General features: G+C 34.2%; 4 protein-coding genes across 9 annotated transcripts; 3 read left to right on the top strand and 1 right to left on the bottom strand.

Moving 5' to 3' along the window:
• Nucleotides 1-4,127: 4,127 nt before the first annotated feature.
• On the top strand, nt 4,128-5,515 carry LOC103490008 (dof zinc finger protein DOF1.7-like). The gene has a single exon (XM_008449371.3). It carries the CDS (start codon nt 4,503-4,505, stop codon nt 5,109-5,111), a length of 609 nt encoding a protein of 202 aa, XP_008447593.2. The 5' UTR covers nt 4,128-4,502; the 3' UTR covers nt 5,112-5,515.
• Nucleotides 5,516-16,284: 10,769 nt separating this feature from the next.
• Nucleotides 16,285-19,212, top strand: LOC127148941 (uncharacterized). The gene has a single exon (XM_051083376.1). It carries the CDS (start codon nt 16,285-16,287, stop codon nt 19,210-19,212), a length of 2,928 nt encoding a protein of 975 aa, XP_050939333.1.
• Nucleotides 19,213-28,254: 9,042 nt separating this feature from the next.
• On the bottom strand, nt 28,255-32,760 carry LOC103490007 (glutamate receptor 2.7-like). Its single transcript, XM_008449370.3, has 5 exons — nt 32,220-32,760; nt 30,790-32,120; nt 29,646-29,958; nt 29,154-29,548; nt 28,255-28,956 (listed from the first exon to the last, which is right to left on the bottom strand). Exons 1-5 carry the CDS (start codon nt 32,470-32,472, stop codon nt 28,441-28,443), a joined length of 2,808 nt encoding a protein of 935 aa, XP_008447592.2. The 5' UTR covers nt 32,473-32,760; the 3' UTR covers nt 28,255-28,440.
• Nucleotides 32,761-49,831: 17,071 nt separating this feature from the next.
• LOC103490006 (uncharacterized) lies at nt 49,832-68,355 on the top strand. 6 transcript variants are annotated; one of them, XM_008449368.3, is made up of 12 exons: nt 49,832-50,324; nt 59,473-59,699; nt 62,135-62,202; nt 62,456-62,527; nt 62,721-63,070; nt 63,314-63,382; nt 63,816-63,904; nt 64,545-66,698; nt 66,786-66,863; nt 67,021-67,132; nt 67,699-67,749; nt 67,845-68,355. In XM_008449368.3, the coding sequence occupies exons 1-12, from the start codon at nt 49,959-49,961 to the stop codon at nt 67,893-67,895; spliced, it is 3,687 nt and encodes a 1,228-aa protein (XP_008447590.2). In that variant the 5' UTR covers nt 49,832-49,958; the 3' UTR covers nt 67,896-68,355. The 6 variants fall into 6 exon arrangements, with proteins under 6 accessions (XP_008447590.2, XP_050939806.1, XP_050939805.1 ...); XM_051083849.1 differs by lacking the exon at nt 67,845-68,355 and having other exon boundaries at nt 62,721-62,750; nt 62,880-63,070; nt 67,598-67,749; XM_051083848.1 differs by lacking the exon at nt 67,845-68,355 and having other exon boundaries at nt 67,598-67,749.
• The last annotated feature ends 3,734 nt before the right edge of the window (nt 68,356-72,089 follow it).

Below are 72,089 nucleotides of genomic sequence, written 5' to 3'. Positions count from 1 at the left end.
TTTTTTTTGACAAAGGGCTTTACAATTTGAAAAAAATGTAAAAACTGGAACTTAAGCATGGATATAAAAAGGGCTAGATGACAGTTTTGCTACTAGGTGATAACTTGTAGAAACATAAGTTATTATAGCCTTTTATATAAAATAATGAAATCTAATCGTATAAGAATAGAAGAAAACAAGGGAAAAAGTAGGCGATTTGATTAACCTATGAATAACATTGTGTAAAATAACCTCATCCTTATTTTATTGTGTATTAGTGCTTTTATCGCAGGATTTTAGGCAAAAGAAGTGAACCTCAGCGATATAGCGTTTGCCCGAGGAGACGCATCCAGTCAACATGGTGACAAGCAAGGAAGCTAGGTGATCTAAGGCACTAGTAGACAAATTTGGTTGGCGCAAAAGTCAGAAGAAGAAAAAAAAGACAAAAGTACATTTGCACAGCGCTGATGTAGCTTTTCAAAAGCATTAATGATACGTGGGATGTCCCGTCAACATCAGTCCTCGCTCTATAAATAGAGCCCCTCACTTTAGAACAAGGTGTGCACATTTTGGCCGGAAAGTAAACTCAAACATTGTCCATCTTCTCCCTTCCCTTGAGTTTTAGGTGAGAGCTTAGAACAAAGAGAGAGAGAGTGAGTTCATCACCTCCATCTTCCACCTCACAAAAATCAGAGCAAAAAAGTATAAGAAATCAAATTCTGCGGCATAACATCTTCTTTTGTATTACTTTTTTTTTTATTGTTTTGTAAGATGTACACCATGGCCGAGAGGCTTAAAGTTATTTTTTCTTCTTTCATTCTCCCATCTTACTTTTACTTTTCATGATCAAGCTATTTGGTTAACTTGCGAATAATGAAATGTGTTTTAATAACTAGAGAATCATAGTATATGCGTTATGAGTTTTGTTAAGTTAAACACGTATGTCAAAACATAGTATATTCAAGAGAAGAACAATGATGTTAATGGTAGACAAGTGAGAACACGCATTTAGCTAAGCAAGTGACAAGAAGATTGTAGCGATACAATCTTGTCGCTGAGTTCATCCTTCGCATATGTTGCCGATAGGCTAATATGTGTGGCAAAAACACCGAGTGGTTGCTTGTCTTAATTAAAAATAAACTAGTAATAATGCATCCAAGATGACTAGATATAAATCATAGCTTAACTTTGTGTATTTGGATCTCAAGAAGCTGATGGAAAAACCACTAGAGGCATGCTGTAGCGAAAGATATAGATCATGTTTTACTCTATATGCATCTAAACGATTTAGAAGCAAACATGCACATGCTATGCGATGGTCCTAAGCGAGAAGTCAAAAGGGTAAACGAAGAACTTACCTTTTATAGTTTTGGGCTTCTTCTTTGAATTATTTTCCTTCCCTGCCTGAAAATCACGAACAAGAACAACCACCAAGCTGACCTACTATGCTCAAGACAAGAACGGAGTTGTGGGACTCAGTTTTGTGAAGTGAAATATAGAAAAAGATGGGGAGCGTATCGTTTAGGTGTTCTTTTCCAGAGAAAACATCATCTTTTTCTCATTTGGTAATGAGAAGTTCTATATGAAATTTACATGCAAATTACATGCAATTTATTTCATATATGTTCAACACCTAATCGTTTCATTAAGTCTTTAATGAAATTAGTGGCTTTTAATTCACAATAGGCTACCACATCGCCTACTAACATTTAGTAATAGAATAATTAGTCGAAGGACATTTTGGTTAATTGACCAATTAAATCAAAGTCAACCTTTGACTTTTCTTAGTCAAAAGTCAACTTTTTGACTTTTTACTAATTTTTTCGTCTTGACTAATTCTAACCTCCCGATTATGAATCCGTATTCATTTTTTAAAAAATTCAAATCATATTTGAATATAAACTCGGTCAAAGTTTTGTTCCTCAAAGTTAAAAGTCAACAAGTTGACTTTCACAACTTTGACCGTTTCAAAACTTTTCAAGCTTGTAAATATGAATCTATATTCATATTTATTTAAATCATATTTAAACAAAAAACTTAAAGTTTATTTCTACCGACTTATATCTTATATATTTGTCGGTTTTTCTCTTTTATCTTAATTCAAACAATTCGAGTTATTTCAACATTCTTGTTCTTAGTTGAATCCATATGAGCTAGTAGGGGAACCTAATGGACCTATAGATCATGGGCTCCAACGATCCGAGATTAACTTGCTAAACTCTTTTAGACCAAGCTTAATCAACATTTGTTAACTAAAAAGTCATTCCACTCAAGACTCTAAGTTGCACTCCCCTCACTATAGATATATTTGTGTCCACCTGATATAACCATAAAGGGTAAATCGATCCTTCACAAGTTGTTCATAATCTTGGCTGGGTCAAAATATCGTTTTACCCCCAAGATTACATGTTGCTCCTTAAGACCCACTGATCCACTATTGAACAATTGGTTTAAGGTCCAACCTATAAACCAGAATCCTTCTTGGGCCAATGAGAAGGTGGGACCCCTTGTTCAAGACTTGGATTCAGTCTTTAAGGAAACAACCTATCTACTATCTCAGAAGTTGGTATAAGTGAATTTCATCTTGCACCCTATGTCCCTAGCTATCCACTCAGTCTTACCCTTGAAATGGGAGACTTATTGGGCCAGCGATGTTGAGCTGCCCTCACCTATGCAGATCTAAGGATACTACCGAATGAACGGAAGTTCATAGTTAGTTCAGGATTAAGATCGAGTAACCTAGGTCATCATAATTGAAATAATCAACTTATAGTTTACGGTATTATAACTAAAAGTGACTACTTCGTGGTTCCAGTCTTATGTAAACCATTTACATAGGACGCCCCCACTCTCATGTCTCTACATGAATGATTCAGGATTACATCGTTTGTACTAACTACGGAGCGGGCCGCATTCATAATGTTTTTCCAGAATAAGGCGCCCAACCTTATTCATACACTATAGACTATTTGGGCTATTAACTTGAACTTAATCCATGTTTATGTCTCTACATAAAGTTCAAGTGTATTTGACAAATTCATTAAAATAGCCTCGGAATCTTAATTTATTGGTTTTAAGATTATAGCATTCAATAATAAATTTTATTGAATCAAATAACAAAGTATAATTTTTAGGACACAAATTCCAACAGAGGCAAGCAAGTATGGCAAAGGCGCCAAGAGGTCGCCCGCCCTAATTCGAAGTCAATATATGATTTTGTATCACCTTGAACTATTAAAGCACAAATCAATGCGAACAGATAATTAAACTTTTCCTTCATTGAGGACACTTGAGCCACCTTCAAACGCATACTAAATCTGTTGATGGTATCAATTTAAACAACTTTTGCAAGCATATTAATTTACATGTTTCATTTGGAAAAATCTTAAGGAAACTAATAATTATATAAATTAAACCCATAAACTTTGGTAAAGTAATGAATTTAAATTCTTAGTCAAAATTATATCTATAATCTTTCAGGTGAAGAAGTCTATATATTAGTGGTGAGCATGATAGACCGAAAAACAGAGCGGACTGAACAAACCGAGTCGATCGATTGGAAAACGAAAAGGGTCGATTTTGGAAAGTTTCAAATCGAGAATTTTGAAAAAGTATTTTTAAGTGTTAGGCCGACCCGAAAAAAATCGATCTATCGACCTTTACTCATCGATGTTGAGATCGGTTTGACACTTTACTAGACCGACTATAGTTGGTTCGGGATCTGTTTTGTCAAATAAGTCAATCTAATCGACCAATAACCACTCCTACTAATCTTCAAATGTAGTCCTTCCTGAGTATTAAATGTTAAAACTGTTTGGTTAAAAAAATTTAGGGTTTAAATGGACTGAGTGAAATTTAATTCCCTAAAATCATAGATAACATTTTTTATACATAAAAGGAAAGAAACACTTGTTGGATTACTTTTAAATAAACAATTATGGCAGTCAGTTGGAGTGTCAAGAAGACAACAAAGTAAGCTTATAGAGAGAAAGAGATTCCAATTTAATAAAAATAGAAAATAAATAAAAAGATCTTCAAATTCTTCATTTCTTTATATATGTCGACTAGTCGTCTCTTTCACGCGGATATCTCAACAAATTTCCTCCTCCCCGGAATATCTCCCGTCGCCGTCGTCTTCCCCGGTAAATCTCCCTTTTTTCCACATCCAAAATCACAGACACGAAGAACTCCACAAAGAAAGAAAAGTGGCAGTTGAGATTTTTGTGCTTTTCTTCTGTAAAATTGCATGCTTTTCCCTTGATTTGCTTTTTAGAAGCCATGAAAGCTACAGCTTGAAGCTTTTCCTTTAACTTTTGTCGTTTGTTTTCTTTTTCTTTTTACTCTATTTGGTCTCTGTTTTTTCTTACATAAAAAACCCTTTTTTGTCTTCAAAATCTCCAAACCCTTTTTCAGTTCCCCATCTCAGATCACCGAAACTTCTTATCGAAAATCCAACCCAATTTTCTCAGAAAAACATAAAACAGAGAGAAATTTTTTGAATTTGTGCTCTGTTTTTTCAAACAATGCAAGACTCATCAACGTTTCAGCCAATTAAACCACAATTTCCGGAACAAGAACAACTTAAATGTCCTCGTTGTGATTCTACAAACACCAAATTTTGCTATTACAATAACTATAATCTTTCTCAGCCTCGTCATTTCTGTAAGAATTGCCGACGCTATTGGACTAAAGGCGGCGCTCTTCGCAACATCCCCGTTGGCGGTGGCACCCGGAAGAACTCCAAGCGTGCAGTGGCCGCCACCGTCAAACGCCCGCCGTCTTCCTCATCTTCGACCCATCCGAACCCGATCGCGGTGCCGGATCATAACCCGATCCGGGGTTACGGCGGTGGGCTGGATATTCCTGGGAGCTTCAGTTCGTTGCTGGCTTCAAATGGGCAATTCGGGAATCTTTTGGAAGGTGTTGATCCGAATCAATCGGAGGTGAAAATGGTGGAATTGGGGGAATTTTCTGGGTCTGGGAGGAAATCTGCAGTGGAGGAACAGAGCGCCACCGTGCCGGAGAATTATTTGGGTGTTTTACAAAATGGTGATTCTAATTGTTGGAGTGGCGGGGGGAGTAATGGGTGGCCTGATCTTGCGATATTCACACCAGGGTCAAGTTATCAATAAGCAGAGAAGAGAATCCGCCATTGTTGATGGAATTTAAGCTTTTCAATGTGATGATGATGGAAAATTAGAAAGATGAGATTAGAGAAGGAAGAAGAATAAGATGGTGGCACAGACACATTACAAGACCAACCTCAACCATTAGACAATTCCATAGGTAAAAAAAAAAAAAAAAGAAAGAAATTTTCTTGTTCTTGTGTGTTCTTGTTTTTTTTTTATTTATTTATTTATTATTATTATAATTATTTTAATTTGATGTGTTTGGAACTTGTATGAATGAGAAAATAGATAAAAGAAAAAGAGAGAGACCCATAAACTAGAATTTGTTAATATTTTTAATTGCCACCATTATCAGATAGAACCAAAGCTTTGGCAGTGTGGAAATGTTGGGATTTTAGATTTGATAATATTATTTTAAATCCGTAACTTCTTTTCTTTCTAAACTCAAAATGTGTACTTTTTTCTATATTCAAATTTTATAGAACCAACATTTAAAAAAAGAAAACAAAAGACAAAGTATGTTTTATGTTTTCATTATTCTAAAGTTTCTTCTTTAAGTCTTATCCTTGTATGTGTGTGTGTGTTCTTTTTTCTTTTTCTTTTTTTTTTTTCTTTGTTTTTGGTAGGTGGTCTATTTTAGAAATTCTAGCTATTTCAAGAATAGTTTAAAAAGTACCCTTATATATTAATATTATAGTTTACCTAATGTAGTAAAAGAAAAACATAGATAAGTATATATAGTGAATGTTTGTAAATCATATACATTATTTTCAATTTTTTTTGTTGTGTTAAGTTATAGTAAATAGTGTGGTTATTGTGATAAAAGATTAGGAAGAGTGAGAATGTAGTGAATATTAGAGATGTGAAAAAGAGAATGAAAACAAGAATGAAAGATGGATAAGAGTTTTTAAAATTAATGAAATGGTCCCAAAAATAAAATCATTAATGAGAAGAGTTTTTAATGGATAAATAGTAGTACAAAATGAGGTGGCAATGGGTGACCAATGAGAGTGGGACAGATAAGGTGATAAGTGGTATTGGCATTCTTTTCTTTCTTTTTCTTTTTTTTATTTGATGGAGAAGGGTTGTAAAAGCTACAAATGCAATGTTTCTTTGTTTTATTTTAAATAAGAGTAAGAAAGAAATTAAGGTTGGTTGCTTTTCTTTTTGGTTGATTTATCCATTTTGTTCCTACAATTTAATTGAGTTTTAGATTTTTTTTTTTTTTTTTTTTTTTTTTTTTTTTTTGGCTTTGCTTGATAATGGTTTTTATTTTTATAATTTAGGTTTATTTTCTTCCAATTTCTCGATTATGATTTTCATGTTGAAGATGCATATGTCTTTGGTACAAAGAATTGAGAAGTAGAGTTTGAGAACTTAAAGCTCTTGTTAGGTCAAAAGAATTGACCTACTTGCTTTACCATAAAATTATGGGTCACAAATTGTACCCTAAGCTTCATAATTCTCACTTATCACTATTTCACTTCTTACCTGTGTTTGGATTTCAACTTCAGGTGGATGGAGGGGTGTACTTGAAAATAGTTTGTATTTCAAACATAACTATGATAATTTAATATTTTCATCTATCTTGGGTAACAAATTTAATTCTTAACCTAAATGTCAACAACAAACAATTTTTTAAAAACTACTTTTGTTTTAGTTATCAAGGCTAAAGCAAAAATCAAAAAGTAAAATGGTGGTCAAATTAGCTATAAATAATTTTCAAAAACTCACTTTTTGCAACCAAAGATTCTATGTTTATTAGGTGAAAACTATAATTGAGACACTGGACAGCTTAAACTTCGAAAATTATTACGAACGAGGTCTTAGTTTTAAAAGCTTGAAAAAAATATATCGTTTTGGTTTTTGAGTTTTCTAGGTTTAAAAAGATCTTCAACGAATAAAGATATTAAAATATAAACGCAAGATAGAGTCGAGATAGATATTATTGTATAAAATGAAAAGAATGGAGAATAATGGGTTAGAATTCAATCAATGTGTTTAAGAGTTTGATGTGATATCGTTGAGCCGGAAGAGTTGAATCATAGACTTACTCTTGTTTTTGGTCCACAAATTCCCATCTTCATTATGTTCTTTCTCTCTTTCCTTTGGTCCACCAACCTTATCATTTTCATCCATTTTTCTTTTTCCTTTTTTTTTTCTCTCTTAAAAATCTTCTTCCATATCATATACTTTTATATGAATTCAATTTCTAGTTTCCTTTCTATAATGTCTTCAAATGTTATTACGTGTCTTGTTTCTAATAGAGAATAATTCCCTACTTTCTTATGATATATTTAACTACAATTTCAAAGAAAATTTCTTTAATAATTCAAAATTAATTATGTTTAATCGTATGAAAAATGCTAAAAAGTTATGTTTGGAAACCAAATTCTAATAATTTTGTCATTAATTAGAAGTTGATTTCAAACATACACATGCTTAAAGATGTTGATCCATTTATTGTACACATTCGCATAAATTCCTTTCTATGTCGGTATGATGTTTACTCTATCAAAGTATTTAAATTATTAGTTGGATTTTATTTTAGTTTTTGAGAAAATGAAATTTCATAATTAAAGAGAATAAGAAGTTAGAAGTGATATTTAATATTTAATATTTAAGTTCATTTCATTACAACCATAAATTCATTTATCTAATAGGATAAAAATATAACATAAATCTAGATTTATGTTTAACTTTTATTTTTTTTTCTATAAATTTATTAAAAAAAATATGTATTTTTAAATTTGATTTTGATTTTAGAACGTTATAATTTTACCTTTTAAGTTTGAATTTTATTTTAATCTCATCAATAGATGGCAAGTTTTTTTGTTAACTAATTGTTTACTTTCACAAATTTTAGTATTAATGTTTATTAATTTATTTGAATTAACTACTAAGTATAATTTAAGAAAAGTAATAGTTAGATATATGTATTTTTATGCGTCTCATCACACAAAGAAAAAATAATTAAAATTTTCTTTAAAAAAATGTAAGAAGAATCTGATATATGACAAATTTTGATTGAATAATTTGGTGGATAAAAAAAGAAATGTATTTTTTTAAGATGAATCTAAGTATTTTTATTTTAAAAAAATGAAAATAGTTAAACTTGATTAATTATAATTCATTTAAATTAGTTAATAGAAGTTGACACTAACAACTAAATATATAAATTTTAAGAATAAAGTTCGAATTTAAAAAGTAAAATGGTAATCTTTTGAAAATTAAGGCCAAGCAGGATAAAAATATAACACTTTTAAGTACCAAATGAAAACTAAAGCAGAAAAATATATGAAATAAAATGTATAATTATCCTCTTCTTTTTCTTTATAATTTAGATGATATTTTAACCCAAATTTTTATATACTATATTCTTGTTTGGGAGTAGTTGGTATTAAAGTGGTTTAACCTTTATTAATATTAAATACACTAAAGTGAGGTTTGACTTTGCGTTTACTATTTGGAACACTTAACCCTAAATTTGGCTTACAAGTTGTTCAAGTTTTAGCTAGCAATCTACTATTTATAGGTGTTGACTTTTTGCATTCCCAATCAAATGTGTGGTGTATGTGGCTTTTGACTTTGAATATGTTAACATCATATCTTTTAATTATTTCATGTGATTAATTAAATTCCTTGCTTAAGAGATAGCATCTTCTCGAACTCTCTTATTTGAAATATTTGTAAAGTTTTCATACAATCAAATGTGATCATAACTCATAAATTCACTGATAGTGAAATAATGTGAACGATGAACAGTGAAAAGAAGACTATATTTAATTTTGAAACTATTCTATAAAATGTTGAACAATATGTGTGAGAACCGTCAAAAGTGAGGAACTTTGAGGCTTTTGTTAATGATGAAGGAATTGTATTATAGTATGAAAATTTTACACATACTTTGCACATATCTTGTATATCAACAACTTCTACTTTATTGCCTATGTTTTTTTTTTCACTAGGGTTGTTTAGTTTATAGTTTTATAGACTAATCGAAGATAAAAGGTGTTTCAAAGGTTGTTGGGTAGAGATGTCCAAGGTAGCGCAAGGTTGGGGATGGCTTTTCCGTCTCCATTCCCTCACTATGTTTTTTTGTCCTCATTTCATTCCTTATTCCTACAAAACTTTCTATAGGATATTAAGGTACAGATTTTTCAAATGAAAACTTTGCTTGTTTGGTTTGCTTAATAAAACAATCAATATTGACTTTTTTTAGAGAAAAATAAGTAATATAAAGAAACTAACAAATATCTAATGCACAAGCCTCCTCACCAACAACAAAGGAGAACTAGAAAGGCAACCCAAAAGAATATTTACCAACATCTTTGGACAAGGAAAAAAAGGGATTAACAAAATGAATCCAAAGTTACAAGAAGACATTGTTGCACCGGCAAAACAGTATGTCGCACCATTCATCCTTCTTGCACACCAAACGAAAGAAACAACAAAGATGGCCTTGGACAAGGAGAAAATCTCCTTCACTAGACTACTCAACTCAGAAAGGTTGCTTCGTACCCACCTGATTAACATTTTAACGACAAAAGAATCAACTTAAAGCATCACTATAGAAAAATTTAAAGTTAAATTTCTTACTAAACTTTTTATATCATTAGTTCTATACAGACAATCGTTGGATTTTATATCCTAAAACTTGTAGTTTGTAATATAAATCATATTCTATTCAATCAATTGATTATTGATAAAATTATTTTATAATCTTGAATTCAATAAACTAAGATCTCAAGGTTATTATTGAGAAAACATGAACTTTATATACAGACATATAAATGTGGATCAAGTTCGAGTATATAGCCTAAACAGTCTATAGTATATGAATAAGGCACCTTATTCTAAAAAAACTATGGATGCAACCCGCTTTGCTTTGTAGTTGGTACAAATGAGGTGATCTTGAATTGTTCATATAAAGACATGAAAGTGGGGTCATCAAATGTAAAGATTTTACATAAGACTGAACCATGATATGGTCACATGTATGTTTTAAAATTGTTTTCCGTTTAAATTTGATTATTTCATTTATTGATGACCTAGGTAACTTAATCTTAATCCTAAGCTAACTATGAACTCCTATTCACACGAGATTATCCTTTTATCTGCATAGGTGAGGACAACTCTTTAGCGCTAGCCCAATAAACCTCTCAATATTTCAAGGGTAAAACCATATGGATAGCTAGGGTGCAAGATAGAATTAAGTACTTTTACCCATTATGGGGTTAGTAGATAGGTTGTTTCCTTAAGCCTTAAATCCAAGTTTTGAACAAGAGGCATCACCCTCTCGTTGGCCCAAGAGAGATTCGGTTTATAAGATAGACCTTAAACCAATTGTTTATTAAAGGATCCGTAGGACTTAAGAAACGAGATGTAATCTCAAGGGTGAAACGGTTATTTTGACCCAATTGGGATTATGAAAAATCTGTGAAGGCTTAACTTACTGATTATGGTCATATCAGACGGACACAAAAATATCTATAGTGAGAGGACTGCAACTACGAGACTTTAGTGGAATGACCTGTTAGTTAATGAATGTTGATTAGCTCGGTCTAGAAAGAGTTTAGCCAGTTAATCTTAGATTATTGGAGCTTATGATCTATAGGTTCATTAGGACTACTAGCTCATGTACTAGAATAAACTTAGACCAGTATGATGGAATGAGTCGAATTGTTTGAATTAAGTAAGGAGAGAGAAACTGACAAGTATATGTGATATAGTCGTCAATTATCATATTAGAGATAAAGCTTTATGTTTAAACTGGATTTAAATATTAAATATATGAATACGGATTTATACTTGGAAGCTAAAAAATTATGGAAATAGTCTATAAAAAGTAAGATGTTGACTTTTAACTTTGAAAAGTCAAATTCTGACCATCGACATATTCAAATGCATGTGATTTGAATCTTGAGAAAATGAATATGGATTCATGCTTTGGAGGTCGAAGTTAGTAAAGGCGAACAAAATTGTAAAAATTCAAAATGAAACTTTTGGTTTGAAAAGTCTTTGACCAAAGGACCATTTTGTCCTTTAACCAAAGTTAGAAAATCCAACATTTTGTTGGATAACCCCACTAACTCTAGTGGACTATATATTGCCACACTATAAAGACATTAAGCCCACTAATTGTTATTAGGTTATGTGTTGTTAGCCTATGAGCTTGCATGTACATGCAACTCTGCATGTAAAATCATTATAAATATGGGTTCTTGGGTCTTTGAATGGGTTGGCTTCTTAAAAAAAAGAAAAGTTGTGCGGCTGATTTTTCTTCGTGAAAATAAATAAATTAAAAAAAAAAAGACACCTATGGAAATAGCAAATTTGTAGATAACAACTTGAAAACTGACAAAAGGCAGAAAAATAAGAAAAGTACCAAAATCACCGCACCCCCTATTTTTTTTAATTATATTAAACTCGAATCTACCCCTGTTATAGGATAATTCATAGATTCAAAGTATAATGTATTTGAATGGATCTAAGATGAGGCAGGATATATCAAATTTCACAAATACGGTATAAATTTAATAAATCCTAACTAAATCTAGTATTTTATTGTTGGACTATTGCAGCAACCTCCCCTCTAATGATGACAAATATCTTTACAAGATTCCCGGGTTCATTAGATTTTAAACCATTTGAAATTATATTTTACAAGATATTAACAATATCGGTAATTATTATTAAATAATACATAATATATATTTTTAATAACAATTTGAAATTATATTTTACAAGATTTTGAGTTTATTGTAAATGATTTATTAAAAATATCGGTAATTATTATTAAATAATATATAATATATATTTTTAATAACCATTTCAGATTATATTTTAGATTAGATTCCTTAATTTCAGCGCTAACTAGGTCTATTCTTATTTTTTTATTGCTTTTTATTTTAAAACATTCTATTTTGATGGTGTAATTTGTATTCACATTTTTTTTATTTTTTAAATGGTAAAGTTTTATTAAATTCTTTAAAATTTAAGTATACTTAAACTTTCACTTTTTTCAATACACTAATTTTTTCCTTCTATCTTGCATATTAAAATTTATTTTTCTATTTCAACAAAAATAAAGTATTTATTTAATTATATTATAATTGTAACCCAATTTAGAGGATGATATAATTTTTAGATGATAAAGATTTTTTTGTTAAATGAGTATTTGTGTGTGTTTTTTAAATGCAAAGTAAAAGCATATTTTTTTAAGAAAAAATACATTTATGTTTTTGAATTCCTAATTTTAAAAGATGAAAAAACTATCTTATAAATTTTAAGATTATTTCATATTCAATTGAAATTTGTTGTTGTTGAGCAATAAATTTTGGCCAATTAAATTCCGCCACGTCATCACAATAAACATTGTGATAATCATAATTTGATTGGGTTTGGATAATTAAGTGTTCTTGTACCCGATCTAATTAAGCCCTAAATATAAATTAGGACAAGAAATAATGGACCAAGCTCGTCAAACAAGTGAACCCGGACACGAACCCAACAAGCAAATGGGCCCAAGCCCAGAGTGCCAGATGGGCTCAAGCCCAAGCCCAAACAAGCAAATGGACCAAGCCTAAGTCCAACAGACAGATAAGCCCAAGCCCAAGCCCAACAAACAAATGGGCCCAAGCCCACCTAAAGCCCATAAAATTTCTCTATAAATAAAGACATCTACCATTCATTTGGGGGACCTGGGGCTGAAAAGAAGAATCGAAGCTCTGAAGAATTGAAGAAAAAAACTTCTGAAGACTATCAAGACGTGCAAGTTATCATCAAACTCGAAATCATCCTTCTGAAAGATCGAAGACTTGGAAGATCAAGCTTTCTTTGAATTCCAAAAGATTGAAGCTCGAATTGACTTGTAATTACAACTTCTTGATGATCGAAGACCACGAAGTTCTAAATTTTACTTTTTTTTTCGAGAGAAAGAATCATAGGAGTAAATATTAGAGATTGTATCTACAATACGTAAATCAATACAAAGTTCGATTCCACGAATTAAATTTCTTCTGAAATCTCGTGTGAACAATTTGGCACGCCCAGTGGGACCATCTCTACCTTTCATATCTTTCTCTTTTTGAAGAACATCCAAAGAAAATCATGACATCTCAAGGCAATACTTCCAAAGCTCTCAGTGACATCGGCAAGCGGCCAAACACTTACAGCCGCTCAAGGGAGATTCAGTCATCTGAAGATATGCCTCCTTTTGAAGTTGTAAAGAATATTTGGGAGCAAATCTCTAAGCCACCAAAAAGTGGAGTTGTAATCAAAGAGAATCTTGCAATTGACGAACACAACTCGTTGTCTGAGCGCTCAAACGAGAAGGTGCCACAGCCAAATATAATGTCAGTTATGGTAACTGATGTGGATACAAGCGAAAACAGAATGACAGAGCTCGAAAAAAAGGTTAATATGCTCATGAAGGCGGTTGAAGAAAGGGATTTTGAGATCGCATTATTGAAGAATCACATCGAAAATCGTGACGCTGCTGAATCAAGTCACACACACACTATAAAAAATGTTAACAAAGGGAAAGCGATTATGCAAGAAAGTCAACTACAAAATTCTACCTCGATCGCATCGTTGTCTGTCCAGCAGCTGCAAGAGATGATTGCAAACTCCATCAAAACTCATTACGGTGGACCTGCTCAAACGTTCTCTTTATATTCCAAGCCATATACGAAAAGGATTGACAATATGAGAATGCCACATGGATACCAGCCACCTAGAAAGAGCAATCCAAAACAACATGTTACTCATTTCATCGAAACTTGTGAAACTGCTGGTACACGAGAAGATTTATTAGTCAAGCAGTTTGTTCGAACTCTCAAAGGAAACGCCTTCGACTGGTACACCAGCTTGGAGCCTGAATCCATTGATAGTTGGGAGCAGCTTGAAAGGTACTTTCTCAACCGTTTCTATAGCACCCGACGTATTGTTAGCATGATAGAGTTAACTGCAACCAAGCAGCGAAAAGGTGAGCCAGTCATTGACTATATTAATCCCTTGAGAGCATTAAGCCTTGACTGGAAAGATAGATTAACTGAATTATCAGCTGTTGAAATGTGCACTAAAGGAATGCATTGGGGACTCCTGTACATCTTGCAGGGAATAAAACCCCGTACCTTTGAAGAGTTAGCAACCAGAGCTCATGATATGGAGCTAAGTATTGCTAATAGAGGAAACAATGATCTTTTAGTCCCAGAAGTTAGAAAAGAAAAGAATGAAGTGAAGAGCACTCAGAAGGTATTGAAGGGTGCTACCAAGGAGGCTATGGTCGTCAGTACGACCCCTTTGAAGTTTGTCTCAAAGGAAAAGAAAATGGAAAAACGCCAAGACAAAGGCGAAAAAAGACGTCCAACATTGAAAGAGAGGCAAGAAAAAATTTATCCTTTTCCAGACTCTGACTTACCTGACATGTTAGACCAACTACTAGAAAAACAACTCATTCAACTCCCCGAATGTAAACGACCTGTAGAAATGGATAGAGTAAACGATCCCAATTACTGCAAATATCATCGGGTCATCAGCCATCCCGTTGAAAAATGTTTTGTGTTGAAGGAGTTGATTCTAAAGTTAGCTCTAGACAAAAAGATCGAGCTAGAACTTGATGATGTGGCACAAACAAATCACGCCGCAGTAATCATATAGTTAGATAGTAGATTGTCTGCTATAGGGAGTCTAATCCAATTTGGATCGTTGGAACCTGTTGTTATATATTCTTCACCGGAGGATTTACAAAATAATGACTTCCGGGCTGATGGCCCCAAGGAAGAAGAAAAACAAGTAGATAATGTTAAGGAGGGATGGACGCTGGTAACGCGTCGAAAGAAGCGCAAGAAAAATTTTTCCCAAAAAGAATCCGGCTCGTACCGAACATACAGGAGCAAGGGTAAGTTTGAGAGAAGAAATACAAGAAAGAACCTGAGAAAGGTTCTATCGATTATTGAAGAAAGTGAGGGACTTTTTCGACCATGACGACCGATAATTCTAAAGGACTTCTTCCCTAAAAACTTTCCAATGGAAATAGTCTCGTGTCATACTACCAGTAACGACGGAGGAGGACGCTTTCCCCTTAAATGCAATGAAGGAGACACCCAGGCCAGAGGATTTGCTTCCTTTAGGCATAAATGATTTGTTGACACTATTACGAGAAGTTAAGAATACAATCATTGAGATATTAAAAAATGATGATGTCTCGACTACTGTTACATTACCAACGAAGGCGTGTGATTCCTGTTGTATGTCGATATCATTCAGTGATAAAGATTTGTTACTTGGGTCAAAGCTTCATAATAGACCTTTATATGTGTCAGGATACGTTCGGGAGCAAAAGCTTAATCAAATTCTCATAGATAACGGTTCCGCCGTCAACATTCTGCCCAAGTCAACAATGAATCAATTAGGTATCTCAGTAGAAGAGTTATCAAATAGTAAACTGGTGATTCAAGGCTTTAATCAAGGAGCACAACGGGCAATAGGCACTGTTCGTTTGGAGATCGTCATAGGGGATTTGCAGGCAAGCACAATATTCCATGTGATCGATTCGAGGACTACTTATAAAATGCTATTGGGACATTCATGGATACATGAAAATGGAATAGTAACCTCCAAGCTTCATCAATGCTTCAAATTTTATAAACAGGGAATTAGGAAGGTTGATGCTGACTCTAGGCCATTTACAAAGGTTGAGTCTCACTTCGTTGATGAAAAATTTTATACAAAAAGTGAAGACGTGAGTGAAATCATATCAACTGAAGTTCCAATGACTAAGGGCACTTTTAAGAACGAGCAAGAAATGATCACAAGCAAGAAATCAAATAAAGGGGATGCACTTAATAGTCAACAAAGTGGTGAATCGACGACCGAAACTAAGTTAAAGGCGCCAGAGGCTGAAAGGATAGCAACCTTACAAAAGGAAGTCTCAAATCCCCATGTTTTACGTTATATTCCTTTATCCCAATGTAAGAAGGGAGAATTACCATTTGCAGAATGTTCGAAAAACCTGACGGTCAAAAATACCGAGATATTAAAGGAAAATTTCACCGCGCCGCTTACCAAGATAGAGAAAGGAGAAGCGAAAAAAATTGAGAAAAATGACTTAGAAGCATACCTTCCAGAAAGATGAACAGTTGAGGGATTCGACCCAAAGGCATATAAGTTGATGGCAAAGGCGGATTATGACTTTACAACTCGTAATGAGCTTAAAAGCGTGAAAATATTTGACGAAAGGCCTGAGCTTTCCCCTACTCAAAAGAAGCTTCAGAAACAAGGATATTTTATACCTAATTCCAGAGCTGGAATTGGATATCAGTCTTCTGAACCAGTCCGAATAACTGGTAAAGGAAAAACAAAAGTTGCTAATACATGCCACATTACAGTTGAAGAAAGTAAAGATTCTGAAGAGGGCAAAAAAGATAGAAGTCAAAGAACTTCAGTTTTTGATCGCATTGCTTTTTCTGTTATACGTCCTTCAGACTTCCAGAGGGTGAGTACATCGATAGCGAAAGACAGTAATCAAGTTTCAACCTGTAGCTCCAGTCGACTTTCTTCCTTTCAAAGGTTAAACACAAATGCAAAGAAAGTACAATCTATAAGCCCAACTCCGACCACAAGAAAATCTGCCTTCAAAAGGTTAAGCGTGTCAGTAACAAGAGGCCAAAAGAAAGCCTCCATATCCGTCTCAAACAAATCTAGCCTAGTGACAGAAGACGAGGAAATTCGTAGTGCATTTCCATCAAGAATGAAAAGAAAGATGTTCGTCTCAGTAAATACAGAGGGTTCATTGAAAGTAAAGCGACATGATGTTGTTTTTACTCGACCTGAAGATAATGAACCAGAAGATGAAGTAGATGTGGCAGGTTGTTGTCATGTTACAATAGAAGAGACATCTAATCATGATATATTTGAACAGGATGCCAAAGCGGCTCCGTTATCACTTGAGGATGGGGGTCAATCAATGATTGACGAGTTAAAAGAAGTCAATCTTGGTACGAAAGAAGAACCTCGTCCAACCTTCATAAGCACCCAACTTTCTGACAATGATGAAAATGAGTACGTAAACTTACTCAAAGCATATAAAGATGTCTTTGCATGGTCATATAAGAAAATGCCTGGACTCGACCCAAAGGTGGCCGTTCATCGCTTAGCGATCAAACCAGAGCATCGGCCAGTTAAGCAAGCCCAACGACGATTTCGACCAGAACTCATTTCTCAAATTGAGGAAGAGGTAAATAAGCTCATTGAGGCTGGATTTATTCGTGAAGTCAAGTACCCAACATGGATAGCTAATATTGTTCCCATAAGGAAGAAGAATGGCCAACTACGTGTTTGTGTCGATTTTTGCGACCTAAATAACGCATGCCCAAAAGATGACTTTCCTTTGCCTATCATGGAAATCATGATAGATGCAACTGCAGGGCATGAAGCTTTATCTTTCATGGATGGGTCGTCAGAATATAATCAGATTAGAATGGCTCTAGATAATAAGGAGAAAACAGCATTTCAAACTCCAAAAGGTATATACTGTTATAAGGTAATGCCTTTCGGATTGAAAAATGCAGGTGCTACATACCAGCCCGCTATGCAAAGGATCTTTGATGATATGCTGCATAAACACATTGAATGTTATGTTGACGATCTCGTAGTCAAGTCCAAGAAGAAATACAATCACTTGAAAGACCTGAAGCTGGTACTTGATCGCCTCAGAAAATATCAACTAAGAATGAACCCTCTCAAGTGTGCATTTGGTGTAACTTCAGGGAAGTTTTTAAGATTTATAGTGAGACATCGCGGCATCAAAGTTGATCACTCAAAAATTGATGCTATCCAGAAGATGCCAAGTCTGAAGAACCTGCACGAATTGAGACGATTGCAAGGTCGTTTGGCTTACATTAGAAGGTTTATATCTAATCTTGTAGGTCGATGTCAACCATTCCAAAGATTAATGAGGAAGGATGCAGTCTTTGATTGGGACCAGTCATGCCAAAATGCATTTGATAGCATAAAGAAGTATCTGTTCAACCCTCCGGTCTTAAGTGCGCCTGCAGTCGGAAAACCATTAATATTGTATATTGCGGCTCAAGAGACTTCGCTCGGGGCATTACTTGCACAAGAAAATGATAAGGGTAAGGAATGTGCACTCTACTATCTAAGTAGAACTCTGATGGGAGCTGAATTAAATTATTCTCCAATTGAGAAAATGTGTGTCGCCCTCTTCTTTGCAATAGATAAACTGAGACATTATATGCAAGCCTTCACTATACACTTGGTGGAAAAAGTTGATCCTGTCAAATATATCTTATCAAGGTCATTCATCTCGGGACGCCTCGTGAAGTGGGCTATTATACTCCAACAATATGATATTGTATATATCCCTCAAAAAGCAGTGAAGGGCCAAGCATTGGCAGATTTCCTGGCTGATCATCCAGTTCCATCAAATTGGAAGTTATGTGACGACTTACCTGATGAGGAAGTATTGTTTATTGAAAGCATGGAGCCTTGGATCATGTTCTTTGATGGTGCGGCACGAAGAAGTGGAGCTGGTATTGGCATTGTCTTCATTTCTCCTGAGAAACATATGTTGCCATATAACTTCACACTCGGTAAATTGTGTTCAAATAATGTTGTCGAGTACCTAGCCTTTATTATCGGCCTCCAAATGGCTTCAGAATTTGGGATAAAGTGCATAGAAATATTCGGTGATTCGAAGTTAATCATAAATCAGCTCTCTTATCAGTACGAGGTAAAGCATCAAGACTTGAAGCCTTACTTTAGTTATGCTAGAAGATTGATGGACAGATTTGACAGCATAATGTTGGAGCATATACCGAGATCAGAAAATAAGAAAGCTGATGCACTTGTAAATTTGGCCACTGCTTTAGCAGTCTCAGAAGATATACCAAAAAACATTTCCCTTTGCCAAAAATGGATTGTGCCTTCAATTGAAAGTCAATACAAAGAAGCTGATGTGATATCTGTGTATGCAATTGATGAAGAAGATTGGCGCCAACCCATTATAGACTATTTGGAGCATGGAAAACTTCCCACCGATCCTCGACATAGAGCTGAAATACGTAGAAGAGCTGCGTGATTTATTTATTATAAAGACACACTTTACAGACGCTCATATGAGGGACTTCTGCTGCGATGCCTAGGAAAAGAGGAATCGACAAAGGTCTTAGAGGAAGCTCATTCAAGTATTTGTGGTGTCCACCAGTCTGATCCAAAGCTCCAATATCAGTTGAAAAGAATGGGTTACTACTGGCCTACCATGATCCACGATTCGATGCATTTTGCGAAGTATTGTGAGGTTTGTCAATTCCATGCAAATTTTATACATCAGCTACCAGAGCCGCTCCATCCGACAATAGCTTCATGGCCTTTTGAAGCTTGGGGACTCAACCTGGTTTGACCTATCACGCCTAAATCATCGGTTGGTCATTCTTACATCCTTGTAGGAATTGATTATTTTTCTAAATGTGCTGAAGTCGTGCCATTAAGAGAAGCAAAGAAGGAAAACATTGTAAATTTCGTTCAGACACACATCATTTACAGATATGGTATTCCTCATCGTATCGTAACTGATAATGGAAGACAATTTGCTAACACTTTGATGGACAAGCTATGTGAAAAATTTAACTTCAAATAGTACAAGTCTTCTATGTACAATGCTGCAGCAAATGGATTGACAGAAGCATTCAACAAAACTTTGTGCAGTCTGCTTAAAAAAGTGGTCTCCAAGACAAAAAGAGATTGGCAAGAAAAGATTGGGGAAGCATTGTGGGCCTACAAAACTACCCATCGTACTTCTACGGGTGTTACACCTTATTCCTTAGTTTATGGTGTTGAAGCAGTACTCCCACTAGAAAGAAAAATTCCTTCCTTAAGAATGGCGATTCAAGAAGGGCTAACTACTGAAGACAATGCTAGATTATGCCTTCAAGAGTTAAAAGCACTTGACGAAAAGAGACTGGAAGCTCAACAAGCACTCGAATATTATCAAGCAAGAATGTCAAAAGCCTTTGACAAACAGGTAAGGCCCCGACCATTTCAAGTTGGTGATTTAGTGCTCGCAGTAAGAAGACCTATTATCACGACAAGGCATACGGGAAATAAGTTCACACCTAAATGGGACGGACCCTACATTGTCAAAGAAGTTTTCACGAATGGAGCATACAAAATCACCGATCAAGACGGATTACGTATTGGCCCAATCAACGGCAAATTTCTCAAGAAGTTTTATGCCTAATCCAATTATGTAAACAAATAATAATAATAATAAATAAATAAATAAATAAATTTGAACTACGTCATGAATTGATCCCTATATTATAAAAATGGTACGTAGGCAGCTTAAAGTTCACTTTAAGTTCAGTCACATGTATAAAAAAAAAGTCATGTTTCATTGTCTGCTCATATGAAAACATGGTAAAATAAATGTAAATGTATATATATATATATATATATATATATATATATATATATATATATATATATATATATATATATATATATATATATATATATATATATAATCCTTCTGCATTATAATTCAACAAAAATCTTCACATCTACAAGGTTTGCAGCAAAAGAAAAAGGGGGCATAAATCAAAGCCTCCACTTGAAGTTCTTAAATTCTTCTCGTGCAGCTTCCATGCTCTGGCGAACCTGGTTCATCAACGTACAGAAGGTGGCAGGGGCATTAGTGAGACCAAATGGCATTACAAGGAATTCAAATGCACCATATTGAGTGACACAGGTTGTCTTCGGCTCATCTCCCTCTGCAATTCTCACTTGGTAGTACCCCGATCGCAAGTCTAACTTTGAAAAATATTTTGCCCCATGTAAGCGATCGAACAAGTCAGTAATTATAGGAAGTGGATACTTGTTGCGAACCGTGAGTTTATTCAGGGCACGATAATCAATGCACAATCGTAAACTCCCATCTTTCTTCTTCTGGAAAAGAACTGGGGCCCCATACAGAGCTTTTGCACGCCTAATGAACCCTGCATTCAGTAACTCATCTAACTGTTTCCGAAGTTCAGCTAACTCCGGAGGCGCCATACGATAAGCATTCTTCGCAGGCGGTTTTGTCTCTGGCACCAACTTGATCTCATGATCAATCATTCTTCGAGGTGGCAAAGACTTGGGCAAACTATCGGGCATCACATCACGGTACTTCTCTAGCACGCGCACGATCTCCTTAGGGACGGTCACCCCTGAGTTCTTTGACGAATTGAGTGGGATGGCCATAAATGTTGGTTCGTCTCGAGAGAGACCCTTCTTTAATTGCATGGCCGAGATCATTTTCAACCCATCCAACTGACGTAGGTCAGTCTGTACAACCGAGGGTGTAGGTCCAGTGATCACCAAGCATTTGGCCAAAGGCATTGGGATTACCTGATGTTCGAGTAGGAACTCCATTCCCAGTACCACATCAAAGTCATCCATTTTTACTACTACAAAGTCTACGAGGCCACTCCATCCTTCTAATCTTATCATCGTTCGTTTCACTAGTCTGATGATAGGTAGGGCAGCAGAATTCACAGCTTTCATTCTTCCTGCATCCTTCTCCCAGCGGAGATTCAAACGTTTAGCTTCTGCTTCTGTTATGAAATTGTGGGTGGCATCGGAGTCAACCATAGTGCTTTTGTTGGCTTCTCGTTGATCCAGGTGTCAACGTACATTAAGCCCCTTTCCACTGGTGTGTTCGTCTCCCCCACCTTTTTCTGGAGAGATGACAAAAATTTCAAGGCCTCCATTTGAGGGTTATCAACTTCTTCTGTCTGATCTGCTTCTCTCTCGGTCTGATTTTGTTGATTTTCTGAATCTAAGGCCAAAGATGCCTGGAATGCGTTGAAAGCAGTTTTGTTCGGGCATTTCCTAGCCATGTGTGGTCCCTTACATATGAAGCAACTAAGAGGACGATTGGACACATTCTGGTTACTTGGTCTTCGCCAGGAGTTTCCAGTATTCGATTGATGGGATCTACAATCTCCATTAAAGCATTTGTCCCCTTCCGTAGTTTTAGGAGAACTTGGGCGGTTGTTCCTACTTCCTCCAGATGAGGAACTTGGATGACGTCTCGTATCTTGAGAGTCGTTAAATAGGTCAAACAGTCGTTCGGCTGCAGCGTACGCGGACGTGAGGTCTTGAACTCTTTGTTCATATAGCTTTGTCTTCGCCCACGGCTTCAATCCTTCGACAAAATAGAAAACTTTGTCTTTCTCGGACATATCGCGTATATCCAACATCAGTCCCGCGAACTGATGTTGTTTTCAGCTCGCGTAACTTCCGTCGAGCCAAGATCTCAACATTTTCAGGGAAGAATTGTGTGCGAAGTTCTCTCTTTAAAGCGCCCTAAGTATCTATCGTGCAACGTCCCTCCTACATGTCAACAAATCGGGACCTCCACCATAACTTGGCATCTTCAGATAGATGCATCGTCGCCAACGTGACTTTGGCTTCCTTTGTAACCGTGTTTGTGGCCCAGAAGTACTGCTCCAGGTCAAAGATATAGTTTTCTAGGGCCTTCGCGTCTCTTGCCCCACAGAAGAGCTTTGGTTCCGGGATCTTCACTCTACTAACCGGAATGGCTCCCCCAGCGGGAGCTTGGTTTGCCATTGCTCGCATTGTGAGGCTCAGTCTCGCATTTACATCTGCGATTTCGTTTCTGAAGACATCGAGGGTAGCTCAGAAATTCTCTGACATGCCGTTTATCATCTCTAATAGCGTCTTTTGAGAGCTATCCAGCTCTTGAACACGTTCCTCAATATGGGCAACAGAGCCCGTCAAACTGTCTCCACGCTTGTAGTTGACAGTTCTTCCGATGTTTATGTTTCTTTCCAAGACATCGACCCTTGCCATCAACTCTCGTATCGGAAACCCTTCAACACGGCCAGCTACCGCATCGATCGTATTAGTTTTCTCAGAAATTTCATCGAGACGAGACTCCAAGTAGCGGATGGAGTCAGGAACTTCGACTAGGTAGAGCATCTGTTTTTCTAGCTCTACTAGTCGGTCTTTCTGGGCCTTGCCCGATGGATTCGACGACGACATATTTCGGTCTTATCGTCAATTAGCCAATTTGGCTCTGATACCACTTGTCACAATCGTAACTTCTCAGCACGATTATGCGGCACTTGTTTAGCTCGATCAACAAGTCAGCCGTTCGAAATTTGGAATCCGTGGACAAACTCGCGGTATGATGTAGCCTCCCTCCTCGTTCTTGAGAAAATGTTTTTATAAAACGAGAGAGAGAAATTAAATAGTTGAAAACATCATAAAGAAAGCATTGAAGACTGTCAATTGCAAAAAAAATAGCTTAACTTGCAAAGAGTGCGACAAGGCTTGGGCGGGGGTCAGACTAGTCATGTACCCCCTATAGTACATATTGAGATTTTTGGCCTTGGCACGCTTGCATATGAAAAAGCCGAAATGTCACACTGTGACTCGGTGACACCTAAACGAAAAAATTAACCTAAACTACTTTCAAGACATAAAGATAAAGTGATTTGGGGGTATTCGGGCATATGGCCATCGGTAAATAATACCTTGGACAATTATGCCCTTGACACCACGCACCCCCCTTTTTTCTCTTCCCTCTCTTTCTTTTCTTTTCTCTCCGCACTTCTTCTTCCTCCTTTTTCTCTCTTTTTTTTTCTTCTCTTTCTTTCTCCTTTCCCCTTTTCTTTTTTCTTCCTTCTCCTCTACATCCCTCCTGTATTTTTTCTTTCACTCTCTTCTTTGCATCCCATTCTTTTTCTCTCCTTCTTTCAACTTATTCTAAAAATTAAAAAAAATGACGAACAAGCAATGAGTCTTCGTACGATGGTGCAGCGGTGGTGCGGACTAACAGAGGTGTGCGGCCGGCGAAAAAATAATCAGCAAAAAAAAAAAAAGAAACAAAGAAAAACCTTTTTCTTCTTCCTTCCTCTTTGACAATAAATAATGTGAATGTTGTGCCTCTTTGCATCATAGCCTAAAGTATTTATAGGGACTAAAAATAAATCATATCTAGGATTGTTGAGATTTAACATTTAAATTGTTGAGATCTTCATCTAAAACATTTAAATTGTTGAGATCTTCATCTAAATCTTGAAGAAGTTTTTTTAAAAAAAATCTTGGAGAAATTTGAGATTTTTTATTTATTTATTTATTTATCTTTTTTTTCTTTTTCTTCCGTTTTCTAGAAAATATGTATCCATATATTATATATAAATAATAATAATTCAAAAGAGAAAGATATATATATATATATATATATATATATATATATATATATATATATATATATATATTAAAAAAAAAAGAATGATCGTCATTCATATACACATTTTTATCTTCCTTACTTTTTTTTTTTCTTTTGTTTTCTTTCTCTTTTCTTCTAAATATGTTGAAAATATAATAAAATAAATAAAGAAATAAGTACTAATTTTACCTTATCCTATTTCTCTTTTACACTAAAAAAGAAAGAAAAGAATTAACATATAGAGTCAATAATAATAATAATAATAAACAACTTACATCCATGAATTGGCAATATTCCAATTTCATTACTTTAAGCTTCAATCTTCCAATTACTATTTAAAAAAATAATAATAATAAATTAACTAATTAAATTTCACATAGTGTTTTAATCACTCATATCCGAATGCATAGTGATTAATTTGACATTTTTAATAGGAGCCAAAATCAAGAACAAATCGCTTGTATTTTTATCTCAGATTATTGTTTGTGAAATTCATCCACTCATGCAGGTGTACGAATCTCGAAAAGGGGCATTTGTTGAGTAATAAATTTTGGCCAATTAAATTCCGCCACGTCATCACAATAAACATTGCGATAATCATAATTTGATTGGGTTTGGATAATTAAGTGTTCTTGTACCCGATCTAATTAAGCCCTAAATATAAATTAGGACAAGAAATAATGGACTAAGCTCGTCAAACAAGTGGACCCGGACACGAACCCAACAAGCAAATGGGCCCAAGCCAGAGTGCCAGGTGGGCTCAAGCCCAAGCCCAACAAGCAAATGGGTCAAGCCTAAGTCCAACAGATAGATAAGCCCAAGTCCAAGCCCAACAAGCAAACGGGCCCAAACCCACCTAAAGCCCATAAAATTTCTCTATAAATAGAGACATCTACCATTCATTTGGGGGACTTGGGGCTGAAAAGAAGAATCGAAGCTCTGAAGAATTAAAGACAAAAACTTCTGAAGACTCTCAAGACATGCAAGTTATCATCAAACTCGAAATCATCCTTCTGAAAGATCGAAGACTTGGAAGATCAAACTTTCCTTGAATTCCAGAAGATTGAAGCTCGAATTGACTTGTAATTACAACTTCTTGAAGATCGAAGACCACGAAGTTCTAAATTTTACTTTTTTTATTCGAGAGAAAGAATCAAAGGAGTAAATATTAGAGATTGTATCCACAATACGTAAATCAATACAAAGTTCGATTCCACGAATTAAATTTCTCCTGAAATCTCGTGTGAACAACTGTCTTTTTTAAATTTTTTTTTAATCAAATCATAATTTATCATCCATTTATTTAATAATTTGTATAAAAAAATTATTATTTATTTATTAATAATTTAATTTCTTATTTAATTGAAGTTGTTGGGATTTGAAATTTGCTGAAATTGTCCTATAAATTTAAAGATTAACCGTAACTTGTTGAAATTATCTTATAAATTTAAAGATTACTTGTTATTTAATTAAAGTCGTGGGATTTGAAATTTGTTGTATTTTTTAAATTTGAGATTTTTCTTAATCAAAACATAATTTATTATCTATTTATTAATAATTTATATTAGCAAATTATTTATTTATTTGTTAATAATTTAATTTTTTATTCAATTGAAGTTGTTGGGATTTGAATTTGTTGTTTTAAAAAATAATTTGAGATTTTCTTAATCAAATGATAATTTAGTTATTTATTGTGATGGTATTTTCGTTTTCTAATAATTTGAGTTTTTTTTATTTAAAATATCTTTTTTGGCATTTTAAAATTTTGTAGGTATGTTGATATTTTTTTAGAGGAGAACATTGAGATACTATCACACCCAATTCATGGTGGTGAATGAATGTTTGCATCGGTCTATTAAAGTAATCTTTTTTGTTTCATTCCTCCAATCTATCACCTTCGCATGTCACAATATGCAAGGATTGAAGATGTCGTCAAGGTAATTGACTGTGATTTATTAATCATCAATTTAACTAAGTTGTAGGAACTGAATTTGAAAGAAGCAAAACAAACTTTGTTTCTGTAGAGATCGAAGGTGGAGGCCTTTCTTTCCGTTGAGAGGATTTTTTGTGAACAGTTGTGGCTGTTTCAAAGGTAATTTACGTCAATGGAGATGAAGAAGATGAAGAAGATAAACGAGTTTGGGGAAAATTGAGGATTTAAGGCTTTTAAGTGTTTTAATTGTTTTGATAGGATAAAATGGAGGAGAGTCGAAATAATTGTGGTTGGGGAGTATAATTAAATTACGAGGTCTCTTGGGTTTTGGAATAATTGTATTTGAGAGGTGAGTTTTTTTAGTAGGGTAGGGCATTTAATCCATTTTTTATATATGGACAATTTAAATTAATTTTTGTCATGTATCCAAAATAAACCTGTCAATTTACTATTTTTCTGGTTAGTAAAGAAAAACTCAACCCTAATCCATAATTCCATCTTCATTTCTTTCTTTCTCTTGTTTCTTCACCAAACAAGTCTCACAATCTGGTTTTGTGTTTGAAGCTTAGTAGGTAAACACTAATAGTCATCTTGTTCGAGTTCGTGTGAAAATTCAAGCATCAATTAAAGTTTCGAATGTAACTGAACTCTCAAAATCCTAATTTGTATTAATTTAAGGTTTCATGTTAATTTAGTGCATTTAAAGTAAAATCGATCTATATATAGCTGCGCATGCTTAGGTTTTCTTTCAACAATTTGAATCTAAAGAGAAATTAAGCAAAAATTTCACATCTCTAATTCCTTGTACAAAAAGGGGATCGAAATAACTTTGTTAACCATGACAAAGCTAATCCCCGATTGCATTTCGTTGAAATAGTAGCAAGTTTATGTCTTTGCTCTTTTGGTTCATGTCATCATTGGTCGATCTAACTTTCGAATATATATGTTGATCTTATATGATTAATTGTTTAATTCAACCTTACTTGGAGGTTGAATATTTCATTGACCATATTTGGACTTCACCTTTTTAGTTCTATTCCAGGGTTGTCTTTTATGTTTTCAACGTAATATGATTTCAATTTAAACAATTATAAACTAGTTGTGATTATCCACTAAATATCAGTCAATAAACTATTATTAATTTATTTATGAACGTGAAAGTATTATATTGTACTATTATATAATTTATAGTATAAATTCAAATTTTGTACTTATAGTTTGGAAAATTTCTTATGGATTATAATTAGAACTTACTTCCTATATTGTGATAAAAGCTTAAAAAACAATCCTATGGTAGGGACTATATATGAAGTTGTATCAATTCATAGGAACTATAAATCCTAAATTTTAAAACAATATGAACTAATTTGTAACTTTATCTTGATAATACATATAAAAAATGTAATTTTCAAATCTCAATAGGTAGAAAATTTTTAAATATAGTAAAATAATTGAAACTATTTACATAATTATAGCTCATTTAAATTTGTCAAAATTTTAATTATTCGCTATTCGTGACAATTTTTTAAATTTTAAAGTTTAAAAACTTGAATCAAATCTATAACATAACATACTAAATTCTTTTAGGTTCGTTTACAATAATTCTGCATTTTAAATTGTATACAATAAAAACATAGGTTGTTTTTAGAATTTGACAACAGAATTTAAAACAATTTTTAAAAGAACACAATCCAACCAAACATTCCCTGATTTGTTTGGAAGGGTTGATTTCTTGATGCAACGAACTCTTTTCTTCTGCCAGAGTTTCGCTGCCATTAATTTGACTGTTCTTCTTGCGTCCTTCAGCCCCAAATCGTGAGTTTTTTTTTTTTTTTTCACTCTGCTTATTGATTTTCAGCTTTTTGGCATTATTTTACATAATTGGAGGGGTTTAACTTCAAAATGAAAGCAATCTATATTTTTGACCGACGATGTAAATGTTGAGACTATTCTAAAAAATGTTACAAACATGTTCATACTATAATTACGATTACATAGATATATACATACAATTAATCTTGCAACACAACCGACCTTTATACTTTTGTTTTCAAGTGAACTCGACCCTTTATTATTTACATGAACTCATATTGACAATAAATTTGACTCTCATACACATTCATCACAATCACCATCTATTCCCTTGACAGATGGTGATGGCTAGGAGTTACATTCTGATCACCATGAAAATCATCGAAGTTACAAGGTGAAAGTCCTCCATTTCTGTAGCTTGAATCACAAGATGGGCTGGGATGGCCAGGTTCGAATCTGACATCTTTAACTTCTGGGATTTCGTCTTGACGTTTCTTTCTCAATGCCGGTGAACTCATGTCTTTCTCGTCGAAAATTTTCAAAAGGAGAAGAAACCTTTTCCACATTGAGACAGTGGAGAGTTTCAAGACATGTCTGTGTTCATAGAGAAAACTGGCCAGAGCTGTAATGAGAGCAAATGAAGATACAGCTCCTGTAACAAGAAACAACCCCCAAAAGCTTTCAAGACCAAGTGTGGTGGAAATCAAGCTATTGGGGTCAGGACTGCTGATGTTGCCTTTAAACCATTTGTCTTCAATCTCTTGCAAAATTCCACTCTCCATTATATCAAGTATTCCCTTCGAAACATCGCGCCCAAGTTGAGACCCCTTGGGGAAAACCTGCAATATTTAGACACAACCGGTTGAGATAAACTACCAGCACAAGTTTGTAAGTTCAGTAGTAATATAATGTGTAATGTTATTTCCATCCAATAGCTCGTGTTTTGAATTTAAGTTTTTAACATGATTTAACACTCATTATTAGTGAGTCACTCTTCAAATTGAAATGAAGGACAATAGAAGACTTTCGTACTTACATAGCCAAAGCCATTGGATTTTATTGTGGGACCAACAATAGTGCAATTGGTGCAGTATGTTGTTGTAAGAACCTTGAGATAAGGGATTTCATCAAAGGCAGCAGCTATTGTCCCATTTAAGAACAATGAACCACAATGTGCCATATTGTTATAATTTACAAGCTTGGACGGATCAAAACCTTCAGCTATCAGCAATGCTTGAACAAAAGAACCATGTGGGTATCCAACATTCAGCTTCTGTTCCTTTAGCTGGTTCATATCAGCAAAAGTTGGCTCCAGTTTTTGAACCGTTAGTAGAGACGTGAGACTGGCCGTGTAACTTTGAGTCAATATGAGCACCACAAACAGCCAAACTATTACCACAAATCTAGCCAAGTTGCTTTCCACCTTCTCCCCTGTTGCATAGAGAAGTAATTTACTAATTTAGTGAACTATCTAGAAAAAGATATTCAAAATGTCATAAAAAAAAGCTACATGGAGAGGGGAGATTACTTTGAGCATAAACCATAGTTGAGAAAGAAAACCAGAAGCTTGTCCCAATTTGGTGCGAGGGGGGACCTCTGAAATCTTCATTGATTCTGTGCTCAAGAATCCAGACGACCAATCCAATAAAGGCGAAAAAGAAAGCACTTGTCAACCAAAGGTCCAATGTTAAAGGCTTCAAGAAAAGCCAAGCTTTTTTGTTCTTGTTATCTCGAAATAGTACAACCATCGATACACTAGATTCAGAGTATGGCAATGTGAAGTCCGCATAAAGGGACCTACTTTCTCTAATGGATACGTCTCCCACGACTGCATCATATACCTGTTCAAGGAAATGGTGATAAATAATAGAATATGAAGTTTTTATGTGAAATGGCAAACGAATATAAACTATACTAGTTCCTATCAGAACATGGCAATGCCAACTTCTTTTTCAACTCATAGAGAAGTTTGAAAAATCATTTTCTAAATCAGTGACATATATTCTCAACCTTCTCTTTCAGAGTTTGAACTTGAGATTTCTTACCATACTCCTATAATTAAACACAATTAGTCTCACAAAGAAAAGGTGTTAAGGTAATTTAACAAATAGCGTCAATTATTTTCTCGAGCAATCCTATGCAATCTTGAGAATTGGAATAACTAAGGTCAAGTAGAAGTGATTTTGAAATGGCTAAAATCACTTTTGTCATGTTCAAAGTCATTCTTAAACATGTTTTTTGCCATTCAAATTAATTTCTATTGTATAAAATAAGTGTTAAAAAGATCAAATCAAACATTAAAAATTGAATTATTAAAGACATGTTTGAGAGTAATTTTGAATGACAAAAATGATCTTTAACTATTTCAAAACCACACTCAAACATACCCAAAGACATTTTCTAAAACATACTCCACTTAAATGAGAAAGAAGAATCCAAAGTTAAAGCTAATGCAACAGGTTAAGAACATAGTGCGCCTCACAAGCTTCGTCCGCAGAGGGCATAGTAGTCAATGGACACGAGCAAGAGTCAAAGTTAAGATTCTTTTATGCAATTGCAATCAAGAAAAACTTATCAGCATTTGAAGTCCCGTACCAAAAACCACACATAAAATTTTCTTTTTGGTTGTAAATGTCGAACTACTGCAGTTGAGGAGGAGAGATTATACATACCCCAAAGTATACTTGTTTGACCAATTCCTCATAGCTACCAGCCATTGCTCCTGTAGCATTTGCAAATGGAACGTATTCATAGAAAACAGCATATGGTAGTGTGTTGATTACAGCTTCGAAGATATCGATGCTATACCCTGTTCTCTTTGTCCAGCCAGTGACTGGGTCCCTTATCTCTCTAATAAACTTACTGACTCCAGATTTGACTGGAATTCCTATTCTCAGCTTCTTTTCATTTGTTGGATTCTCCCAACCTTTTGGGAAACTGAAAGAATTGGGGCCATCCCCTGGCCATACGATACGGCTAAGATTAGTAACAGAAGTGTTTGAACTAATTTTCATGAAGTCTAATGTTTGTGTCAGTCCATTTTCTGGCGTCCAGTATCCAACCACTGTAATATTCTTTTCATGATTGATATTTATAATCTCATAAGTTGATGATTTCAATTTCCCTTCAACCATTCTGAAGTCTCCTGCAAGTCCTTTGAAATGTGTTTTAGACAATGCCTCAGACAACCTTGGACCATTTCGAGAGACCCCTAGATTGTCAAGATCAGTAGATTTTCCAGAAACATTTGACTTCTCCAAGATGAACTCTGTGGTTCCAGCACTCTCCACAGCCTTAGCTAGAGCAACAATAGCATCATAAGCTCGTAACCCAAATATATTCAGTTCAGAAATTTCTTTCTCAAATTTCCTTCTCCATCGCATCTGAAAAACTTCAAGTTTTTCTGTTCTGGGAATGTAAGTCCTCACACCTAAAGCTCCACTCATGGCTACCATGGAGGAATCATCAATCCGAGAGAGAAAATTACTCATCCCATCAGTTATAATCCAAACATAACCCGACCCCATCATCCCAATCTCCTTAGCCATGGCGAAAAGACGAGAACCAAGCTCTGGTAACATATGCACAACAAAAACCCTTGTTTGCATAGTCATCAATTTGTAAAGCTCTTTAGCGATTCTGTCATCAGAGGCAGATTGAGGAATTGCAGTCTCGTAAGCTACTCGAGTACTAGTCTCCCTCAAGGCGTCTCTCATGGAAGGCAAAAACCCTTCGCCATATTCATCGTCAGAGTGAATAAGCACCCCCTGTCTCCAATCGAAGGCTTCAAAAATGGCGGCAATGGGTTTTGCTTGGGATGAATCCATTTGGGTTGCCCGGAAAAAGTACGGGTTCCGATGAGGATTTAGAGATGGGGTTGTAGCAGAAAATGATATTATGGGTACCTGAGATTTTTTCCCAAGATCAGCCATGAAAGCTGCTTGCTTCGAATTCTGTGGCCCAACAATGGCTTCCACCTCTTCCTTGCTGATCAACTCCATAGCTGTTTGGTTTTTGAAAATGAAACGAAAAATACTAACCTTCAGGGAAAAAAATTAATTATAAAAATCATAACGAGTAACTAACGAGATTAGGATAAGACCTGCAGCAGCAGCTTCAATAACGTCTTCCATGGAGTTCTTCGCGAACAGAGCCAACCGGGTCTTGTAATTTCTATGAGATTCATAGAAATCAGAGAGAGCCATTTCCATATAACTAAACCCCATTTTCCCAATCGACGAATCGGAGTCAAGAACGACCCCGACCTTCACTGTAACAGCCTCAGAGAAAGCTCGAAGCCCAAAACAGAGCGAAAGAAAGAAGATGAAGGTTGAGAAGATGGGGCGGCTTTCCATTGCCGAGCTTAGAAAAACTTCAAAAGGATTTCGTTCAGTGACGGCCTAGGGAATCGAATTTCATCAAATTATTTGATGGGTAGGGTGAAATGAAGGTGAAATTGAAACGAGGAGAAAATTTGAGGAGAGTTCTCCGTCCATGGCTGGGCCATTGACGTGGGTTGACACGGAACAGAGGCCGGAGAAATGGTTTTGTTGAATGGAATTGGTCAAGTCGAATTGACAATTGCCGGGAAACGTCGTTGGTTTGTAGTTTTGTAGATGTGAAATGAAAGTATTGGCAAATATTGTATCCTACACTTTCAATTATTTATTAGAATTTATAACAAAGGTTAAACTATAATTAAATACCTTCAACTTTTTACGCTGTTTTTTTTTTAACTTTGTTTCAAAAATACCCTCCAATTTTAAATTCTTTAGAATTCTAAGATACTGCAATCTTTTCCTTGCCAAAATAGTTCTTAATCTTCACTATGATTTCTGTATTAAGATAGTCTTAAAATCATTTTAATCTAATGTAATTGTTCTAATGTAATTGTTCTTCTTAACTCATAGGAAATTAATTGTTAAATAGGTATCTACTATGATTGAACTCATAACCACTTAGTTAGTTATTAAGATGCCACTCATAACCTAGTATAGTTAAAATGTATGTGTTATATGTAATTCAAGTCTAAAAATTCATTGAATTATTTTTAAAAAGTGCATTCAATTACTTTAAACATTGATATATGAAATTGGAGTTAAAATCGACATACTTAATTTTAATACATGTGAAAATTAAATAACAAACTTTGACTCACAAACCTAATTAATTTATAGAAATATGTCATTAAAACTTTTTTCGTTAGACCAAATTATTTTCATTATCATTCTTTATATATATATTAAAGCCATAGGAGAAAAATGAAGTAATCTATCGCCATCTTTTAAATAATAATAGGACAAAAGTATAATAAAAAAAGAATCTTTCGAAAATATAAAAAAGTGGTAAAATATTTACACTCAGTTCTAAAAATGGAAAAATCAGAGGCTCATTAGGGTAAAATATTAAAAATGCCTCGTCAACCAAAAATGTCCAGTCAACCATGTCGTTAAGAGCACGCGTAATATATTTGCGATTTATACGCGATCATTTAGATAGATTCAGAATATAGGCAATCGTTTAGATATGGCTATAATTTATTCGCGATCGTTTAGATATGACTACAATACGATCGTTTAGATATGAGCTACTACACAATCGTTTAGATATGGCTACAATTTATACGCTATCATTTAGATATGGCTACAATGGCTACAATTTATCTTTTTAATTCCATCGTTTAATTTTGTTACATGATCGTTTAGATTTGGGGACCCAAATCTAAATGATTTTTTAAAACAATTTGGTTCAATATTTTTTTTAGTTCTTTTGCTACACGATCATTTCTTTAGGCGATTGTTTATTTTTTTATTTTTACACAATCGTCTATGGTATTTTAGATTTTGCTATTTTTTTGTACACGGTCTTATACACATTAGATGCGTAAAAAAAAGACGATGGAAAGAAATCGCAACGAAAAAAAGAATAAGAAAAGTAGAAAGAACAATTGAAAGATTAAACGACGTAAACAAAGAATTGAAAAATAAGAAAGATGATGGAAAGAAATCGCAGAAAATAAAAAGACGAAATCGCAAGGAAGAACGAAGAAGACGAAATAGAGGAGGAAGATGAATCACGAGTAAGATAGAAAGATGGAAGAGCAAATCTGGAATATTTAAAAAATAGCTAACTTTATGGGTTTTGTTACATGTGCCGTAAATAGTTTGATCTTTTGTTACATTTACAATAGTTTCCCTAAAAAAAATGTTCATGAACTTTAGATTAACTATCAAAATAGATAGCGTGGTTTTGAAAACTATTTGAAAAGAAAAACCAAATGGTGTGAGAACTATATATAAAAATAAAGTTGATTTTAGAAAAGACTAAACTTAAAACAGGTTAATAAGTCATTTGGATCACAATATCAAGGATAAGAAATGTATGCGTTTGAATATGCATGGTAATATATTAATGTCTCGAAGTTAAATATTTGTAATCAATTCAGTAGCATCAAATAATTTATTGTCATATTAGTTAGTTAATAAAATAAAAGAATATCTTTTAACTAAACATAATTAAATTATTAAAAATAATTAAATTAATATAAATTAATTAGAATATTAATAATTAATTGTAATAATTTATATTAAATAATTAAAAGCATAAAATATTAAAAGAGATTTTTCAAAATATAATAAATTAGTAAAATACTTACACTTTATAAAACAATTTCAAAAACGAAAAAAGTCATAAGCTACCAATAAGAAATACCAAAAATACCCCAATTAGCACTCGATTAATCAACCAAGCGCGCATAAATAATTTTCTTCTAAATGATCGTGTGTTATAGTTTAAACAATTGGTCTACACTCGTGTTGACCATGCTAAACGATCGTGTTGACTATGATAAGCAATCATTTAGATTATATCCACACAATCGTATAGTTTTTTAGAGGATGGGAAAAGAGCTTCAAAATCTAAACGATCGTGTTGACAATGCTAAACGATCATATTAACTATGGTAAGCGATCATTAAGATTATATCTACATGATCGTGTAGTTCTTTTTAAATGAGGGGAAAAGGGCTTTAAAACAATCATGTTAAACGATCGTGTTGACTATAATAAGTAATCGTTTAGATCATATCCACACGCTCATGTAGTTCTTTTTAAACGATGGGAAAAATGGCTTCAAAGCAATTGTGTTGACCATGCTAAAAAATCATGTTGACAATGATAAGCAATCGTTTAGATCATATCAACACAATCGTATAATTTTTTTGAACAATGGGAAAATGACTTCAATTTTAAATGATCGTGTTGACCATGGTAAATGATCATGTTAATAGTGGTAAATGATCGTTTAGATCATATCAAAATGATATTAAAACGATCTCGATATTCTCAAATATGAGAAAGATGAATTAGCTTCAGAGAATCTTGCCGAAAATGGTGAAGATGAAATATGAGATTTAAACAGAAGAATAGTTCGTTTAAAAATTAAAGAAAGAAAGTCTGGAAGAGGAGATGAATAAATCTGGGAGAGAAGTAATCGCAAAGAAGGAAGAAGAAGAAAGAGAAGTGACGCAAGGACAAGCATAGAATTATGAAAATATTTTGCTCGGCTTCATGTACTTTTATTTTTTATTACATGAGGCATAAATATTTTTGGGTTTTATTACATATATGTAAATTAGCCAATATTAAAGGTAAAAATATTAGTTGAAATTTATTAAGTATAAATAATATATTTATATTTAATAATCAATTAAAATTAATAGCAATAAATAGTTTCTATTAATTTATAAAATAAGATACATACATACATATATATATACATACATATATATATATACATATATATAATATATATATATACATATACATATATACACACACACACACACACATATATATATATATATCATGTGGGTTTTAAAGTTTGCTGAAGTTTTAAATGCCTAATTGAAATTCCATGGAAAAACCTGCGAAACACATAAGACCTAAATGTGTATAATGTCAATCTTTTATAAAGACTAAATTGAATAAAACAAAAAATCAACTCTATCTTTTTACAAATAGTTTACATGCAACTTGTATGTTTGTTTGTTTGTTTTTCTTTGCAAGTAGTTTACAAAATCATTTTATCTTCGCACTTAATCCATGAACTTTACCCTTTGTGTCAAGATATACATTTAGTTTCATAATTTTCAAAAATAAACTTCTAAAATGATTTTTAAAATACATTTATAGTTAGTTTTATATATAAACCGTTAATATTTTGTGTAAAAAATATTCTGAATTTTCAAAAATTTCAAAAATACCATTAAACTTAAATCAATAATAATATTAATAAAAAGTACTTGTTCTGTTATATGAACATAAATTGATAATATTGTTTCACCTCTATTTTTCATCATTGTCTCTCACCTCTTCGTTAATACACTCCGACGTCCCTTTTTGTTAAGCAATTGAAACATGTTTGTCTAAATAAAATTGTACAGGTTAATTGAAGTACATAACTATAACAAGAATAAAAATAAGGAATAAAACACCAAATGATTTTAAGACTTAGAATATTTGAAAAACTACCAAAAATGTAGTCCAATTTTGAGAGGATTATAGGTTTTTTGGACTACTTTTTAAAAAGTAAAGTTCTAGGACAAATTAAGGTGTAAATAGTCCATAATACTGTTGAAGTAAAAAATCCCTAAGAAGACCAATGATCAACTTTCTTCTTTGTGCGCAAAACACTCATCGAAGGATACTTCAATTGACGATGTGGCCAACCAATAGAGCTCATAAAACGACACACACAGCATCGGATCTCAAGGAATGGTGACTCTCTCCATCCATTGAACGGTTTTTCAAAATTCAAAACCAACTCCCTGAACGAAACTTTAAACAATAGCTTCATTGAAGTTTCAGATGATGAAACCACAAAATGACAAGGCAACAGTAGACTGGTGAGTCATCAATAGCTACAGTGGAGACTTCAAATGACAAAACCCTGGTAAGTAATCTCATATTGACTTAGAAAACTTGCTAACACATAGGTTATGTGCTTATTTGTTTTTTTTCTCTTTGTTTTTCTAGAGTATCCTATTTTGTTGTTTCCTTATTTGGAATTTTGTTTTTTCTTTGGAGAATCGGCCTTTTTTTTTTACTTATTTTTATATCTTGAATATAGAAAAGTTGAGTTGTTTTTTGCTTTGATTCTTAAGAATATTTTGTTATTGGTTTTTTAGAAGTTTTTAGATATTTCTATTCCATCTTGCAAGCATCTCCCAACTTTCAAACTTCAAATGTTCAACACTATATCAGTTTTAAACTTGTGTATGGTGATTTAGGATGCTTTTACACATGTTTTAGGGAGTCTTTTTGCTATTTCTTTTGTATCTGGCAAACATCCCGCAGACATCTTGCAACTTTCAAACTCTAAATGTCCAATCCCAAATGAATTGTATATTTGTTTTATGTGATTAAGGGTGCTTCTGCACATGTTTCAGAAAGTTTTTAGCTATTTCTTTTGCATCTCGCAAACATCTCGCCGACATTTTGCAAACATCTCACAACTTCCAAACTTAATACTATATATGTTTTAAACTTGTGTTCATGGTGATTTAGCAAATACACATGTTTTATGGGATTTTTACCTACTTTTTGTATACTTCATTTTATGTTATTTAGGTTGCCTAGACATATGGTTTGTGTGGTTTTTAGATCATGTTTTTCATATTAGTCATACTTGTTCCTTACGTGTAGTTTTTCTAATTAATTTGTATGTCTTTTTCTTTTTTTCTTGTTTAGGTTTTATAGATATTCATCACATTGAATAACGTTGCTTCTATGTATAAGATTAAGTTTTTCCATCATTTTCAGGCTCAAGTTAGTTGTTCGTCGCATCTGAAAAATACAATAATTAGTAATATTAAGACAAAACTCAACTCGAGTCAGCTAGTATTGGATGAAAAATTTGTGAAAAGGAAAAATAATATTATTTTATTATCTCAAGCATTCCCATATTGATTATTTTAGGATGTGGAGGCTCATTCATATACCCATTGATTGAGTTTGGACCTTTAGGACACCTAAGTTTTGGAAGGAGGGAAGAGATAAGCAAATGAGGATATGCTTATATCTCCACATGTATTCCGAGCAATTTTGTGGAAGTACAAATCACCTGGACAAAAACTGATTTCATTTGTAAGTACCATGACGCGCTACAAAAGAAGTATGATACTGCAAAAGACGATCCTAAGTTGTTGTTTGAACATACGGTGGGGAGTTGGCAACTCTTTTCCACCTTTAGGGTAAGTAGATAAGTTGGAATTCACTCTTTTCCATAGGGTAAGTAGATAAGTGTTCCCTTAAATGGTGTCTCCGACACTTGAACAAAGGGCCCTACCCTTTCTATGGCACGAGCCCTACCCTTTCAATAGAGGATCACTGGTATTTAAGGACTAGAGGTAACCTAGCGACCCTACCCTTTCTATGGCACGAGCCCTACCCTTTCTATGGCACGAGCCCTACCCTTTCAATAGAGGATCACTGGTATTTAAGGACTAGAGGTAACCTAGCGATAAAACGGTAATTTGACCCAGCTGGTGTTACGAACACTTGTGAAGGGACACAGAAATATATCTACAGTGAGAAGAGTTCAACTGTGAGTTTTTAGTGGAGTGTAAACACAGTTAACGAATATTGATTAATGTAGTTAATGAGTTTAGCTAATTAATCTCATATCGCTGTAGCTTCTGATCTGTAGGTCCATTAGGTCCCCTTCCTAGCTCATAAAGAGAAATTTATTTATATTGGTTGGAATTTGAAATGTTCAAATTTACTTTGGGAATTAATATAATGTATATTGATATATTATAATATAAAGTTTATATTTTAATTAGATTTTATTATATAAATTTAATTTTGGATATAATTCAAAATTAAATTACGAGAGAATAAAATATTTTAATAATTTTAAATATTAGTTTAATTTGAATTAGATTTATATTAAAATTATAAGTTAAAATTTAATGTGTATATGATACATATTAAAACTATAGGTTATGAGAGAAATTTATATTTGAATATGATTCAATTTATGGATTAAATTAAATATAAGATATTTAATTTAGAAATTAATTAATTGAAGAATTAATTAATAGTTTAGTTTAATTTGATTTAATTAAATTAAAACTATAGGTTATGCGAGAGATATTCATTTAAATATGATTTAAATGAAAATAATAATTAAATATGATTTAATTAATTATTAAATTAATTAATTATTTAATTAGTTTAATATATATTAATTTAATAATTATTATTAAGTTAATAGGGAACGTGGGTAGTTTTCCCACGTTCCCATTTATTATCTCCAACTTCCCACTTCTTCCGTCTGGAGAAGTGAGAATTCTTTGCATAACAATCACAATGGATGAGTTCTGCGAAGAAGAAGACTCTCCATTCTCTCTGAAAAAAATTCTCTCCTAGAGAAAAATTCCCTTCTTCCAATTTTGGTTCCCATAAACCATCTCAATCAGAGAATAGGAAAGTTTCCAAGTGATGGTGCCCAAATTGGTGATTGGTAGATTCAGAGTCGTCAACGAGCGTAAGTTTTCTTCTCTGTATTTTTATTCAAACCATGTTTAACCATAAAAATTATTTTTGTAATTTTTTGCCAATGTATTGGTATTTTTAAGGTTCCAATTAAAATTGGGTTTCTGTAATTATTCTGCCGTAAAGGGTTTTCATCCCTTCAGATGGCACTTCAACTAGAAACAGTAAAAGGTATGCAATTACCTTTATAGATGACTGTTCTGACTACACTTTTATTTATCTGCTTAAAAATAAAAGTGAGCCATCACTTTTATTTTTAAGCAGATAAATAAAAGTGATGACTTTGACATGTTCAAGGTGTTTGTAACTGAAATAGAGAATCAGTTCAACAAAAGAATTAAGAGACTTCGTAGTGATAGAGGAACTGAATATGATTCGGTTGCCTTCAATGAGTTTTATAACTCAAAAGGAATAATACACGAAACTACTACACCTTATTCTCTTGAAATGAATGGAAAAGCAGAAAGAAAGAATAGAACTAACTGAGTTAGTAGTTGTTATCTTACTTGAGTCTGGAGCGACATCATCTTAGTGGGGTGAAATAATTAAAACTGTTAATTATGTCCTTAATAGGATTCCCAAATCAAATAGTAAAACTTCACCATACGAAGTCCTTAAACATAAAACACCAAACTTGTCTTATCTTAGAACTTGGGGTTGTCTAGCTTATGTTAGAATACTTGATCCAAAAAGAAGGAAACTAGCAAGTAGAGCCTATGAATGTGTCTTCATAGGATATGCTGAAAACAGTAAAGCCTACAGGTTCTATGATTTAGAAAACAAAGTAATCATAGAATTGAATGACGTAGATTTTTTCCTGGATAGATTTTCTTTTAAATCTAGAAGTAGTGGGGGCCTAAATGGTCAAACTAGTGGAGGATCAAGTTCCAGTAGTATACCTTCAATTAAGATCCAAGCCCAAGAAAAGAAAGTAGATCCTAAACCTAGAAGAAGCAAGAGAGCTAGAACCATAAAAGATTTTGGAGAAGACTTTGAAAGATACAACGTATAATATCTAAAAGATCTAACAGAAGCCTTATCCTCAATAGATGTCAATTTATGGCAAAAAGCTATCAATGATGAAATGGACTTCCTTGAATCCAATAGAACTTGGTATCTAGTTGACCTACCCCTGGCTGTAAAGTCATATGCTGCAAATGGGTTTTAAGGAAGAAACTCAAACTTGATGGATCAATAGATAAGTATAAGGCTAGATTAGTAGCAAAAGGATTTAGGCAGAAGAAAAACATAGATTTCTTTGATACTTTTTCCCTAGTCACTAGAATCACCTCAATTAAAGTGTTGATATCTATAGTTGTCCTGAACAATCTCTTAATCCATTAGATGAATGTCAAAATTGCTTTCCTAAATGGTGATTTAGAAGAAGAGATTTATATGAAACAACTTGAAGGTTTCATAGTTCACAGCCAAGAATCCAAAGTTTGTAAACTAGATAAATCCCTCTACGTCCTAAAACAAGCTTCTAAGCAATGACACGAAAAGTTTGACAACTTACTCATGTAAAAAAGATTCAAAGTAAATGAGAGTGACAAATGTATCTACTATTAAGACTGAAGGTACGTTATGTACTATCATATGCCTATACATATATGACATGTTAATCTTTGGATCAAACTTGCACGTCATAAATGATGTAAAATCTATGTTGAGTGCAAACTTTGACATGAAAGACTTAGGTGAAGCTAATGTAATTTTAGGTATCAAAATTTCTAGAACTGAAAATGAAATTTCCTTAGATTAATCTCATTACATATAAAAGATTCTAAACAAGTACAACTACTTTGAAAGTAAACCAGTTTGTACACCTTATGACTCTAGTGTGACATTATTCAAGAACATTGGTGACAGTGTTAACCAATCCGAGTACGCTAGTATCATAGGTTGTTTGAGGTATGTTGTTGATTGCACTAGACCAGACATAGCTTACGTCGTAGGATTACCATGTAGGTTTACTTGCAGACCTAATCTAGAACTCTAGAATGCAATAAAGAGAGTAATGAAATACCTTAAGAAAAGCTAAAACCTAGGATTAAATTATAACAAGGTTCCTACTATACTTGAAGGTTACAGCGATGCTGATTGAAACTCTCTGTCAGATGACTCAAAGGCTACAAGTGGCTATATTTTTAATATAGCAAGAGGAGTTGTTGCTTGGAAATTCAAGAAACAAACAATCTTAGCCCAGTCAATGATGGAGCCAGAAATGATAGCACTAACTACTGCTAGTGAAGAAGCAAGCTGGCTTTGAAGCTTGCTATCAGAGATTCCCACATGGGAAAGATCGATACGAGTCATACTAATCCATTGTGATAGTACTTCAGCTATCGCAAAATTCATAATAACGATAAGAGACGACAGATACTTGTAAGCACAGTAGAGAATTTCTCACTATTGGTGCAGTGGTAGTAGATTATGTACGGTCTGACGATAACTTGGTTGATCCTTTGACGAAAGGACTCGCTAGAGCAAAGGTTTTTAAAACCTAAAAAAGAATGAGACTCAATCCTATTAAAACTTGAATTACTGTGAGGTAAACCTAACTTGAAAGATTGGAGATCCCAATAAACAAGTTCAATGGGTAATAACTGATCACAAGTAATATGACGAGAATCATGCTAAATAATTAAAAGTTCTATTCTTATGATTTAGTGATTAGCATGACATCCTGAAGCATATGATGAAGCTAAGCTTTGTTCTTAATGAAATCTATACTTGATATCAAGTAGAGTACCTAGTTACATGAGTACTCTTAATAGATTCACCTTTGTGAATGTGGAAGTGAGGGCCGCTTTCTATGGAATTCTAGGTAGATTCCTAGAGTGTTCACTAAACTGGGATATACGTGTAAGGCCATAAAGCACGGGCTATTTTAGAACTTCACTCAAATAATGTTATGTGTGCAATAGCATTAGAAGTAAAGTTCAAAACTACGAGTTACTTTACAATACTTTAAACTATTGTCACTACGTAAAGGTTCAAGTCATTAGACATCTTTATTTAAGCACAAGACTATAAAGACATACACTGCTCGATGAAAATCTTTTCAAAAAAATTTCAAGTGGGGGAATGATAATAAAAATTTTTCAAGTGGGGATTATTGGATGAAAAATTTGTGAAAAGGAAAAATAATATTATTTTATTCTCTTAAGCATTCCCACATTTATTATTTTAGAATGTGGAGGCTCCTCCATATACTCATTGATTGATTAATGGATTTGGGCCCTTCGGACACCTAAGTTTTGGAAGGAGGGAGGCTATAGGCAAATGAGGATATGCCTATATCAACACACGTGGGCGCGCTCTGCCATCGAACGTGGCGAGGAGAGGAGAGATAATATATATATATATATATATATATACACACTTTTACTAAAATTTCTTTTAATTTTCTAAAATATATTTTTAAGAATTGTGAAACGTTTCACGAATTAATTTTCTAAAACATTTACCGTTTCAACGTCATTAATCCTACAATTTTCTCCTTAATAAATTCTAACTGTTGAGTCATCCCTTTCTATACCTATATAAATAACTCGTTCCTCTTTTATTCGAAACACACAACAAACAAGTTCATTCTTCTCTTCTGTCTTCTGTTTCTCTTCTGTGATTCTGAGTTATTCCGAGCAATTTTGTGCTTGCCAATTTTGAGTGTTTTATTGATTACTAGTTGATTTTCGTGCAAAATCAATTGAAGAAGTGAGACTTTTTTATCATGGGGACGACGGGGCAATAATTTGTTTGCACAATCCAGAGCAGAACTGCGAAACGTCATAAAGAGAACATGTTTCGCGACTCAGCCGTATGTTAATCTCGTTTCTATTTTGCAGTTTTTAGTTCCTGACTAATCCATCTTGCCACTGTTGTTCTGTGTTTTTCCGTACCTGTTTGCTGAATCTGAACGTGTGTTTGAAGACCAAAGTGCAACAACAACTAGTCTTATTTAGGAAAACAAGATTTGGACACTATATATATATATATATAGTCTTTCGTGGCCCACCCATCCCCTATTTACTATTAATTGAAGTCAAAGAAAAGAGCAAAAGTGTATAAATTTGTTGTTTGCGGTGGTGTATGTACGTTTGGGAGGTGGGAATTTGACATCCTTACCGATCTTTGGCGGCTAAAAAGTGCTTTTAATGGGGTTGTTACAAATAATAGATTGGAAGATAAGTTTATTAAAGGTGAAGAGGCTATCACTCTAGGCCAGTTAGCGGACATATGTTTTTAACATGAGGGTAACTGCGAGGATACAATGAAATTGGCTTTGGTTCACCTCATTAAGTCATCTTTATCAGAAAAAGATAGGAGAATCAAAATATACCGTAAACTTTCTTAAACTTGTTGATGACCATGATATTTTTGAATGTCATGATTGGGGTGCAATTAAGTTTGCACGTATGGTGAATGGACTTAAAAGAGCATTAGACATGCAACATATTAAAGGAAGGAGTAAAGTTATTGAGAGCAAGTGTAGTATCGTGGGATTTTCACATACATTACAAGAATGACACTATATATCCTACATTGTGTGCTTGTGAATTGTACAATACTATGCAATTGAGTTTGTGTATTATAGTCAAATTTTTTTATTTGACGAATTTACATTTTGGTATGTTTTAAAAGGAGATTTTGATTTTAGATTTTTGGGTATTTTATGTTTTAACTTAAAACTTGGTTTTTATTTGGTTCATGAGAAAATGAGGGTAAACTAAGAATTGAAAATTTAAGAGAAATAAGGGAGTAACTACATGAAAATATGAGAATATCTATATAATTTGATTTAAAATTGGTTCTTTTCCAATTCAAGGAAATTGCAAACAAATTGATCACCATACAATGGTAGGATCATTTTTAAAAAAAAATTAAAATAAATTTTCTTTCGAGGAATTAAAGGTTTTTGTTCAAAACACTAGGAAGTCTGAATAGTTCTCATAAAAACTAATATTTTAACCGTATTTTGGAAGTTTAAAAGTATTAATTTTTTAAATTTTGCAACTTGAGAAACATTTTTGACGAGCTTAGTGACAGTTTTTGTAATTTAGTATAATATATAATAATAATTTATTAATCAAGAACAACTTACGTTAGGGTTTCCATTTAACATATTATGTATGTTATCAACTTGAAGGTCATTTCACAAATTGTCAAATATATAAATATATAAATATGTGATTTGCATAAATACTCCCAACAAAACAATCCACACAAATAATAATAAAAATAATGATGATGATGAAACTTCCATTCAACTCATAAAACATTAAACAACCGACTAAAATAATCAACAGAACTCTTAAGAAAAATCCGCTAAAGTCTATTACAATGGTTCAACTTTAGAGGCAAACGATGAGTTTAGCTTAACTATACTACCACAAAAACTTTCATGAGTTTTTTCATACTGATGCCACTTTATTTCATGTTATTTCTCCAACTTATACACTATCCCAAGTATGCAGTTTCTCATTGGGCCTATTCTTTCTCAACTCGGTCCAAACATTTGGAGTTGCTTCAGTTTATGTTACCTTTAGTGCATTTTCCTTAGTGGCAGCAATATTTTCCAAGTACTTCTTAGTTTAAATGAAATGGATGTTTTTGGAGGAGACCGAAATGGCACTGAATCCCAACTTTCAGTCTGTGTCTCTTGCTGACTTAGAAAATTTTCACTCGGAGGATGGCATGATTCTTGCCAATGCTACGCCGATTGGAATGCAGCCCAAATTAAAGTTGATGAAACTCTCATTCCAAAGGTTTTTCATTTTACTCATTGTTGTATTGCGCAAAATTGCCTACCCTAGGAAGTGACTGAAAAAGAACCAAAAAGAGATAAAAGCTCTGCAAAAGTGCTCAAGATTCTTGAATAAGAAGATCAATCAATGAACAAGGGGTTTCTCAATTTATGAATCAAAATAGATATGAGTTTTGAAACTCAATGAAAAGAATGTGGGAAAGTCAAAATCAGCCTGTATATGGTTAACCGAGTTTTGTTAGGTTAGCTAGACATATAAGTTTGGGTTGTTGTAAGTATGTAATGACCAATCGTATGTATGATTCAATGATATATGCAATTTGTTAAATATTAGTTCTTTGATGGAAAGTTTGGATTGATTCAATTGTTGAGTTAATATGTGTGGTTTAGCAACTTTGTATGATTGGTCGTGTATCATTGTTGAACTTCAAAACAGATGCAATATAATTATATGGGTATTTTAAATTGTACAATTTTTCATTTGAAAAAAAAGAACTTTGACATGCAAAACATGTCAAGAATTAGCTCAATTGTTAATTTTTAAGTGTCAAAGAAAAACTTCTATTTGACAGGCAATAAGTGTCAAGGTTAAATATTCTTAATGAGTAATACATGTTGTCGCGATGCGAAGTGACCGACGTTCTCGATTAATTGATCTTTAATAAATAATAGGTTCGGAGTTGCCACCAACCAGATTAAGGTCTGATTGGTCACCAGACAAAATATTGGTCTATGTAAATTCAGATTTAGATTCGGGAGTCAGTTGTGCGTAGGAAAGGTGTTAGCACCCTACAATACCCATAAAAATGGTTATCAAAATTTATCTTTTAAACTAAATTAGAGAGATTCATGTAACAAAGTTTTTATTTGACTTTTTTTAAATGTCCCATGATTCTCAATTCAAAAAGTTAGCATGAATTGATAATTATGGGTGGGATGAGAGCCGTTAGAAAAATAGAATTTATTTTGATTTCAAAAGATGATTTTTATTCGTCTCAAGAGTATTAAAATATCAAACTTTGATGTTTTGATCTCCTTCATAGGCGTTTAATGGAAAATTTCATATATCTAAGAATTAATAAATTCCAATGAAAACACTGTCCAGTCTCATTTTAAAATATAAAATCAGTGATATATTTTGTTTAAAAACAGTTTATTGATTAATTTTTCAAAATGAGAATTTTCATCTACTTATGAAGTTTAAATCATAAAATCCATAAATAAACATTAGTTCTTTCTCTTCTCAAATTTTTATACTCATCTGGCTAAAAACAAATGATTTTTTATACATTTTACAATTATAGAAATTAATAAATAAATAAATAATAATAATAATAATAGTAGCAAAAGAATGTGAAATATGGAAAATACAGGTTGAAAAATAATACATATTAAAAATAATACATGTTGGGAAATAATATACATGTGGTAAAATAAATACAAATTGTAATAAGCGTGAAATAAATTAAATATCAAATCTAACAAACTAATATGTTATTCACAAATTTAGGTAATTAATATCAATGAATTTAATAAACAGTAAACAAAAAATTAACATCAATCAAATTGAACCTAAATTAACAAATTTAAATTAATTGACTTAAACCTAACCAATTTAAATCATAGTAAAATAGATCTAGAGTAAACTCCAATGGCCTAAATCTAACAAAGTTGAAGCACATTGAAATTAATTGGTCATTTGAGAGTAACAATAAATTCAATTGGCCTAAACCTAACAAAATAAATGAAAGATAACTCAACCAGCCTAAATCTAACAAATTTGAAGTACATTGAAATAAATTAGCCTAAATGAATTTGAAAGCAACAATAAATTCAATTAGTAACAAAATTAAAGCACATTAAAGCAACCCAAAGACAGAGTAAACTCAAATTTCCGACCTAAATCTGCTAAATTTAAAGAACAATAAATTCAATTGGTATAAACCCTGCAAAATTAAATTCACCATAAAAACAATTGGTCTAAACCTTGAAAGGAAAAGAGGAAAAAAAAAAAGAAAGGAAAGAGAGGAAAAAAAAGTTACCTTTGAAGACTAATTTGCCTTCCAATTGATCTAACATATTCTCCTCCAAGAAAATCTCTATTTTAGAGTAAAGAAAGAAAATCTAACATACCCAAAAACAAATCCTCTCTTGTTTTTAGATCGTGTTCTAAGGGTGGAGAAGGTGGGGAAAGTAGTGAAGAGGGAGACGAAAAAAACCGTGGGAGAGAAAATTGGGTGATTTAAAGGGAAATAGTAAGGAGATGTGAGATTCGTATCCAACTTTTTTTAATAAAATAAAATAAAAATAAAGTAAATAAATAAACAAATAAAATAAAAAGTAAATAAAAAATAAATGACAAAATACAGTATTTACAACTTGCCCCTTTGTTCATCTTGAAATTATTTAAAGGTAGGAAATAGATAAAGTATTTGGGTCGAAAGGAAAAAAAATATCAACCTTAGCTCTAGGGTTAGGTTTGATAATTAAAGAAATTGATAAACAGGCTTCAACCTTACCTCCAAGGCTAGGTTTGATAAACAAAGGACTTGATAGACAGGTTTTGGCCTCAGCTGGGCTCGATTTAAACAAATTTGAAAAAACATCAACATTAGCTCCAGGGCTAGGTTTGATAAACAAATGACCATAGACAAGCTTCAGGTAAGTCTATAAATATTGTCTTTTTCTATTTGGTTCCAATAATCATTTGTCTTCTTCCAAAAAGATTTTCTCTCCAATATCCACAATCTTCACGTTCGGTAGATTCACAAATTAGTTTTGTTCGCTGATCTTTTAGACGGAGTGCTATTCTTAGAAGAAAGGTGATATGTTCTATCCTGAGAGACAGTTACTCTTAAAACTCAAGCACTGGGGTGAGTAAATTTTTCTTAAGATTTTTATGAAAATTATCAACACAATAAAACAGTAAAACATATATGTATATAGATATGAGCTCAACGAATTCACGTTGTGTCCTTAAGACAAATTCACTCATCCTAGTGCTTGAGTTTTGAGAGTAATTGTCTCCCAGGATATAATAGATCACTTTTCTTCTGAGAGTAGCACCCCGTCTAGAAGATCAGCGAACAAATTTTTGTGGATCTACCGAACGTGAAGATTGTAGATAATTGAGAGAAAATCTTTTTGGAAGAAGGCAAATGATTATTGGAAACAAATAGAAAAGGATTGTATTTATAGACTTATTTGTGGTCATTCGAAAAGTCGTGTCTTTTTTTTCTATAATACTTTTCATAAAGTGATACGTCCACTCATGATGCATCCATTCATGATACATCCATTCATGAAAAAATATAAACAATAATCATTTATTCCAATATTTATAAAAAAACCAACAAAACCAATTGGATTTGAGTATATTTCAAATATATTTATTATTGTGTTTCATATATTGATTAGAATGTTTGCAAAAAAATGTTCAAATGTATATTTAAAAATAACATAAAATCGCAAGTAAGACCAATTACTTGATAGGTGGAATATGATAAATGAATACTATATAATAAATGCATCTTCTCTCTCCAATTCTAAGGATGATTCATCAACATGTGAAGATTTTTCCAATCTTACTATCTTCACCCATCACAAGGATATTTGTTTCGAAAATTCAATTCGAACTTATATATAAAAATATTAAAAAATTTAGACATTTACGAAGATAAGTTTTGAAAATAGATTGAATCTCTAATACTCCCTTAACAGTAAAAACGTACATTGGTTAGTCAAAATCAATTTTCTAACCAAACTTTGACTGGATTGACTGCACTTTGTTTTGTAAATATTTAAACCAACTTCAACTGTAAAGGAGTACAAATCGACGATTGAGTAAGTTTAATCCTTTAAAATTTAAAAAATAATGTTGTCGATTAGAAAATTTTCCAAACCAATGTTGATCAACTTCTATTTATCTTCGAATAATGGTCTTTAGTAGAACCTCGATCGACCCAATTTTTTAGGGGTAATTAGAATGGATAGCAATTGTTAGAATAATTATTAACTAATGTAACAACATTTTAAAAAAATTGCAAATATAGCAAAATTTATCGGTGATAGACCAACATTTGCTACATGGTCTATCGGTAATAGACTCCTATCATTGATAGATTTTGACAAATTTTTCTATATTTGCAATTTTTTTAAAATGTTGCTATATACTTAATTATTTTGAATATAATTGTTATATTTGTAACTATCCTATTTTTTAGTCAATCATGTACTCACCCCTGGTTAAAGCATGATATTGGGCTTTATATTTGGGCGGTATTGGGCCATATAGCCCAGAAAAGTATATAAAACATGAATCAGAAAGATGGCCTAGGAGTTTGAGAAATTACAAAAAGAGACCCCATAAGTCGTTGAAATTAAGTAGGAAGACCAAAAGGAACGCAAATTGGGAAATTAGAGGGCACTTGGAATTGTTCTTGTGTGTTCTCTTCATCTGAAGGTCCCTAAGCTTGGTTCGACCCCCTTCCGTCGTCTTCTTCTCTCTTCCATCACAATGTACGGCGGCCCATCCAAGCTCGGTCGACCTGGCGGCGGTGCCGGCCGTGGACACGGAGGAAAGCGCCCCCACTCCTCTTTTCCTCTACCACCATCTCACCGCCCCTCCGGCCGTCTCTCTCTTGGCGGTGGTGCCGCTGGTTCTGCCTCCAATCCTCGGAATCGAACCACCACCGCAACCACATCCGAAGCCTCTCAATCGACCGAGGAGAATTTCAGTCTCGTTACTGGTAACAACCCCTTGGCTTTTGGTATGATAATTCGGTTGGCTCCGGATTTGATCGATGAGATCAAGCGGGTTGAGGCGCAAGGCGGGACTCCGAGGATTAAGTTTGATGCCATCGCCAATAATTCTAGTGGTAATGTAAGTTTTCTATAATACTTGTTCTTTAGTTAGTCATCCACATCATGTGATAATGAAGACTTTTATGCTTTTCTGTAATTTGCGAGTGTGGGATTGTTTAGATTCTTTGAACTTCTATTACGTACTTCAACTATGCTGTCGGATATTTTTACAACTAGATTGTACAGATTATGCTTTTGTTCACTATTTATTGGGTTTCATTGGGGGCAATTACTTTGACACTAAGTTGATGGATTTTATTTGCTTTGTGGAAGCGCTTTGCGCAACTGCTACTTCGTTTCATATATTTTGGTCTTTATGGTCCTTATTTAGTGGAATTTTTCATCAATTTGAGTTTTGCGTAATTGTTTATACTTTTGTTACATTATTGTGTCTGCCTTTTTTCAATGAGAAATTTGTGTCTACGTTTTTATTGGGTACAAGTTACCTGTTTGCTGAATTAGTGAATATGAATATTGTAAAGTCAAGGATTAGATTACCCAATTGAGTAGAAACATGGAAAACCATGTAAATAAGTATTTGTTTGACAATTATTGTTAGGAATACTATAATTGGATCATATCATCAGTGCTTTGTGTGTCGTTGATACATATATGGTTTTGTAGAAGGGTATTCTGGAGTTCATACCCCATCTGAATATTAGGGCATGGCCATTAAAACCTTTTCAAGCTGGTGATCTGCACTTGATTATACTTGTGCACTTATAGCGTAAAATTTGAGCCTATTTATCTTTCTCAGTATGGTAGACATCATAGTTTAATGATTCAAGGAAGTGCTGTTACCCGCCACTGATGAGGCTTTGGTTTTAGTCATACACTGTGCACAACATGGTTATAAAGAATATGCAACTTATGATGTATTTGGAGTAAATTTTAGTAGTGAGTATTTTGATGTATTTGACCATTAAAACCTTTTCAAGCTGGTGATCTACACTTGATCATACTTGCTGCACTTATAGTGTAAAATTTGAGCCTATTTATCTTTCTCAGTATGGTAGACATCATAATTTAATGATTCAAGGAAGTGCTGCCACCTGCTACTGATGAGGCCTTGGTTTTAGTCATACACTGTGCACAACATGGCTATAAAGAATATGCAACTTATGATGTATTTGGAATAAATTTTAGTAGGAAGTGAGTAATATCTTGATTAAGTTGCTATCTCAAGGACCTAATGAAATTTCCTATTGCTCGACTTGGATCATATTTTTTGGTGTTCTGAATTTGCAAGAGCTGTGAGTGATTTTTCTTTTTTCTTTTTGTTTTTCTTAAGACATTTGGGTCTCATGTGCTTGGCATAGGGTTTCTAGTGATATATTCAGGGATTTCCTCATCCATCCACCTTCTCATGAGAAGGGGCACTTCTTATGGATGGCCAGGGTGTGTCTTGTTCTTTTGGTTCTGCAGAGGGAGCGGAAAAACAAGTTCTTGGCATCAGGTTTCTTTGGGATTGTTCTTAGCAAACCTAAATGTTGATTTATTGCTTTTGTGGTTTGGTCCCTTGTTAGATATCGTGTATCTCCTTGGGCTTCGGTTTTGAAGACTTTTCTAATTACTCTTTCGGGTCTTTTTTGTATAGTTGGAGTCTTTTTTTTAGAGGTAATCTTTTCTCTTTTGGTGGGCTTGTTTTTTATTTGCTCTTGTATTCTTCTAGGATGGCTAATATCCCTGAAATATTAAAGCATGATACCAAGGGGGAAGAGTAAGTGTCCTCTTGTGATTCAAGTAGGAAAACATACAGAGGGGTGGACAGGCTTTCTACAGTTATATATAACGGTTAAAAACCCGGAATTTCCCTTCCATCAGTGGTTCTTTTAATCGAGCACTCCATAATTTGTGGGTGACCAAATACTAGGTGTCATATGAACAAGTTGAAAGTAGTCGGATTTAGGAAAACCTAAAAAGCTATTTTTTCTATATTCTTCCAAAATCTCCACACCAAGAAAGAGGGAGGTTGATTTTTACTGATGGTTCTCGATTGGGATAGATAAAGAAGGAAAGATCTTTTTGATGAAGAGAAGGTTCTAAAGATTACAATTACAAAAGAGTGGTGAAGAAATATGTGTTGGGTCTAAATGGCTTTACCATTTGAATTCTTAAAAATTGATGGAATGCCATCAAAAGTGAACTCATGGTAGTGTTCCAAGGTTCTAGTGAGAATTAGGTGTCAATTCATGGTTTCAGACTTTCAAATGAATTGCTTGTGGAGTCTTGAACGCTTGAGTTTTGAGTATTAAGAGCATTGCATCTTTCCAATCCTTATGGAAGCTAGGAATCTCCATTGGACAACTGATATTCCAGTCCTTCCTAAATTTGGGAATATGAGGTTGCTCCATGTTCATCATGATTTCTTTTTGTCACTTCAATAAAACATAATGGATGGACCTATTAGGATAGCTAGGGCCTATGGCAAGGCTTGTAGATGAAATAGAAAAATTGTAAGGTCTTGTTTTGATTGCATATGCTGGGTTTTGGTTATTTTGTTAAGCCCTCTAAGATCTACCCTTTTAACTTGATATCTCGATTCACCATTGTGTGTAGATGCGCGTTCTGCACCTTATGTGCAAAGTGCAATCCTATTTTCATTTTATCAATTAATTTGTATTGTCAAAGAATCTCTCTTTTGAGAAGACTTACTAGGCTTCCCTTTTTGCATCTGTTTTGGAAAATCTTCTAGGAGGAAGTCTGATCCCTTACCAAAATTGAGGAAATCATTTTAAGGCTCTCCTAACCTTGAGCAGTTTAAAGAAAGGAATACAAAATGACAAATTATGATAAAAAAACAATGAAATTTGTGTTTTGAGATGTAGTCTCCTTTCATTTTATTGATGAAAAGTTGATAAACTCTAAGGGTGCGTTTGGGGGAGGGAAAGAGTTATGGGGGAAAAGGATTATATCCTAGGATTATGAAAATCCTAGTGTTATGATAATATGTGTTTGGGGGAAAGATTATTATTGGTAGTGTTATGGTAATATGTGTTTGGGGGAAGGAATGTAAAACGTAGTGTTATGATAATATGTGTTTGGAGGAGGGATTATGATAGTTGTGTTATAATAATATGTGTTTGGGGGAAGAGTTATGATTGTAGTAACTTAAAAAACAATAATAGAATTTGGATTGGGTTATTTGGGTAGGGTAATGTAGGGTTGTGAGAAAGGAAAAGAGAGGAGAAAATAGGGTTATTTGGGGATTAGGATAACCCTATTCCCTATTTATCATAACCCTTTGGCCAAACACGGTTTGGTCCAATTTCCTAACCCTTTTCCCCTAAAACCCCACCCCAAACATACCATAAACATTGAAAAGTTTTGTTCCTTTTTATTTTGAGTGAGAGTCTCTTTTCATCTTGGTGTAGATCAAAGTTGGTAATCTTTTATCAAAGAATTCTCTGCTCATAATTGCTGAGAGAGTATTATTTATTGATGAATTTCAAGTAGTTACTAAAGGATAGTTACAAGTAGTTAGGCAGCTGGATAACTAAGTAGTTATAGCTGATTAGTTGGCTTTTAACAGTCTTTTAACAACTTATCAACAGACTGGTTAGTAGCTATTCTTATTACATTACTTACATCATTCCACCCTTTTTAGAATAGACTTGCTCCGGAGTCCACTAGTGTGCAAGTTTGAACTCATCCGGTGCATAGTATGGCTTTAAATTGGCAACGTTGAACATTGGGTATATGTTCATATCTGGTGGGAGCTCCACTTTAAAAGCGTTCTCTCCGTATTTTTCTAGGATTCCCATTGAGCCAATATGTCCAATTTGCTATAAGTATCAGATGGGAATTTGCTCTTCCTTAGGTGCCGCATTACTAAATCTCCCTTGGCAAATTTAGCTTGCCTTCTTTTCATATCAGCTGCCTTTTTATAGGAATCCGTGGTTTGTATGAGATGCTCATGAACTTCCTGTGTAGTTGTTCAAGTTTTTCTATCATGCTTTTAGCTTCTTGATTAATGTCCACTGTTGTTGAGAGAGAAGCAAGGTCAAAGGTTAACCTTGGTTGTTTAGTATAGACTATTTCGAAGGGGCATTTGCTTGTGGACCGTTTTCTCATATTACTGAATGCGAACTTTGCTTGTGCTATTGATAAATCCCATTGTTTAGGCTTAGATCCACTGAGGCATCGTATGAGATTATCTAGTGTTTTGTTTGTCACCTTTGTTTGACCGTCTGTTTGAGGATGTGCTGTAGTGCTATATTTGAGTGTAGTATCAAACTTTCTCCATAGGGTTCTCTAGAAATGACGTAGAAATTTCATATCTATGTTAGAGACGATTGTTTTAGGTATCCTTTGTAGCCGTACTATCTCTTTAAAGAAGAGATTAGCAATATATATAGCATCGTTCGTCTCTTTACAAGCAACAAAATGGGTCATTTTACTGAATCGGTCTACTACGACCATTACAGAGTCATAGTTTCTTTGAGTCTTAGGGAGGCCAAGCACAAAGTTAATGAAAAGATCTTCCCAGATGGATTTTGGAATAGGTAATGGACAGTATAGTCCGGCATTAGTGCTTGATCCCTTGGCTCTTTGACAAATGGAACACCTTCTCACAAAATTATTGGAATCCTTTCTTAGCTGTGGCAGTAGTATCTTTAGACAGCATATCAAATGTTTTATCCTGGCCAAAGTGCCTGGATAGACCTCCCAAATGAGCTTCTTTAAGTAAGGCTTCTTGTAGGGAGGTATGCGGTATGCATAGTTGTTCCCCTTTAAAGAGAAATCCCTACACAATATGGTAATCATCAGCCTTTAAATAGTTATTGCATTTGTACCAAGTATCTACAAAATCAACATCTTCTTTATAAAGATTGGGGAGGTACTTAAAGGCTGTAATTTTTGAAGATAGCAGCGTAAGAAGGGAACTCTTCCTGCTAAGGGCGTCGGCCACTTTGTTTTCCTTTCCAACTTGATGTTTGATGACAAAATCAAATCTTTGTAGGAAGGAAATCCATCGTGTGTACATCCTGCTGATGTTCTTTTAAGAGTGAAGATATTTTAGTGAGAAGTGATTGGTTAGGAGGATAAATTCTTTAGACAGTAGGTAATGTTCCCATTGTTTTAATGCTTGAATAAGAGCATATAATTCATGCTCGTATGTGCTCCATGACTGTCTTGGTAGGCTGAGCTTTTCACTAAAATATTCAACTGGGTGGCCTTTCTAGGGCTAGAAGTTAGTCTCTTCTTGATGTCATTGAAGCTCTCTTGTTGCTGAATAGTCCACTTAAAGTTTCCCTTTAAGCAATTGGTAAGTGGTGCAACAATAGAACTAAAATTTTTTATAAACTTCATGTAGAATGAAGCCAATCCAAGAAAGGCTTGTATTTCTTTGATAGAGGCTGGGGTTGGCCAAGTTTGGATGGCTTCAGTTTTCTTGTTGGATGGCTTCAGTTTTCTTAGGTTCCATGCTGATCTTTCCTTGTTTGATAATAAACCCAAGAAAAGAAATCTCTTCATTTAGAAAAACACATTTCTTTTGGTTAATGTATAGCTCTCTTTCGGTCAGTACTTGAAACAGTTTTCTGAGACGTAACATATGTTCAACCTTTCCATTGCTGTATACAAGTATATTATCGAACTAGACTACTATGAATTTGTTGAGGAAAGGATGGAGCACTTGATTCATCAATCTCATAAAAGTGCTGGATGCTTTGGATTATCCAAAGGGCATGACCATCCATTCAAACAAGCCCTCATTAGTTTTTAATGTTGTCTTTGTCCCCAGGTTTAATATGTATCTGGTGGTAGCCACTTCTTAAATCAATCTTTGAAAAGATAGTAGCTTTGCCCAATTGGTCTAAAAGATCATCAATTCGTGGAATAGGAAATCTGTATTTTACAGTTATCCGATTAATAACCCTACTGTCTACACACATCCTCCAACTTCCATCTTTCTTGGGTGTGAGTAGAGCTGGCACTGCACAGGGACTCAAGCTTGGTTTAATGCGTCCTTTCTTTAACAGATCTTTAATGTGCTCATGAAGGATCTGATATTCATGAGGACTCATTCGGTAATGAGCTAGATTTGGCAAGGATGCTCCTGGAATCAAGTCTATTTGATGCTGAATATCTCGTAGAGGTGGTAGCCCATGTGGTTCTTTTTTCAAGTGGGGAAATTCGGCAAGGAATTGTTGTAGTTTAGGTTCCAGGATTTCAGGTTGTTCTCTGATGGTCTTGTCAACAATAACCAGCCCTAGGATGTCTCTTTCTCTTTCCCTAATCAATTTCTTTCCACTGACAGTGGTGAATAGCTACCCCTTAATCTTGTTATGCTTTGCTCCCTCATTATTTTTTGATAATCGAAGTAGAACTATCTTCTTCCCCATCCAATAAAACTCGTAGGTGTTTTCTCTCCCCTTGTGTAAGGTTTGAGTGTCGTGTTGCCATGACCATCCTAGGAGCAAATGATAGACATCCATATCTATTACATCGCAAACAATCTGGTCTTTATATCTGACTTCCAATGGAAAGTGGAATGGTGCAAATCTCACTCACTAAAGTTTCTCCACCATTTTTCACCCAGCCAATCTTGTAGGGGTTTGGATGTTTCTGCCTTTAGGTTCAGGATCGTTACTAGCTTTTTTGCTACAAAATTTTCACTACTTTGCTGTCAATAATCACGTCATACACCTTCCCGTTAATCGTGCATCTGGTTTTAAACAGGTAGTGGCGTTGAGGATTGGTTTCTTCCTTTGGGGCAATTAGGACTCTTTGTATGACACAAGATATCCTATCACCATCATCAGCTTCGATCAATTCGGTTTCTTCTTCTAATGCTTTACTGTCATCGCTTGCTGAATCATATTCTTCATTAGCCAAGGCTATTGTTTTTCGCTGAGGACAAGTGTTAGATAGATGACCAGAGTGGGCACACCTAAAGCACTTGCCTAATGATGGTCGATTTTAATTATTCTGAACCTTTCCCTTGCTTGAATTATCCTTTTTCTTAGCTGCATCCTGAGTTTCAACATCTTTACTTTTACCTGCAACTGATGTTGATGGCTGTTCACTTATTATATTGCTGTAAGTCTGTTTCTTGGGGAAGCTTGTTTCCAATGTGTTCTTTCTACTAGTACTCTTCAATCATGCAACTATCATTTCTTCTACAGTTTCTGCAAGGGAAATAGCTTCAGATAGAAAACGGAACGGTTGCAACTTTACCTTTTTCCTTATATCAAATCGTAGACCACCAATGAATCTTGCAATCTGATGTTGCTCATTCTCACTCAAATTGGTTCTTGCATTTAATCTATGGAACTCTTCGATAAACTCTGCTACTGTTCGACTTCCTTGGAGGCAATTTTGATACTGGTTATATAGTGTTTGTTCATAATTTGGAGGTAGAAAACATGCCTTCAAAAGTTTTTTCATCTTCCCGAATGAATGGGTGGTTTGCCATACTTTTGTCTGTTTATTTCTAGCTGGTCCTACCATGCTGAAGCTCCTCCTCGTAGTTTCAGAGCCACCAGGTGTACTTTCTTTTGATCAGGTGTGTCCATGTAATTGAAGAAATTTTCAGTGCTTTTAATCCAATCCAAAAGAGATTCAATATCACACTTACCGTTATAAACTGGAAGATCGATTTTCATCTTGTAGTCATGATGAACTTCCCTTCGTGCTTTTTGCCCTCTATAAGCTTGTCTCATTCGAAAATCTCCATTGTCATTCCAGATATTTCTTTGTTCGTCGCTGCCGGAGGAATCATATTCTTGCCCATTTGCCAAGCTTCATATTCTTCTTGAGAATTGTCGTCAGCATACCGCAGTGGAATTTCCATCGGCCTTCTTCTTTGATCATATCTTTGATTGGGCAAATTTCTAAAGTTCCTTCGAGCTTGTCGGCCTCCTCTGTTTCCATCGTTTCGGTCATTGTTCGCATTGGCTTTGATTCTCGCTGGTGCCGGTAACCCATCCGTTCTTCGAGTCAATGTTTCCAAACTATCCATCATTCTATCAAATTTCTCGTGTAAATCTCCCCAGTCTTCGACGGCCAGCAAGCGCACCATGGATGTCCTTGGAGAGAGGGCGACGATCTCTTCCACCTCTTGTTGCTCACGGTTGTCCCCCCCGGTAGGGATTCCTCCTCTCCGGCCACCCGTCCGAAGATCGGTGCCGCTCTGATACCACTTTGGTGTAGATCAAAGTTGGTAATCTTTTATCAAAGAATTCTCTGCTCATAATTGCTGAGAGAGTAGGTGTTTATGGATGAATTTCAAGTAGTTACTAAGGGGTAGTTACAAGTAGTTAGGCAGCTGGATAACTAATCAGTTAAACAAACTGTTTAGTAGCTATTTTTATTACATTATTTACATCACATCTTATCAATGAAAAGCTGTGTTTCCTTAAAAAAATTGATTAAAAAACATGTAAAAATAGTTCTTGGATCTTGTTCATGCTCCAGTTGTGGAGATTCAAATCCAAATTAGGTTAAAGGTCAAGTTTACTACCTAAACTTTTATGGAGTAACGATGTACTTTGATTCAAAAACATTGATTTTAGTCCTTGTACTTTTAATTTTGTGACAATTTAGCCCTTGTACTTCAGCATAAAACAATCTAGTTTGTGTACTTTCAAATTTGTAACAATTTAATCCCTACATTTAAAGTTCCATCAAAAGTAAATGTTGTTTTTTATTATTTAATTATTTTGACTTTGTTGCTTATGAAGTTATTGAATCTTTAATTAGTTTATTGATTTACCTATGTAACTTGTAAAAAGTTCTATTAAATATTAACACTAGTTTTCACGATAATGACTGTACTATTTCATCGCAAACTTTAAATTTCAGGGATTAAATTGTTACAAAACCAAAAGTACAGGGACTAAATCTTACAAATCAAAGTTTAGGGACCGAATTGTACTTCCCACTTCTCGACTTTTACCACATGCATTTTCTTTTTATTGATAAGAAGGGTCTAAAAGTCTCGAGGAACTGCCCCTTGTTCGCCATCCCCCCACTGTGCTAAAGTCATAATATGTGCATGAATCTAACATATTCTCATTTCTCATCATGTCAATGTTTCCTGACAGTCAATGTTATAACCATCCATGCACCTTAAGATCTAATTTCTGCATCTATGTTTGAAGCTATTTTATGAGGTCTCGGGAATTTAAGATTGTTATACTTGAACTCAAATTTGACATCAGGTCATTGATGTTGGTGGGAAAGAGTTTAGGTTCACATGGTCACGGGAACGTGGTGATAGTTGTGAAATATATGAAGAACGCAAAAGCGGAGAAGATGGAAGTGGTTTACTCATTGAATCAGGGAATTGTTGGAGAAAACTGAACGTGCACCGTGTCTTGGATGAATCAACTACAAACCATGTTAAGAAGTTGTCTGAAGAAGCTGAACGTAAATCTAAGTCTCGTAGGTATGCAATTCTGTATTGAGGATGTTTCTTGCTTCTCTACTTTGGGCAACTAGCACACGTGCCCTAACTGCATTTTTCCCTTTTTGATTTATATATTATTAGACTTTCATGCATTTTTTAAAACTAAGTGGGTCTAGTTTATGTGCTTATCTTAATTCTCACACTTGACAGTTTTTGAATCATTAAATGAACTATAATAATTTACAAATGCAATGTAAATACATTGGGAATATTAGCACTAACATTAAACATATACGTAATTACGTAGTAAGTTTATTAGAGTTATGTAAATTGGTCGAGTTAGGAGGTTGGTGGAGGAGATTTCTTATTGCATTTTGGGGACACCAAACCACTCAAAGAACTTAGGAGGTTGTTCTTCTTTTGTATTTTGATGCAAATCAAATTACATCTTTGGCCTTTAGGAGCCTTAACAAGGATGATAGACTTCAAAGGAAGTTTGGGAATTGGTCTCTCACCTTTGAGATGCAGTTTATGTTTGGATGGTGGGGACCGAGGAGGACCTTGAACACCTTTTCATCCATTGTATCTTTGCTTATAGCATGTGGAATTACTTGTTTAGCATTTTCTACATCTCTACTTGGTGCCCAGTAGGGTAGATGATTGGATTATGGAAGGCCTAAATACTTGTAATTTGACAGGAAGGGCCGAAAATCTTGGGATGTTTTTTGAGCTCTTTTGTGGCATGATTGGAAGGAAATGAATGTGAGGTCTTTCAAAGATAACTCTTATGTTTTAATTCCTTTTGCGATCTTGTAAAAAATACGATGTCTGGGTGGATATCTCTAGGTACGAAATTCTTTTGCAATTACAACCTCCAGATGATTATTAATGATTTGAAAGCTCACCATGTCTGTTTGGGAAGGAGGTGCCCTTTTCCCCGAGGGTGTAGTTGGGGAGTCGAGGTAAATGTTAGTGTGCTAACTAAACAATACCTACTTTCTCCATCCGTCTTTCAGAGAGAGCTTTTTTGTGGTTTGTTGGGGTGTGAGATGTAATTTGGGATCTTTTGGGGGAGAGGATGATAGGGTGTTTAGAGGTTGAGACAAGGATCCTTACGAGATTTGGTTCTTAGTGAGGTTCCACGTTTCTTGTGGGCTTCAGTTTAGAAGCTTTTTTGCAATCACTCTATTGATAACATTTTACTTAGATGGAGCACTTCGTGTAGCTGGCGCGTTCCGGTATGATGGTTTTTTTTTATATTTCCTTGTATTCTTTCATTTTTTCTTAGTGAAAGTTGTTTTTCAAAAACTAAACAATACCTACTGTACTTGCTAACAATGAAATTCTGCCTTGGTGGTGCAGTTCTCTAGAAACTTGCATGGCATCTCACAGAAAAGCTGTCTTTCTGTTTTACATTTGCCATGTTTAGCCTCCTTAAGACAAACAAAATAAAATCAATTGAGTAATTTGCACACAGAATCATACATGAGTACTGACATTTTTAATATAAATTAATTTATAAACGTTGGTGATATATAATTAAATTTGCTTCAACCACCCGCTTAAACTTTTGGGTGAAGTTGTGGTTTAGGGTTTAGGGAGGTCTTGTGTTCAAGCCCCTGCATTATCGTTTCCTCCCCGATTAAAATTGATTTCCACTTGTTAGGCCTTTCAAATATTTCAAGCCCACGAGTGTTGGGGAGTGTTTGGTGATATATAATTAAATTTTCCTTCAACCACCAACTTAAGCTTTTGGGTGAATTGGTGGTTTAATAATATAGATACACATGATATTATTTAAAAGAATTTGTTCTGAATATACCCGAACATACATGATATTATTTAAATCAACCGAGTAATTGGCACACAGAATCATACCTGTGCTCAGAATATACATGATGATTTTTAACAGTTAGAAGACTCTTCATTACTAGTGCTTTGTCAAGGGATCTTCTCAACCTGTTGCCCTTAGGTTGTTCTCTTTTTGTCTTTTATGAAATATACCTATTATTTCCTTATAAAAAAAGTGCTTAGAATGTACTTGTTTCTAATACAACACAACTGCAGATGACTTTAAAGGTATTTTTTTATTTAATTAAATGTTGACATGGAACTATAGCTTAGTCCATTATTTGGCTGTACGGAATGATCTTAAATTAACATTTTATCTGAGCTGTGGATGTTTCACCGTTCTTCTAAGTTGTAATTTAGTTTATTTGTAAGTTTAGTGATAATTTTCGATCAACATATTCTAATATTTGTCTGTCAAACCAAAATACAGAGAGAAAAAAGCTTTTAAATCTTTGATGATTAAGATGTTGCACTGAGTTTGTAAAACCTTATACTTTTATGAGTATGCAACTTCTAAACTATAGAGAGATTTTGGTTTTTGTTATAGAGCCATCCATGAGCAAATTTATTGCTCTCTTTAGCTTTTACTCATCCATGCACGTATATTGTGTTTCTTGCTGCAGAGCTATCGTCTTAGAACCTGGGAATCCATCCATGAAGAATCAAATAAAGCAATTGGCTGCTGCCGAAGGTATGTATCTTTTAAGGATTTGTTTAGTGGGTAGGAGATGGATTATATTATTTTATCATTGACTGAATAGGAGATCGATTCATTCTCATGTCTGGTAAAGTTGTCTTATCAGCCTGCCTTAATCAGTTTTTCTTTTTTTTCCACATATTTTTTTGTTGTTGTTGCTGTTATTGTTATATGATTGTAGTACTGCAAAAACTGAGCCTTCTATGTTGATCAAGCCTGTACTAATTCCTTGCTTGCTCGCTTGCAGCTAATCCGTGGAGGCATTTTAAGAATAAGAAAGAGCCTCCCTTTAAAAAGCAGAAAAATGAATTGTCTCAAGGTGATCGTCTGTTTACATGTATTGAGTTTTTCATTTTCTTTTTGCAAGTTTTTATGCTTTATCCGTGATTTCTTGGGATAAATTTTTTTTCTCCCTCCCGAGTGTTTTCTCTCTGACATATACCATTGCTCCTGATGCACATTAATGTCAATTAACCCTAGTCGTGGAGTACTGATGCAAGATGTCATTGCAGTTGGGCCTCCAAAATCTACGTATAAACCTGGTATGCCATCCTTACCTGCTTCTAAGGATAGGCTATCTTCTTCACCTATTCCATTGCCACCTGAGCAATTCGGTGGTCCAGTATCTCAATTTGGGTCTGCAAACACCAATAAGACCCATGTTATTGCAGAAGATATTAGACCTCGAGTACCTGCTAAGATTAATCCTGCTGCTAGCAACGAGAAGGAAATCCTGACCATAGCTCCAAAAGGAGTACTTGAAACACCAGGACAGGAAGGGAATAGTGGAGCTAAACCAACAGACTTGCAAGGAATGTTGTATAATTTACTTCTGGAGAATCCCAAGGGGATGAGTTTGAAGGTACACAAGTAAAACTTTTGCGGTTAGGAACTTCGGATGTTAGTGTTCATCTATCTAAATTTAAGTATTGATTGCTAATATAAAAATGTTCGAAGTTTTCTGTTCATTGTATGTTTTTTTTCTCTTTTTTTATCAATTCTGTTCAAAACATACAGGTTTTGCTATTTTCTACTTACCTCTCAACGTTAACTCTTCTGCTACTTCCTCTTCCTTCCTTTTCATTCCTCTCCCTCTCTCTTGTAGGCCTTGGAGAAAGCTGTTGGCGATAAAATCCCAAATGCTGTGAAAAAGATTGAGCCAATTATTAAAAAAGTAAGTTACATAAATCTTAAATTATTAGATAGATAGATAGATATATAGCTAGATCAAAAAAACATTGTAGAATTAAACAAATAAGAGAGAGAACAGCCAGGCGTTGGGGGTAGAGAGAAACCTTTCCATAGGAACTATAAGAAAGCTTTCTTGTTATTCATAATTGTGGAAAGGTTGTAGTTACAAACTGAATATTATTTAGCCATTTCAGAAAATCTCTTAACACTCCTTACATATGTTATCTTTAATAGTACATCAATTAAAAAGATCCTACAAATGAACTATCAATTGAAATTCGAAACAAGGAGAAAATGAGAGGTGTGAATTGAACTGTTTGAACTCATAATAAATTTACCGCTCCTGAAAACTTCAGATATTGTTGTAGTTCCGAATTCTGATTGTTCTTATATTCTTGTGTGATTTTGACTATTAGATTGCAACCTACCAAGCTCCAGGGAGATATTGTTTGAAATCAGGAGTTGAGTTGGAAGGCTCTAAAAAACCTACATCGGAAGGTGAAAGGTATTTCAACATCCAAAAAGCTGATTTCATGTGGTTGACTTGAACGATTATTTGCAAAATCTTAAATTGGATTGTTTGTTCCTGTTACCATTTCTGAGTTGTTGGCCAGACAGCCTCAACTGTCTCATTTTCTGAGAATATTACATTACATGCTGGATAAACCCATAGAGGGAGTAAAAATACTTCAAGACTGCCTTAAATGTCTCACTTCTGAGAATATTACAGTATATGCTGGATTCAAACTTATAATCTCTTTAGAGGAAGTAGAAATGCTTCAACACAACCTCAAAGGTCCCATTTTCTTTTTTAGAATATTACGTTCGATTCAAACTTATAACCTCTTAAAGGAAGTAGAAATGCGTCAACTGTCTTGTAGTTATAGTTTGGTTTTGTTGATTATCAATAAACTAAACTTTATGATGAAAGAAAGCATAACATATAGTAGGCAGAAAGCTTTACTGCAAGGGTTTATAATAAACAAAAACAACTTCATGTGAACATAACGTTCAATAGTTAAGACATTCCTACCTCCTCCACGAGATTGTAGGTTCAAATTTCTACATGTTACTGGGTGTATTTGATATATATGGATTGCTTGATTTTCATCTAGGAATTTAATTCATGTCTTGTACTTTTGCAGCTCTCCTTTGGTCAGTCATCACCAAACCTCTGTACATGAAGACCTCCCTGATCAAATAAATGCTCCAGAATTGCAGTTAGAAGCAGGATGTGGCATTGATTTGGAGGAAAAGGTAGAAACCTCTCAAGCAAACAAAGAATCAAATTTCTTGGAGAAAAATGGTATCCAACAGCCTGATCCTTTTGCTGAGAAAAAAGGTTCTGAAAATAGTGAAGGCCAGGCAGCTAGTTCTTCTGACAACGAAAGTGACAGTGATTCAGATAGTGATAGTAGTGATAGTGGAAGCGATAGTGGGAATCATAGTAGGAGTAGAAGCCGAAGCCCTGTGGGTAGTGGGAGTGGGAGTAGCAGTGATAGCGAAAGTGATGGGCCTTCCAATAGCCAGGAGGGTTCTGATGAGGATGTAGATATCATGACCAGTGATGATGACAAAGAATCCAAGCATAAATTGCAAGCTTCTGTGCAGGGTTTCTCTACATCCCCTGCTGCTTGGAAAAGTCCAGATGGTGGGCCTGTGCAGATTATAGATGATGAGAAGGAAGACGGACAAGAATATGATGCAATTGATATTGAGAAAGATTCTTCTGATGATGAGCCAGATGCTAAAGTTGATGGTCGTAGTTTACTTCCTACTGAAGAAGTTGGAAGACCCGTGGAAGAACCAAGATCCTTTTCACCATACCCTGATGAATTCCAAGAGCGCCAAAATTTTATTGGAAGTTTGTTCGAGGATAGGGAAAATAATGTTGCAGACAGTGCCAGGCATGAACAATCTGACAGCACAGGTCGGATATCTAAAGGCAAATCTAAAAGGAGTTCTGATCTGGAGTGCTTAGAAGAGAAAGCTGATCATACCAAGAGATTAAAATCTGAAAGCTTAGCCCAACAACCAGTTTCTGGTAATTGGGGAGTCCAATTACAGAGTCCTCGCAATTTATCTCCTAGTAAACTCAATAGAGATTCTGTCAGAAATCTTACAAGTCAAGTTACTAATAAAGGGGAAATTAAAGGCAATTCTGATTTTAGACCGAAAAAGGGAAACAAAGAAACAGTATCAGAAAAAAATAGTTCAGATGTTCCACAAGCAGGTTGGAGGCCTCATGACCAAAGTGGAGGAGTGAGGGCTGTAGATACAGCTACCAGAGCCGACAAGCATGGTGATATTGGGCGTGGCACTAAACACATCGAAAAGAGTGGCCATGCTAATGAAAATTTTCATGTGTTCAAAGATACATTTTATGGAAATGCTGATAATGAAGGGACAAAGGAGAAAAAGGTGTCAAAAAATTCTAGATCAGGTGGGCCAGGGGACAAACATATACAACCCTTTGACTCCCATCAGAGTAAACCTGGTGAAATAGTTGGTAAATTCAAAGATGGCCAAACATTTTCAAGCTCACAGATGGGGTATTCACCAAGGGATAATAATAATAGAGTTAGTGCCAACAGGTCCCCTGTTAATGGAAAAGGTCGAATTCTACAAAGAGAGCCTTCAGACCTGGAGTTAGGTGAACTTCGGGAGCCTTTCCCTGAGGAAGCACGGGGTAAAAAGAAATTTGAAAGAAACAATTCGTTGAAACAGTTGGAGAATAAAGAAAACACTACAGATATCTGGGGTTCAGATTTAAATAAAGGAAAATCTAATTTGAAGGCTAGTTTAGAATATGGAAAGCGGTCGTCACCCCATGTGAGTACTAAGTTTCCCAGCAATCCAGAAGGCTCAAATAAAAAGAAAAATTCAGAACATATGGTTGAAGATTCTAACAGGCTTAACAACCGGTCTCTGCTGTCTCATTCACAATATAATTCAAGAATAGATCATGCTGAAGTCGACAAGTCAGTTGATGGAAATGTAAGACCTAATCAAGGGAATGGTCCAGAAGGCTATGTGGAAAGCAACAGAAAAGCTTCTGTTGGCATTTCCCAGCTGAATGATACAAAAAGAGAACAGCTTCCCTCAAAAAAAGGAAGTAAAAGACAAGCACCTAATCCAATAACCGAAGTTACAGATGGACTTAAGAACCCAATATCAGCTGAGCATGAAAATAGCGATCCAAAGAGACGAGATTCCTCTTCAGATGAAAATAGTTGTTCATATTCCAAGTATGAAAAGGACGAACCAGAGTTGAAGGGAGCAATCAAGGATTTTTCTCAGTAAGTTTCATCTATAACTCATTGAAGTTCTTTTACTTTTGTCATTTTTGTCTGTGATAACTGATGAAAAAGTATGTCTATTATTAGGTACAAGGAATATGTACAGGAGTATCACGATAAATATGAATCGTACCTATCTTTGAACAAAATCCTAGAAAGCTACAGGTAATAATGCTTCCATTCTCACACATGTTGCAATCTGGCTGTCTTAATGTCCAGTTATAATGATTAAACTAGTTTGATGATTTATTTATGTTTTCTGGCATGTGGTTCCTGTAAAGAAAACATTATTAAGTTTTCTAGCATACATTCGTATTTGCAGGACTGAGTTCTGCAAACTCGGAAAGGAACTTGATTCTGCTAGAGGACAAGATTCGGAGAAATACTTTAATGTCTTAGGACAGTTAAAAGAATCCTATCGGCTATGTTCAACGGTAGGTTCACCTCTCCTAGTATCTTTGCTAAGTTTGCACTTAATAGTATTAGTAGTTTCTCACGTTCCAGTACATGTGTCTCCAACTTTGGGACATTGTGTCTTAAATTGACATTAGTAATTTCCCTTGCACAAAATCCCAATGTTTAATCTGTGGCAAAGCTCTGAATTCTGATATTTCAGTCAGCTAGTGCTCGTTGTAGTTTTTAGGTTTGTGTGATCTTTTTGGTTCATATTGAAAATTGGTATTCTAGAGGGGGCAGGGGAAAGAATGAACTTGTGATTGAAAGTAAAAGGTTTGGGATTGTATAGGATTAAGGTTGACCATAAATTCAGTGGCAGCAAGGCATGGTTGACGGAATTGGTATAGGCATTATTTTCACCATCTCTGTTGATTTGGATAACCTCGTATGCTCAGGTTATTTGAATCTGGATTAGATGGCTCACATGGCTTGTCTTGATGTAGGCACGAATATTTTTGTATGCCTTGATCTGTATACATCAATTTTCTCCCCTTGTTGTATACAAATTCATAATGAAGTCACTCAAACTAAGATTAATTTGCAGAGGCACAAGAGATTGAAAAAAATATTCATTGTTCTCCACGAAGAGCTGAAGGTGATTAACATTAACTTTCTAATCTACATTACCTTCTTGCTTTGTTGTGTGCATTCTATTTCGTCGTTTTCTTAATATGTATTATATTGTTGCAGCATATAAAGGAAAGGATTAGAGATTTTGTACAAACTTATGCAAAAGATTAAGACTAGATGTGCCTCTCGTTCGAGCCATCAAAGCGTCCTTAAGACAAGCATTTTCAACTTGAGGTAGGTTATTAAAAGGTCGAGGTGGATGCAAGAACTGTATCCATGAATTCCCGTGTATAGAAAATTAGTCAATTTCTTGCTACCCAATAGCATGGGAAGGTGTACATTTTTTTTGATCTCTCCCTCTCTTTTAAAATGCCGATTTCATTTGTTTAGCTAAGTAGAGAGGTTGGACTTTTATTTTAGTTTAGCCTGACCTCTTCCTGTATAGACTTTGCGAGGCTTATTTTGAAGTTTGGATATAATCTATATTTTATAGGTTGTACAAATTTTGAAGGTGTAAAAATATGTTCCCCTATAACTGTGAATATGTGCTAATGTCATTGATTGTATTTGTGGCAATCATGAAAGGGGATTTTATAGTGTGAATCAATGAAAAGTTTCTTCTCTTCAACAATGTTTGAATTGGTGAAATTATTACCCATTATAGTAATATGTATTTGTATCTCATTTAAAATCAGAACAAAATGCTTGGAAAGAGATGAATTCTTGATCAACTACTATCAATCTAAATGAATTTTATTTTAATAGTAAGAAATTTTCTAAATTGGTTAACATTAGACAGTTGAAACTTGAAACATGTTCAAATTGTGGTGGGAATGTAAATGTGACATTTGACAACTAGATAACACTATCATATATTTACCCCTTTTATAAGTATTTATCGTAGGTATTTTATTTAAACACTTCAAAAACCAATTCAAACACATCTTGGGAGAAATTGGACTTCAGTGCAATTAAAATATAACGATTTTTAGTTAAAATGGCACAATGAAACAAGATTATACTCTTACTATGAGTACTCTTGCGGTTGGATTTAATTGCCCTCATGATTTTAAGGATGCTCTATTTGGATTGGATTCTCTCTCTTTCTTTTTTCATATTTGATTTTAGAGCATTTTTTGCATTTAAATCATAGTTATCAGGATTGATTTTTAAAGATCTCATCATACTGTACTATGAAATTAGTATTTAAAATAAAGAGATCTGTTTGATTCGTGATTCATTTTTATTTTAAACAAGAACTAAAAAAAAGTAACTAATACGTGTTTAGTATACTTGTTTTTTTAAACTGATTTAAAAATCAACATCCGAATTAGTCCATTTTTGAAAACAATAAATTATCATTTTTTTAGATTTTTTTTTTCAGAAATTGTGAACATGGTATATATTATTGTATTTTCATATTTATGATTTTATTTATGGGTGTTGATCTATCCAAATCCAGGACCTGCCAATAGTTATAATAAAGAAAATTGGTTACATATTAGTAGCAGCCTATATATTTTTCGTTCATGGAGTTGCTTAAAATTCAACAAACGATGTTACTTTTATAAGATATTTATATCTAGTTGAGGAAGGTCGAGGGTGGGCACAATTGAGTAGTGAGAGAAATTATTGTAAATGAAGAAAATAATGTATATCAAAATTGTATATTATATTAATGAGAAGACAAATAGATAAAGATAATGGTATACATTGATAGCTTGTATCAATAATTACAAATACCGATAGAAATTGATAGAAACGTATCATATTTATATTTGTGGAAATTTTGACATATTAGGTTAAATTTTGGGATAGAAATGCATGCAAAAGTTTTGAAACTAAAACTAAAACAAGTAAAATAAGAGGTGGAAAATTATATCTTTTAAAACGTCATACTTTATTATTATTATTATTATTATTATTATTATTATTAATTTTCAATCAAATGTCTACAATTCTTTTAAATTAAATTAAATATAATAGGTTAAAAGTATCAATTATTTATATTATATTTACCTTAATAATTTCAATATATTCCAAATAAACTTAAGTATATCTTAAAACTCTCACCTTACAACTAGCGTCAAATACGTATTAACCATAAAATAACAAATAATAAAACGTAGGTAAAAGAATAATGACACCAAAAAATATATATTCGTTCATCACATGCTCGATATGTCTTTTGAGACAATAGATTCTACAAATAACTTCCGAACTCATGCTACAAATCTTTTAAATAATTCAATATAAATAACAAAACTTATATCGTAAAATAAATAATAAGAGAAACCTCAAAACTCAAATAAAAACTTATATCGTAGTTTGCATTTTGCAAGCTCCAAGTTGTCTCCATCAATGACAAAACTCAAAATCATATCCATGTCAAATCTAACCACATTAGTGTTACAATTATAAAAGATATTCAAAGTTCAATTATAAAAATGCTTTCAAAAATCTAGAAACATATTTAAAACATACATAAATATAAGAATTTATAAGGTCTTTGATAATCAAGATTATCGAAAAAATAGAGGAACGTCAAAAAGCATGATTATTAAAGATATAGAAATAGAGTTAAGATTGAAAACTATCCAACATAACAAAGAATAAAAAGTGCTCACCAAACACCCCTACATAAAGTGATGGAAATTAGACATGCGAAGTAGAAAACATATCAAAATTCTATCATAATTGCTAAGATTAGCATGCAAAACCCTAAACCCTAAATTAATTAGAAATTGGGGTTTATCAAATATATACCTTCTTAGCTACCATAAATGCACAATACTCCACTTGATCATGAACTGAAAAACCACTAGAGTTGACCTACTATCTTCCAGACTTAAAGTCGAGTTGTGGAACCTAATGGAAGAAGGAACCGAGAGAAAGAAAGGGATGGAAATTGTGGAATAATTTTGAGAGTTAGAAATAAATTATTATGAAAAACAATTTTTCACCTAAAAACAAAAGCCCAATTTCTTTTTTAAGAAAATATAAAAAGAGTTCTTTTCATAATGCTTGAAAGCTGAATATAGAGTGAAAAACCATTGAAAATTGCATGTCCGAAATTCATTTGGCCCAACATCTCACAATCCACTTTTTCTAATGGGTTTTTTGTCTTCATTAAATCGCAACACCTAGTGTACTATAGTTAGGGGGATTATCCAACAAAAATTGAATTTCCCCATTCACTATGGTTAAAGGGAAAAATGGTCATTTGGTCAAAGTCAAACTTTGACTTTTCAAACAAAAGTCAACATTTTGACTTTTACAATTTTCTCCATCTTAACAAATTTCAACCTCCAAAACATGAATCCGCATTCATTATCTAAAAAATTTAAATCACATTTGATGTAACGTCCCAAAAATCCGGGGAACTTAGTTTTATTAGCTTAAGGGTAAATTTGGAATTTCGGGTGTTATTTAATGTGGAAGTACCGGATATTTGAAAAATATCGAATTGTCTAAATGTTTGGAATTAATGATTGTTTTGGTTGGCCTTAATTTTTTTTTATGTGTTTGGATACTTAGTTAATGAGGCTTAAGGATAAAATAATTATTTGTGAAGGTTTTTTTTTTTTTTTTTTTTTTTTTTTAATTTTTGAAAGGGTATTTGAATTTAAATGGAGATTTAAGTGATCTAATTGGTTAAATTAGAGAAAAAGAAGAGGAGAATAATACCAAGCTTATTATTATTATTTTCCCATAAAAAGGAGCCTTTGGGACCCGTGCAAGCCATCATCACCCTTTTGGAGAAAAAAAAAAAAGAAAAAAGAAGAAAAGGAAAACCCCCTTCTTGAAAAACCCTAGGCTGCCGCCGCTGTCGTCCGCCGCCCCGTCTCCGCGTCGCCAGCCGTTTTTCCCTGCAAGTCGAAAACCCGAGCCGTGCAGTCGATCGAGCAGCCGAGCGAAACGCTCCATCGACCGCGCCTCAAGTCGTTCGACCATCGTCGCTCCATCGACCGCGCCTCAAGTCGCCGAGCTTCGCCGCTCCATCTCGGCGTCTCCTCCCCGTCCAGAAGCGTCGCCGAGCGGCCGTGCTCCGTCTCTGCCCTCGCCTGAACCCGAAGACGCGACCCGCGCTTCGTCTCTGCTCTCGCTCGTCCGAAGTCGACCTGACCCGCGCCTCTCCCTCACGACCCGAGCCGCCCTTTCGCGTCGAGCCACACGCGAGCCGCGCCTGCCCTGTAGCCTAGCCGCACGCCGAGTGAGCCGCGCGCCTTCTGCTGCGAGCCGCGTTCGCGCCTTCGCCAGCATCCGCGCCTGCGCCAGCATCCGTGAGCCGAATCTTCCAGTCGAGCCGTCGTTGAATTTTGCCTCTCCAGCTGAGCCAATTGAGCCGCCCAACTCCTTTTTAGC

This window comes from Cucumis melo, chromosome 4, assembly GCF_025177605.1.
Source record: "Cucumis melo cultivar AY chromosome 4, USDA_Cmelo_AY_1.0, whole genome shotgun sequence".
In the NCBI taxonomy this organism is placed as follows: domain Eukaryota; kingdom Viridiplantae; phylum Streptophyta; class Magnoliopsida; order Cucurbitales; family Cucurbitaceae; genus Cucumis; species Cucumis melo.
The sequence above is the reverse complement of the archived record's forward strand: the minus strand, read 5'-3'. Positions and strand labels throughout refer to the sequence as shown.

Excerpts from the sequence above, each read along its gene's own strand:
- LOC103490008 (XM_008449371.3), top strand. The coding sequence starts at position 4,503 with ATGCAAGACTCATCAACGTTTCAGCCAATTAAACCACAATTTCCGGAA.
- LOC127148941 (XM_051083376.1), top strand. The coding sequence starts at position 16,285 with ATGGCAAAGGCGGATTATGACTTTACAACTCGTAATGAGCTTAAAAGC.
- LOC103490007 (XM_008449370.3), bottom strand. The coding sequence starts at position 32,472 with ATGGAAAGCCGCCCCATCTTCTCAACCTTCATCTTCTTTCTTTCGCTC. Across the intron at positions 29,549-29,645 it reads AACTATGGTTTATGCTCAAA|GGGAGAAGGTGGAAAGCAAC; the intron begins GTAATCTCCCCT and ends TCTATGCAACAG. Across the intron at positions 28,957-29,153 it reads AATCCAATGGCTTTGGCTAT|GTTTTCCCCAAGGGGTCTCA; the intron begins GTAAGTACGAAA and ends TAAATATTGCAG.
- LOC103490006 (XM_051083848.1), top strand. The coding sequence starts at position 49,959 with ATGTACGGCGGCCCATCCAAGCTCGGTCGACCTGGCGGCGGTGCCGGC. Across the intron at positions 62,528-62,720 it reads GAAAAATGAATTGTCTCAAG|TTGGGCCTCCAAAATCTACG; the intron begins GTGATCGTCTGT and ends ATGTCATTGCAG. Across the intron at positions 66,699-66,785 it reads GCAATCAAGGATTTTTCTCA|GTACAAGGAATATGTACAGG; the intron begins GTAAGTTTCATC and ends GTCTATTATTAG.